At 33.6% G+C, this 67,587-nt stretch overlaps 2 protein-coding genes across 2 annotated transcripts; one reads left to right on the plus strand and one right to left on the minus strand.

Moving 5' to 3' along the window:
- Positions 1-25,656: 25,656 nt before the first annotated feature.
- On the minus strand, positions 25,657-33,481 carry LOC132547663 (small ribosomal subunit protein eS24-like). The gene is made up of 6 exons (XM_060211449.1): positions 33,453-33,481; positions 32,567-32,635; positions 31,595-31,804; positions 30,889-30,999; positions 30,493-30,516; positions 25,657-25,742 (listed from the first exon to the last, which is right to left on the minus strand). The coding sequence occupies exons 1-5, from the start codon at positions 33,453-33,455 to the stop codon at positions 30,511-30,513; spliced, it is 399 nt and encodes a 132-aa protein (XP_060067432.1). The 5' UTR covers positions 33,456-33,481; the 3' UTR covers positions 25,657-25,742; positions 30,493-30,510.
- A 224-nt stretch (positions 33,482-33,705) lies between these two features.
- LOC132547666 (poly(ADP-ribose) glycohydrolase-like) lies at positions 33,706-60,696 on the plus strand. The gene is made up of 21 exons (XM_060211453.1): positions 33,706-33,773; positions 36,316-36,426; positions 36,961-37,046; positions 39,572-39,671; positions 41,036-41,103; positions 42,025-42,115; positions 42,613-42,721; positions 43,130-43,228; positions 46,215-46,331; positions 46,974-47,057; positions 48,204-48,278; positions 48,703-48,795; positions 50,272-50,432; positions 51,742-51,824; positions 52,247-52,383; positions 52,734-52,881; positions 52,994-53,072; positions 54,713-54,821; positions 57,570-57,678; positions 58,319-58,450; positions 60,286-60,696. Exons 3-21 carry the CDS (start codon positions 36,977-36,979, stop codon positions 60,507-60,509), a joined length of 2,088 nt encoding a protein of 695 aa, XP_060067436.1. The 5' UTR covers positions 33,706-33,773; positions 36,316-36,426; positions 36,961-36,976; the 3' UTR covers positions 60,510-60,696.
- Positions 60,697-67,587: the final 6,891 nt, after the last annotated feature.

A 67,587-nucleotide genomic window follows, 5' to 3' on the forward strand; every position in this document is an offset into this window, starting at 1 on the left:
AGTAACATTAATGATAATGTTGGTTAAGATTTCATTTTTGTTATATTTTAAAGTGCGTGGATATCAATTTGTTATCTTTATAGAACGAGGCAATATTCGGGTAGTATCACCTTAACTGTACTTTTCAGTGGATTGATATACTATAGTTGAAGTTATGTGGGGTTCGGCATAGGTAAGTTTGTCTAAACTTATTTTGAATTTAACAAACCCGGTAACAGTAAGGATAATGTAAGTTACATATCTACCAAAACTAGTAACAGTAAGGATAACGTTGGTTACAAATCTACCAAACCTAGTAACATTAAGTAGAACGTTCGTTACCTCTCTACTCTACCTAGTAACAATAAGGATAACGTTGGTTACATATTTACAAAACCTAGTAAAAGTAAGGATAACTTTGGTTGCCTCTCTATCAAACTTAGTAACATTAAGTATAAGGTTGCTTCTATATTTAACAAACCTGGTAACAGTAAGGATAATGTAAGTTACATATCTACCAAAACTAGTAACAGTAAGGATAACGTTGGTTACCTCTCCTCTTTACCAAACCTTGTAACTGTCAGGAAAACGTTGGTTGCCTCTCTATCAAACCAAGTAAAATTAAGTATAACGTTGGTTACATCTCTATCAAACTTAGTAACATTAAGTATAAGGTTGCTTCTATATTTAACAAACCTGGTAACAGTAAGGATAATGTAAGTTACATATCTACCAAAACTAGTAACAGTAAGGATTACATTAGTTACCTCTCTACCAAATCTAGTTACATTAAGGACAACGTTGGTTACCTTTCTACTAAACCCAGTAACATTTAGTATATCGTTGGTTACATCTCTACCAAACCTAATAACAGTAAGGTTAACGTTGGTTACATATCTACCAAACCTAGTTACATTAAGAATAACGTTAGTTACCTTTCTAGCAAACCTAGTAACATTTAGTATAACGTTGGTTACCTTTCTATCAAACCTTGTAACATTAAGGACAACGTTGATTACCTCTCTATCAAAACTAGTAACAGTAAGAATAATGTTGATTACCCCTCTATCAAAACCAAGTGACATTAAGTAAAACGTTGGTTACCTCTCTATCAAACCTAGTAACATTAAGGATAACACTGGTTACATATCTACCAAACCTAGTGTAATAGTAAGGATAACGTTGGTTACATATCTACCAAACCTATTAACAGTAAGAATAACGTTGGGTACCTCTCCTCTTAACCAAACCTAGTAACAGTAAGAATAACGTTGGGTACCTCTCCTCTTAACCAAACCTAGTAACAGTAAGGATAACGTTGGTTACCTCTCCACTTTACCAAACCTTGTAACTCTAAGGATAACGTTTGTTGCCTCTCGATCAAAAATAGTAAAATGAAGTATAACGTTGGTTACATTTCTATCAAACTTAGTAACATTAAGTATAAGGTTGCTTCTGTATTTGCCAAACCTGGTAACATTAAGGATAAAGTTGGTTACATATCAACCAAACCTAGCAGCAGTAAGTATAACTTTGGTTACATCTCTATCAAACCTAGTGACATTAAGTATAACGTTGGTTATCTCTCTACAAAACCCAGTAACATTTAGTATATCGTTGGTTACATCTCTACCAAACCTAATAACAGTAAGGATAATGTTGGTTACATATCTACCAAATCTAGTTACATTAAGTAAAAGGTTGCTTCTATATTTAACAAATCCAGTGACATTAAGGATAACGTTGGTTACATATCTACCAAACCTAGTAACATTAAGTATAACGTTTGTTACTTCTCTACTAAACCTAGTAACAGTAAAAATAACGTTAGTTACCTTTCTATCGAACCTAGTAACATTAAGGATAACGTTGTTTACATCTCTATCAAACTTAGTAACATTGAGTATAAGGTTGCTTCTATATTTGCCAAATCTGGTAACATTAAGGATAAAGTTGGTTACTTATCAACCAAACCTAGCAACAGTAAGTATAATGTTGGTTACATATCTACCAAATCTAGTAACAGTAAGCATAACGTTATTTACCTCTCCTCTTTACCAAAACTTTTAACATTAAGGATAACGTTGCTTACCTCTCTATCAAACCTAGTAACATTAATGATTACGTTGGTTAAGATTTTATTTTTGATATATTTTAAAGTGCGGGGATATCAATTTGTGATCTTCATAGAACGAGGCAATATTCGGGTAGTGTCACCTTAACTGTACTTTTCAGTGGATTGATATACTGTAGTTGAAGTTATGTGGGGTTCGGCATAGGTAAATTTGTCTAAACTTATTGTGAATCAAACCTAGTAACAGTAAGGATTACATTAGTTACCTCTCTACCAAACCTAGTTACATTAAGGACAACGTTGGTTACCTCTCTACAAAACCCAGTAACATTTAGTATATCGTTGGTTACATCTCTACCAAACCTAATAACAGTAAGGATAACGTTGGTTACATATCTACCAAATCCAGTTACATTACGGATAACTTTGGTTACATATTTACTAAACCTTGTAACAGTACGGATAACGTTGGTTACACATCTATCAAACCCAGTAACAGTAAGTATAAAGTTGGTTACATATCTACCAAACCAAGTGACAGTAAGTATAACGTTGGTTACATATTTACCAAACCTAGTAACATTAAGAATAACGTTGGTTACATATCTACCAAACCTAGTAACAGTAAGGATAACGTTGGTTACATATCTACCAAATCCAGTAACATTAAGGATAACGTTGGTTAACCAAACCTAGTAACAGTAAGTATAACGTTGGTTACATATCTACCAAACCTAGTAACATTATTTATAACGTTCGTTACCTCGCTATAAAACATAGTAACAGCAAGGATAACATTAGTTACATATCTACCAAACCTAGTAACAGTAATTTTAACGTTGGTTACTTTTCTACCAAACCTAGTAACAGTAAAAATAACGTTAATTACCTTTCTACCAAACATAGTAACATTAAGAATAACGTTGGTTACATATATACCAAACCTAATAACAGTAATTTTAACGTTGGTTACTTTTTTATCAAACCTAGTAACATTTAGTATAACATTGGTTTCATATCTACCAAACCTAGCAACATTAAGGATAACGTTGGTTACCTCTCCATCAAAACTAGTAACAGTAAGAATAACGTTGTTTACCTCTCTATCAAAACCTAGTAACATTAAGTAAAACGTTGGTTACCTCTCTACAAAACCTAGTTACATTAAGTATTAGGTTGCTTCTATATTTAACAAACCCAGTGACAGTAAGGATAACGTTGGTTACCTTTCTATCAAACCTAGTGACATTAAGTATAACGTTGGTTACCTCTCCATCAAACCTAGTAACATTAAGGATAACATTGGTTACATATCTACCAAACCTAGTAACAGTAAGGATAACGTTGGTTACATATCTACCAAACCTAGTAACAGTAAGAATAACGTTGGTTACCTCTCCTCTTAACCAAACCTAGTAACAGTAAGGATAACGTTGGTTACCTTTCCACTTTACCAAACCTTGTAACTGTAAGGATAACGTTGGTTGCCTCTCTTTCAAACCTAGAAAAATCAAGTATAACGTTGGTTACATTTCTATTAAACTTAGTAACATTAAGTATAAGGTTTCTTCTATATTTAACAAACCTGGTAACAGTAAGAATAATGTAAGTTACATATCTACCAAAACTAGTAACAGTAAGGATAACGTTGGTTACCACTTTACAAAGTCCAGTAACAGTAATGATTACATTGGTTACCTCTACTCTTTACCCAACCTATTAACATTAAGGATAACGTTGCTTACCTCTCTACTCTACCTAGTAACACTAAGGATAACGTTGGTCACATATCTACAAAACCTAGTAACAGTAAGGATAACGTTGGTTACCTCTCCTCTTTACCAAGCCTAGTATAATTAAGTATAACGTTGGTTACATCTTTATCAAACTTAGTAACATTAAGTATAAGGTTGCTTCTATATTTGCCAAACCTGGTAACATTAAGGATAACGTTGGTTATATATCTACCAAACCTAGTAACATTATGAATAACGTTGGTTACCTCTTTACGAAACCTAGTAACATTAAGAATAACGTTGGTTATCCAAACCTAGCAACAGTAAGTGTAACATTGGTTACATATCTACCAAACCTAGTCACATTAACTATAACGTTCGTTACCTCTCCATCAAACTTAGTAACATTAAGGATGACATTAGTAACATATCTACCAAACCTAGTAACAGTAATTTTAACATTGGTTACATTTCTACAAAACTTCGTAACAGTAAAAATAACGTTAGTTACCTTTCTATCAAACCTAGTAACATTAAGTATAACGCTCGTTACCTCTCTACTCTACCTAGTAACACTAAGGATAACGTTGGTTACATATCAACCAAACCTAGCAACAGTAAGTATAACGTTGATTACATATCTACCAAATCTAGTAACAGTAAGGATAACGTTAGTTACCTCTCCTCATTACCAAAACTTTTAACATTAAGGATAACGTTGCTTACCATTCTATCAAACCTAGTAACATTAATGATTACGTTGGTTAAGATTTTATTTTTGATATATTTTAAAGTGCGTGGATATCAATTTGTGATCTTCATAGAACGAGGCAATATTCGGGTAGTGTCACCTTAACTGTACTTTTCAGTGGATTGATATACTGTAGTTGAAGTTATGTGGGGTTCGGCATAGGTAAATTTGTCTAAACTTATTGTGAATCAAACCTAGTAACAGTAAGGATTACATTAGTTACCTCTCTACCAAACCTAGTTACATTAAGGACAATGTTGGTTACCTCTCTACAAAACCCAGTAACATTTAGTATATCGTTGGTTACATCTCTACCAAACCTAATAACAGTAAGGATAATGTTGGTTACATATCTACCAAATCTAGTAACATTAAGAATAACGTTGGTTACATATCTACCAAACCTAGTTACAATAAGGATAACGTTGGTTACATATCTACCAAATCCAGTAACATTAAGGATAACGTTGGTGAACCAAACCTAGTAACAGTAAGTATAACGTTGGTTACATATCTACCAAACCTAGTAACATTAACTATAACGTTCGTTACCTCGCTATAAAACTTAGTAACAGCAAGGATAACATTAGTTACATATCTATCAATCCTAGTAACAGTAATTTTAACGTTGGTTACTTTTCTACCAAACCTAATAACAGTAAAAATAACGTTAATTACCTTTCTACCAAACCTAGTAACATTAAGAATAACGTTGGTTACATATATACCAAACCTAGTAACAGTTATTTTAACGTTGGTTACTTTTCTATCAAACCTAGTAACATTTAGCATAACATTGGTTTCATATCTACCAAACCTAGCAACATTAAGGACAACGTTGGTTACCTCTCTATCAAAACTAGTAACAGTAAGAATAACGTTGTTCACCTCTCTATCAAAACCTAGTGACATAAGTAAAACGTTGGTTACCTCTCTACAAAACCTAGTAACATTAAGTATCAGGTTGCTTCTATATTTAACAAACCCAGTGACAGTAAGGATAACGTTGGTTACCTCCTCTATCAAACCTAGTAACATTAAGTATAACGCCCGTTACCTCTCTACTCTACCTAGTAACACTAAGGATAACGTTGGTTACATATCAACCAACCTACAACAGTAAGTATAACGTTGATTACATATCTACCAAATCTAGTAACAGTAAGCATAACGTTATTTACCTCTCCTCTTTACCAAAACTTTTAACATTAAGGATAACGTTGCTTACCTCTCTATCAAACCTAGTAACATTAATGATTACGTTGGTTAAGATTTTATTTTTGATATATTTTAAAGTGCGTGGATATCAATTTGTGATCTTCATAGAACGAGGCAATATTCGGGTAGTGTCACCTTAACTGTACTTTTCAGTGGATTGATATACTGTAGTTGAAGTTATGTGGGGTTCGGCATAGGTAAATTTGTCTAAACTTATTGTGAATCAAACCTAGTAACAGTAAGGATTACATTAGTTACCTCTCTACCAAACCTAGTTACATTAAGGACAACGTTGGTTACCTCTCTACAAAACCCAGTAACATTTAGTATATCGTTGGTTACATCTCTACCAAACCTAATAACAGTAAGGATAATGTTGGTTACATATCTACCAAATCTAGTTACATTAAGTAAAAGGTTGCTTCTATATTTAACAAATCCAGTGACATTAAGGATAACGTTGGTTACATATCTACCAAACCTAGTAACATTAAGTATAACGTTCGTTACATCTCTATCAAACTTAGTAACATTAAGTATAAAGTTGCCTCTGTATTTAACAAACCCAGTGACTGTAAGGATAACGTTGGTTACATATCTACCAAACCTAGTAACATTAAGAATAACGTTGGTTACATATCTACCAAACCTAGTAACAGTAAGGATAACATTGGTTACATATCTACCAAATCCAGTAACATTAAGGATAACGTTGGTTAACCAAACCTAGTAACAGTAAGTATAACGTTGGTTACATATCTACCAAACCTAGTAACATTAACTATCACGTTTGTTACCTCGCTATAAAACTTAGTAACAGCAAGGATAACATTAGTTACATGTCTACCAAACCTAGTAACAGTAATTTTAACGTTGGTTACTTTTCTACCAAACCTAGTAACAGTAAAAAAAACGTTAATTACCTTTCTACCAAACCTAGTAACATTAAGAATAACGTTGGTTACATATAAACCAAACCTAGTAACAGTTATTTTAACGTTGGTTACTTTTCTATCAAACCTAGTAACATTTAGCATAACATTGGTTTCATATCTACCAAACCTAGCAACATTAAGGACAACGTTGGTTACCTCTCTATCAAACCTAGTAACAGTAAGGATAACGTTGGTTACCTCTCCACTTTACCAAACCTTGTAACTGTAAGGATAACGTTGGTTGCCTCTCTTTCAAACCTAGTAAAATCAAGTATAACGTTGGTTACATTTCTATTCAACTTAGTAACATTAAGTATAAGGTTGCTTCTATATTTAACAAACCTGGTAACAGTAAGGATAATGTAAGTTACATATCTACCAAAAACTAGTAACAGTAAGGATAATGTTGGTTACCACTTTACAAAGTCCAGTAACAGTAATGATTACGTTGGTTACCTCTCCTCTTTACCAAACCTATTAACACTAAGGATAACGTTGGTCACATATCTACCAAATCTAGTAACAGTAAGGATAACGTTGGTTACCTCTCCTCTTTACCAAGCCTAGTATAATTAAGTATAACGTTGGTTACATCTTTATCAAACTTAGTAACATTAAGTATAAGGTTGCTTCTATATTTGCCAAACCTGGTAACATTAAGGATAACGTTGGTTACATATCTACCAAACCTAGTAACATTAACTATAACATTCGTTACCTCTCCATCAAACTTAGTAACATTAAGGATGACATTAGTTACATATCTACCAAACCTAGTAACAGTAATTTTAACATTGGTTACATTTCTACAAAACTTCGTAACAGTAAAAATAACGTTAGTTACCTTTCTATCAAACCTAGTAACATTAAGTATAACGCTCGTTACCTCTCTACTCTACCTAGTAACACTAAGGATAACGTTGGTTACATATCAACCAAACCTAGCAACAGTAAGTATAACGTTGATTACATATCTACCAAATCTAGTAACAGTAAGCATAACGTTATTTACCTCTCCTCTTTACCAAAACTTTTAACATTAAGGATAACGTTGCTTACCTCTCTATCAAACCTAGTAACATTAATGACTACGTTGGTTAAGATTTTATTTTTGATATATTTTAAAGTGCGTGGATATCAATTTGTGATTTTCATAGAACGAGGCAATATTCGGGTAGTGTCACCTTAACTGTACTTTTCAGTGGATTGATATACTGTAGTTGAAGTTATGTGGGGTTCGGCATAGGTAAATTTGTCTAAACTTATTGTGAATCAAACCTAGTAACAGTAAGGATTACATTAGTTACCTCTCTACCAAACCTAGTTACATTAAGGACAATGTTGGTTACCTCTCTACAAAACCCAGTAACATTTAGTATATCGTTGGTTACATCTCTACCAAACCTAATAACAGTAAGGATAATGTTGGTTACATATCTATCAAATCTAGTTACATTAAGTATAAAGTTGCCTCTGTATTTAACAAACCCAGTGACTGTAAGGATAACATTGGTTACATATCTACCAAACCTAGTAACATTAAGAATAACGTTGGTTACATATCTACCAAACCTAGTAACAGTAAGGATAACGTTGGTTACATATCTACCAAATCCAGTAACATTAAGGATAACGTTGGTTAACCAAACCTAGTAACAGTAAGGATAACGTTGGTTACATATCTACCAAATCCAGTAACATTAAGGATAACGTTGGTTAACCAAACCTAGTAACAGTAAGGATAACGTTGGTTACATATCTACCAAATCCAGTAACATTAAGGATAACGTTGGTTAACCAAACCTAGTAACAGTAAGGATAACGTTGGTTACATATCTACCAAATCCAGTAACATTAAGGATAACGTTGGTTAACCAAACCTAGTAACATTAAGTATAACGTTCGTTACATCTCTATCAAACTCAGTAACATTAAGTATAAAGTTGCCTCTGTATTTAACAAACCCAGTGACTGTAAGGATAACGTTGGGTACATATCTACCAAACCTAGTAACAGTAAGGATAACGTTGGTTACATATCTACCAAATCCAGTAACATTAAGGATAACGTTGGTTTACCAAACCTAGTAACAGTAAGTATAACGTTGGTTACATATCTACCAAACCTAGTAACATTAACTATAACGTTCGTTACCTCGCTATAAAACTTAGTAACAGCAAGGATAACATTAGTTACATATCTATCAATCCTAGTAACAGTAATTTTAACGTTGGTTACTTTTCTACCAAACCTAGTAACAGTAAAAATAACGTTAATTACCTTTCTACCAAACCTAGTAACATTAAGAATAACGTTGGTTACATATATACCAAACCTAGTAACAGTTATTTTAACGTTGGTTACTTTTCTATCAAACCTAGTAACATTTAGCATAACATTGGTTTCATATCTACCAAACCTAGCAACATTAAGGACAACGTTGGTTACCTCTCTATCAAAACTAGTAACAGTAAGAATAACGTTGTTCACCTCTCTATCAAAACCTAGTGACATTAAGTAAAACGTTGGTTACCTCTCTACAAAACCTAGTAACATTAAGTATCAGGTTGCTTCTATATTTAACAAACCCAGTGACAGTAAGGATAACGTTGGTTACCTCCTCTATCAAACCTAGTGACATTAAGTATAACGTTCGTTACCTCTCTACTCTACCTAGTAACACTAAGGATAACGTTGGTTACATATCAACCAAACCTAGTAACAGTAATTTTAACGTTGGTTACTTTTCTACCAAACCTAGTAACAGTAAAAATAACGTTAATTACCTTTCTACCAAACCTAGTAACATTAAGAATAACGTTGGTTACATATCTACCAAACCTAGTAACAGTAATTTTAACGTTGGTTACTTTTCTACCAAACCTAGTAACAGTAAAAATAACGTTAATTACCTTTCTACCAAACCTAGTAACATTAAAAATAACGTTGGTTACATATATACCAAACCTAGTAACAGTTATTTTAAGGTTGGTTACTTTTCTATCAAACTTAGTAACATTTAGCATAACATTGGTTTCATATCTACCAAACCTAGCAACATTAAGGACAACGTTGGTTACCTCTCTATCAAAACTAGTAACAGTAAGAATAACGTTGTTCACCTCTCTATCAAAACCTAGTGACATAAGTAAAACGTTGGTTACCTCTCTACAAAACCTAGTAACATTAAGTATCAGGTTGCTTCTATATTTAACAAACCCAGTGACAGTAAGGATAACGTTGGTTACCTCTCTACAAAACCTAGTAACACTAAGGATAACGTTGGTTACATATCTACCAAATCTAGTAACAGTAAGCATAACGTTATTTACCTCTCCTCTTTACCAAAACTTTTAACATTAAGGATAACGTTGCTTACCTCTCTATCAAACCTAGTAACATAAATGATTACGTTGGTTAAGATTTTATTTTTGATATATTTTAAAGTGCGTGGATATCAATTTGTGATCTTCATAGAACGAGGCAATATTCGGGTAGTGTCACCTTAACTGTACTTTTCAGTGGATTGATATACTGTAGTTGAAGTTATGTGGGGTTCGGCATAGGTAAATTTGTCTAAACTTATTGTGAATCAAACTTAGTAACAGTAAGGATTACATTAGTTACCTCTCTACCAAACCTAGTTACATTAAGGACAACGTTGGTTACCTCTCTACAAAACCCAGTAACATTTAGTATATCGTTGGTTACATCTCTACCAAACCTAATAACAGTAAGGATAATGTTGGTTACATATCTACCAAATCTAGTTACATTAAGTAAAAGGTTGCTTCTATATTTAACAAATCCAGTGACATTAAGGATAACGTTGGTTACATATCTACCAAACCTAGTAACATTAAGTATAACGTTCGTTACATCTCTATCAAACTTAGTAACATTAAGTATAAAGTTGCCTCTGTATTTAACAAACCCAGTGACTGTAAGGATAACGTTGGTTACATATCTACCAAACCTAGTAACATTAAGAATAACGTTGGTTACATATCTACCAAACCGAGTAACAGTAAGGATAACATTGGTTACATATCTACCAAATCCAGTAACATTAAGGATAACGTTGGTTAACCAAACCTAGTAACAGTAAGTATAACGTTGGTTACATATCTACCAAACCTAGTAACATTAAATATAACGTTCGTTACCTCGCTATAAAACTTAGTAACAGCAAGGATAACATTAGTTACATATCTACCAAACCTAGTAACAGTAATTTTAACGTTGGTTACTTTTCTACCAAACCTAGTAACAGTAAAAATAACGTTAATTACCTTTCTACCAAACCTAGTAACATTAAGAATAACGTTGGTTACATATATACCAAACCTAGTAACAGTAATTTTAACGTTGGTTACTTTTTTATCAAACCTAGTAACATTTAGTATAACATTGGTTTCATATCTACCAAACCTAGCAACATTAAGGACAACGTTGGTTACCTCTTTATCAAAACTAGTAACAGTAAGAATAACGTTGTTTACCTCTCTTTCAAAACCTTGTGCCATTAAGTAAAACGTTGGTTACCTCTCTACAAAACCTAGTAACATTAAGTATCAGGTTGCTTCTATATTTAACAAACCCAGTGACAGTAAGGATAACGTTGGTTACCTCTCTATCAAACCTAGTGACATTAAGTTTAACGTTGGTTATCTCTCTATCTAACCTAGTAACATTAAGGATAACATTGGTTACATATCTACCCAACCTAGTAACAGTAAGGATAACGTTGGTTACCTCTCCACTTTACCAAACCTTGTAACTGTAAAGATAACGTTGGTTACCTCTTTACCAAACCTAGTAACATTAAGAATAACGTTGGTTAACCAAACCTAGCAACAGTAAGTATAACGTTGGTTACATATCAACCAAACCTAGTAACAGTAATTTTAACATTAGTTACATATCTACCAAACCTAGTAACAGTAATTTTAACGTTGGTTACTTTTCTACCAAACCTAGTAACAGTAAAGATAACGTTAGTTACCTTTCTATCAAACCTAGTAACATTAAGTATAACGTTCGTTACCTCTCTACTCTACTTATTAACACTAAGGATAACGTTGGTTACATATCAACCAAACCTAGCAACAGTAAGTATAACGTTGGTTACATATCAACCAAATCTAGTAACAGTATGGATAACGTTAGTTAACTCTCCTCTTTACCAAAACTATTAACATTAAGGATAACGTTGGTAACCTCTCTACCAAACCTAGCAACAGTAAGGATAACGTTGCTTACCTCTCTATCAAGCCTAGTAACATTAATGATAATGTTGGTTAAGATGTTATTTTTGTTATATTTTAAAGTGCGTGGATATCAATGTGTTATCTTTATAGAACGAGGCAATATTCGGGTAGTATCACCTTAACTGTACTTTTCAGTGGATTGATATACTGTAGTTGAAGTTATGTGGGGTTCGGCATAGGTAAATTTGACTAACTTATTTTGAATCGAACCTAGTAACAGTAAGGATTAAATTAGTTACCTCTCTACCAAATCTAGTTACATTAAGGACAACGTTGGTTACCTTTCTACAAAACTCAGTAACATCTAGTATATCGTTAGTTACATCTCTACCAAACCTAGTAACAGTAATTTTAACGTTGGTTACTTTTCTATCAAACCTAGTAACATTAAGTATCAGGTTGCTTTGATATTTAACAAACCCAGTGACAGTAAGGATAACGTTGGTTACCTCTCTATCAAACCTAGTGACATTAAGTATAACCTTGGTTACCTCTCTATCAAACCTAGTAACATTAAGGATAACATTGGTTACATATCTACCAAACCTAGTAACAGTAAGGATAACGTTGGTTACATATCTACCAAACCTAGTAACAGTAAGGATAACGTTGGTTACCACTTTACAAAGTCCAGTAACAGTAATGATTACGTTGGTTACCTCTCCTCTTTACCAAACCTATTAACATTAAGGATAACGTTGCTTACCTCTCTACTCTACCTAGTAACACTAAGGATAACGTTGGTTACATATCTACCAAACCTAGTAACAGTAAGGATAACGTTGGTTACCTCTCCTCTTTACCAAGCCTAGTATAATTAAGTATAACGTTGGTTACATCTTTATCAAACCTAGTAACATTATGAATAACGTTGGTTACCTCTTTACCAAACCTAGTAACATTAAGATTAACGTTTGTTAACCAAACCTAGCAACAGTAAGTATAACATTGGTTACATATCTACCAAACCTAGTAACATTAACTATAACGTTCGTTACCTCTCAATAAAACTTAGTAACAGTAATTTTAACATTGGTTACATTTCTACCAAACTTCGTAACAGTAAAAATAACGTTAGTTACTTTTCTATCAAACCTAGTAACATTTAGTATAACGTTGGTTTCATATCTACCAAACCTAGCAACAGTAAGTATAACGTTCGTTACCTCTCTACTCTACCTAGTAACACTAAGGATAACGTTGGTTACATATCAACCAAACCTAGCAACAGTAAGTATAACGTTGATTACATATCTACCAAATCAAGTAACAGTAAGGATAACGTTAGTTACCTCTCTATCAAACCTAGTAACATTAATGATTACGTTGGTTAAGATTTTATTTTTGACATATTTTAAAGGGCGTGGATATCAATTTGTGATCTTCATAGAACGAGGCATTATTCGGGTAGTATCACCTTAACTGTACTTTTCAGAGGATTGATATACTGTAGTTGAAGTTATGTGGGGTTCGGCATAGGTAAATTTGTCTAAACTTATCGTGAATCAAACCTAGTAACAGTAAGGATTACATTAGTTACCTCTCTACCAAACCTAGTTACATTAAGGACAACGTTGGTTACCTCTCTACAAAACCCAGTAACATTTAGTATATCGTTGGTTACATCTCTACCAAACCTAATAACAGTAAGGATAATGTTGGTTACATATCTACCAAATCTAGTTACATTAAGTAAAAGGTTGCTTCTATATTTAACAAATCCAGTGACATTAAGGATAACGTTGGTTACATATCTACCAAACCTAGTAACATTAAGTATAACGTTCGTTACCTCTCTACTCTACCTAGTAACAGTAAGGATAACGTTGGTTACATATCTACCAAACCTAGTAACATTAAGTATAACGTTGGTTAACCAAACCTAGTAACATTAACTATAACGTTCGTTACCTCTCAATAAAACTTAGTAACAGTAAGTTTAACATTGGTTACATTTCTACCAAACTTCGTAACAGTAAAAATAACGTTAGTTACTTTTCTATCAAACCTAGTAACATTTAGTATAACGTTGGTTTCATATCTACCAAACCTAGTGACATTAAGTATAACGTTCGTTACCTCTCTACTCTACCTAGTAACACTAAGTATAACGTTGGTTACATATCAACCAAACCTAGCAACAGTAAGTATAACGTTGATTACATATCTACCAAATCTAGTAACAGTAAGGATAACGTTAGTTACCTCTCCTCATTACCAAAACTTTTAACATTAAGGATAACGTTGCTTACCTCTCTATCAAACCTAGTAACATTAATGATTACGTTGGTTAAGATTTTATTTTTGACATATTTTAAAGTGCGTGGATATCAATTTGTGATCTTCATAGAACGAGGCATTATTCGGGTAGTATCACCTTAACTGTACTTTTCAGAGGATTGATATACTGTAGTTGAAGTTATGTGGGGTTCGGCATAGGTAAATTTGTCTAAACTTATTGTGACTCAAACCTAGTAACAGTAAGGATTACATTAGTTACCTCTCTACCAAACCTAGTTACATTAAGGACAACGTTGGTTACCTCTCTACAAAACCCAGTAACATTTAGTATATCGTTGGTTACATCTCTACCAAACCTAATAACAGTAAGGATAATGTTGGTTACATATCTACCAAATCTAGTTACATTAAGTAAAAGGTTGCTTCTATATTTAACAAATCCAGTGACATTAAGGATAACGTTGGTTACATATCTACCAAACCTAGTAACATTAAGTAGAACGTTCGTTACCTCTCTACTCTACCTAGTAACACTAAGGATAACGTTGGTTACATATTTACAAAACCTAGTAACAGTAAGGATAACTTTGGTTACCTCTCCACTTTACCAAACCTTGTAACTGTCAAAAAAAACGTTGGTTACATCTCTATCAAACTTAGTAACATTAAGTATAAGGTTGCCTCTGTATTTAACAAACCCAGTGACAGTAAGGATAACGTTGGTTACATATCTACCAAACCTAGTAACATTAAGAATAACGTTGGGTACATATCTACCAAACCTAGTAACAGTAAGGATAACGTTGGTTACATATCTACCAAATCCAGTAACATTAAGGATAACATTGGTTAACCAAACCTAGCAACAGTAAGTATAACGTTGGTTACATATTTACCAAACCTAGTAACATTAACTATAACGTTCGTTACCTCTCTATAAAACTTAGTAACAGTAAGGATAACATTAGTTACATATCTACCAAACCTAGTAACAGTAATTTTAACGTTGGTTACTTTTCTACCAAACCTAGTAACAGTAAAAATAACGTTAGTTACCTTTCTACCAAACCTAGTAACATTAAGAATAACGTTAGTTACCTCTCTACAAAACCTAGTAACATTAAGTATAAGGTTGCTTCTATATTTCACAAACCCAGTGACAGTAAGGATAACGTTGGTTACCTCTCTATCAAACCTAGTGACATTAAGTATAATGTTGGTTTCCTCTCCTCTTTACCAAACCTAGTAACATTAAGGATAACATTGGTTACATATCTACCAAATCTAGTAACAGTAAGGATAACGTTGGTTACATATCTACCAAACCTAGTAACAGTAAGTATAACGCTGGTTACCTCTCTACTTTACATAGTAACACTAAGGATGACGTTGGTTACCTCTACTCTTTACCAAACCTTGTAACTGTAAGGAAAACGTTGGTTGCCTCTCTATCAAACCAAGTAAAATTAAGTATAACGTTGGTAACATCTCTATCAAACTTAGTAACATTAAGTATAAGGTTGCTTCTATATTTAACAAACCTGGTAACAGTAAGGATAATGTAAGTTACATAACTACCAAATCTAGTAACAGTAAGGATAACGTTGGTTACCTCTCCTCTTTAACAAACCTATTAACATTAAGGATAACGTTGCTTACCTCTCTACTCTACCTAGTAACACTAAGGATAACATTGGTTACATATCTACCAAACCTAGTAACAGTAATGATAGCGTTGGTTACCTCTCCTCTTTACCAAACCTATTAACATTAAGGATAACGTTGCTTACCTCTCTACTCTACCTAGTAACACTAAGGATAACGTTTGTTACATATCTACAAAACCTAGTAACAGTAAGGATAACGTTGGTTACCTCTCCTCTTTACCAAGCCTAGTATAATTAAGTATAACGTTTGTTACATCTTTATCAAACTTAGTAACATTAAGTGTAAGGTTGCTTCTATATTTGCCAAACCTGGTAACATTAAGGATAACGTTGGTTACATATCAACCAACCCTAGCAACATTAAGTATAACGTTGGTTACCTCTCTATCAAACCTAGTAACATTAATGATAACGTTGGTTAAGATTTTATTTTTGTTATATTTTAAATGCGTGGATATCAATTTGTGATCTTCATAGAACGAGGCAATATTCGGGTAGTGTCACCTTAACTGTACTTTTCAGTGGATTGATATACTGTAGTTGAAGGTATGTGGGGTTCGGCATAGGTAAATTTGTCTAAACTTATCGTGAATCAAACCTAGTAACAGTAAGGATTACATTAGTTACCTCTCTACCAAACCTAGTTACATTAAGGACAACGTTGGTTACCTCTCTACAAAACCCAGTAACATTTAGTATATCGTTGGTTACATCTCTACCAAACCTAATAACAGTAAGGATAATGTTGGTTACATATCTACCAAATCTAGTTACATTAAGTAAAAGGTTGCTTCTATATTTAACAAATCCAGTGACATTAAGGATAACGTTGGTTACATATCTACCAAACCTAGTAACATTAAGTATAACGTTCGTTACCTCTCTACTCTACCTAGTAACACTAAGGATAACGTTGGTTACATATCTACCAAATCCAGTAACATTAAGGATAACGTTGGTTAACCAAACCTAGCAACATTAACTATAACGTTCGTTACCTCTCTATGAAACTTAGTAACAGTAAGGATAACATTAGTTACATATCTACCAAACCTAGTAACAATAATTTTAACGTTGGTTACTTTTCTACCAAAACTAGTAACAGTAAAAATAACGTTAGTTACCTTTTTACCAAACCTAGCAACATTAAGGACAACGTTGGTTACCTCTCTATCAAAACTAGTAACAGTAAGAATAACATTGGTTACCTCTCTATCAAAACCTAGTGACATTAAGTATAACGTTGGTTACCTCTCTACAAAACCTAGTAACATTAAGTATCAGGTTGCTTCTATATTTAACAAACCCAGTGACAGTAAGGATAACGTTGGTTACCTCTCTATCAAACCTAGTGACATTAAGTATAACGTTGGTTACCTCTCCATCAAACCTAGTAACATTAAGGATAACATTGGTTACATATCTACCAAACCTAGTAACAGTAAGGATAACGTTGGTTACATATCTACCCAACCTAGTAACAGTAAGAATAACGTTGGTTACCTCTCCTCTTAACCAAACCTAATAACAGTAAGAATAACGTTGGTTACCTCTCCTCTTAACCAAACCTAGAAACAGTAAGGATAACGTTGGTTACCTTTTCACTTTACCAAACCTTGTAACTGTAAGGATAACGTTGGTTGCCTCTCTTTCAAACCTAGTATAACGTTGGTTACATTTCTATTAAACTTAGCAACATTAAGTATAAGGTTGCTTCTATATTTAACAAACCTGGTAACAGTAAGGATAATGTAAGTTACATATCTACCAAAACTAGTAACAGTAAGGATAACGTTGGTTACCACTTTACAAAATCCAGTAACAGTATCGAGAACGTTGGTTACCTCTCCACTTTACCAAACCTATTAACATTAAGGATAACGTTGCTTACCCCTCTACTCTACCTAGTAATACTAAGGATAACGTTTGTTACATATCAACCAACCCTAGCAACATTAAATATAACGTTGGTTACATATCTACCAAATCTAGTAACAATAAGGATAACGTTGGTTACTCTCCTCTTTACCAGAACTATTAACATTAAGAATAACGTTGGTAACCTCTCTACCAAACCTAACAACAGTAAGGATAACGTTGGTTACCTCTCTATCAAATCTAGTGACATTAAGTATAACGTTTGTTACATATCTACCAAACCTAGTAACAGTAAGAATAACATTAGTTATCTCTCGATCAAACCTAGGCACAGTCAGGATAACGTTGGTTGCCTCTCTATCAAACCTAGTAACAGTAAGGATAACGTTGGTTACATATCTAGCAAACCTAGCAACATTAAGTATAAGGTTCGTTTTATATCTGCCAAACCTAGTAACATTAAGTATAACGTTTGTTAACTCTCTATAAAAACTAGTACTATTAAGGAAAACATTAGTTACATATGTACCAAACCTAGTAACAGTAATTTTAACGTTGGTTACTTCTCTACTAAACCCAGTAACAGTAAAAATATTCTATCGAACCTAGTAACATTAAGGATAACGTTGTTTACATACTCGGGTGGATGGGAATAACGGAACCTGGTATCATACACCGGGGCGGGTGGGGATAGTGGAACCTGGTATCACATACATGGACGGGTAGGGATAAAGAAAACTGGTACCGAAATATCCGGGCAGGTGGGGACAGAGAAACCGGGTACCATATACCGTGTCAGGTCAGGACATAGGAACCTGGTATCACATACTGAGGCGGGTGAGGACATAGGACGCTGGTATCATATACTGGGGCGGTTGGGGAGAGGGAACCTGGTACCGACATACCGGGGCGGGTGGGTACATAGCAACCTGGTACCGACATACCAGGGCGGGTGGTGACATAAGATCCTGGTACCGACATACCGCGGCGGGTTATTTTTGGGTGGGGATACTGGAACTTCGTACCACATACACGGGTGGGTGGGAATACCGGAACCTGGTATCATATACCGCGGTGGGTGGGGATAACGTAACCTGGTACCGACTTACTGGATTGGGTGGGGATAACGGAACCTGGTACCGAAAAAAGGGCCGGGTGGGGATAGAGGAATCTGGTACCGACATACCTGGGCGAGTGGGGACAGAGAACCGGGTACCACATACCGGGGCGGGTGAGGACATAGGAACCTGGTACCGACATACCAGGGCGGGTGGTGATAACGGAACCTAGTATCACATACCGGGGCGGGTGAGGATAGTGGAACGTCATACCGACATAACGGGGTGAGTGGGGACATAAGAACCTGGTATCACATACCGGGGCCGGTAGGGATTGAGAAACCAATCTGGTACCGACATATCGGGGCGGGTGGGGACAGAAGAACCTGATACCGAAATACCGGGGCGGAACCTGGTATCACATACCAGGGCGGGAAAGGACATAGGAAGTTTGTATCACATACCGGGGCGGGTGGCGATAGAGGAACCTGGTACCGACATACCGGGGCGGGTTTGGATAACAGAACCTGGTATCACATACCGGAGCTGGTAGGGACATAGCAACCTGCTACCGACATACCGGGGCGAGTGGGGATAGAGGAACCTGGTACCGACATACCGGGGCGGTTGGGGATAGAGGAACCTGGTACCAACATACCGGGGCGGGTTGGGATAACGAAACCTGGTATCACATATCGGAGCGGTAAGGGACATAGGAACCTGGTACCCACATACCGGGGCGGGTCGGGAAAGCTGAACCTAGTACCACATACCAGGGCGGGTTTGGATACCGAAACCTGGTATCGAAATATCGGGGCGGGTGGGGACATAGGAACCTGGTATCACATACTGGGGCCGGTAGTGATAAAGAAACCAGGTGCCGAAATATCGGGGCGGGTGAAGACATAGGAACCTGGTATCGACATACTGGGTCGGGTGGGCCAATGGAACCTGGTATCAGATACCGGGGCGGGTGAGGAGAGGGAACCTGGTATCACATACCGGAAAGGGTGGGGACATCGGACCCTGGTACCGACATACCGGCGCGGGTGGGGACAGAGGAACCTGGTACCGACATACCGGGACGGATGGGGATAGAGGAACCTGGTACCGACTTACCGGCGCGGGTGGGGACAGAGGAACCTGGTACCGACATACAGGGGCGAATGGAGATAGGGGAACCTATGTGAAGGTTTGGATTGTTGGTGATCTCTGTGCGAGGACGGCTTGGATTGTTGGTGATCTGTGTTGTAGGACGGTTTGGATTGTTGGTGATCTATGTGATGGGACGGCTTGGATTGTTGGTGATCTGTGTTGTAGGACGGCTTGGATTGTTGGTGATCTATGTGATGGGACGGTTTGGATTGTTGGTGATATCTGTTGTAGGACGGCTTGGATTGTTGGTGATCTCTGTTGTAGGACGACTTGGATTGTTGATGATATCTGTTGTAGGACGACTTGGATTGTTGGTGATCTCTGTTGTAGGACGGCTTCGATTGTTGGTGATCTCTGTTGTAGGACGGCTTCGATTGTTGGTGATCTATGTGATGGGACGGTTTGGATTGTTGGTGATCTATGTGATGGGATGGTTTGTGAGTTTTCTGTTGAAACAGTAGAGATTTTTGATGACATTTCTGATGTAACAGCTGAGATGGTTGATGATCTTTGTGCAGTTGTTCCCAGACCAGATTCAGGGAACAGGCAGGAGTCTGAGGATGGGACACCGACAGAGTTAAAGACACTAAATTCAGGATAGTTTGTTGCAGAGTTTTCTGGAGTCTTCTTCACCTAAATAAATTGAATACATAGAAAAGAATGAGAACTTTATATCCTCTTTAATATACTCTTACAATGTCTTTCGAATTCGGAAGCTTATCCTAGGTGTTTGGACAAAATTGAAACGTTTATTGTTTTCACAAATTATTGTTATTTTAATATTGTTAAGAGCTGTCTTTATATACATGTATATATACTGTAGACAGCAGCCATTAAAGAATTTCTATCACAGCTCAATTTCACTGTGATGTTTGTAAGAAGTTCCTTGATGTTTGTTCGGTTTCCGTTAAGATACACTCTCCCATTGGATTAATCTCTCTTACCGCTTGACTTCCTGGAAACCAACCGTAATAACTTGGTAATAATACATGTAGGATTTCAGATGAACACAACTAAAATATTTAAGCAACAAAACAGGAGATTTCTATGTTTGAAGAAGAAAAACATCCTTTAATATTATGTATATAATGTGAAGAAAAAACTTTCCTTGTATCATTAGATAGAAAATTCAAATAAAAAGGGATTTAGAAATACGACCAGCAGTTTTGTCTGTGATAAAACTTCATTTTCAAGATATCATTTGGAATTTAAAACATCAACATAATAAAAATCGTGTACCAGTCCAGGTGAATGGCTGAGATTGAAGAGATCAACTTCGATCAACATCGTTGATCTCAAATGCCTCGCTTCGTGAATTCTATCAGAGGACGGAACATTTTTCTACACTTCATGAGAAGCTGGTGGCTTTGTAGGAATGTTTCCTAATGTACCAGAACACAACAGGTCACAGATATCATCACGCTGGATGATAAAACTGAAGAACGAACGGACTGTGGGCGTTAGGTGATTTGAGTAGTCTACCATCTGATGCCGGTGGACTGATAATAAATAAAAGACATAATAACAAAATCTTAATTTTAATCTCAAAGACGGTGAAAATAGGAACAGAAGAATGATTTACAGGGTGACACATGAGGTAGCACAAGGAGATTAAGACCGTGTGTTCTGGAAGGGTAAACACCTGTTTTATTATAAATATCCGCCATGTACATTTTAGCGAATCCCATGCGGACAAGGTAAACATCAACATTAATAATCTTTCTTCTGTTAATATTAGAAAACCAGTGCCTATAGTTGAAACGTACCTCGTCCATTGTCTTCATAATGATATTTGGATGTTTTTCTCTTAATAAGTTGCTTCTTTATCTTTCAAGATGAGAGTTTTCTGCGATCGCTTACTGTCTCGAAAATGCATGCTATTGTAAGTTACGCTGGCTGCAGATGTAACTAAGTATGACGTCAGTATAGCCTTGTCATGACATTTATTATGACGTCATGTCATTGTTTTCTTATCCACTGTGCAAGCTATCCGATGAGAAAACACTTATTTTAATTTTTTTTAAACCATGAAATTCTTATTTTAGGCACATCACAGTAAAAACATTAATGGCGGTCAGAAACGACAGCGACAGTAGTGACACTGTAAGTACAATCCCGTTTTTCGTTACCGGATTTTGTTAGGAGTGTGGCAAATGTTATTTGAAAAGTACGTCTGAAAGGCGAATAAATGAATAAAGATGAACATGATGGAGGATTAATTTGACTTTGGTGATAATTTCAGATCACCCGACAGACTATTTATACAACCATAGCTTACGAACTTTATCCGTCTCGTGACTGGCTTGTCTTTGTTTTCGACAGAAGAAATCCATTGGTTATTAATATCTGGTAATTACTAGAAATTTCTCGTTTTCATTATATTAACATTGGTTATTAATATCATTGTTGGTTACGGTGTAATTACTAGCACTACAGGTTAGAAAAGTCTTGTTCATTGAATCAGATCACACGTTTTCATATAGTGTAATTTTATATTAACATTGTCTTATATTTGCACGAATACTAGACAGGTTGTGCCGAGCGTCCTTGATACAAGAGACCAAATGGGCTTGCATTGTTCAAATGTTCTGCTTCTTACAAACCGAATTGCTTTCTTTCCAGCATACCTAGTTATATCAGAATATAACTTTATGCAGCGTAAAAATAATTGATTCTATTTTCTGTATATAACAAGTATCATCATGACTGATGACAATGTTAATTTTATGACAAAATTGGGGCATACTTAAATTTTAAAATGCGACCATGACCTTTAACCTATGATGCATTTGCTTGTCTAAGGTATGTAGAACTAAATGAACAAACATATGGAATTAAAATGTTGGCTGATATCACAAAAAAGAACAGTGACTAGGGTATGTTTAATTGGAACAAATTCAGAGACGTGTGATGTATTATGTCAATGCCAAGTGGATCCTAAAGAGATATTTGCAACATATTTTTTCAATTTTTCTTTTCTTTGAAATCGGTTCCAAAATCATATACACACATCTTGGTATCACTGCGAGTACATCTATGGACAAAGGAAAACATACATATACAAAGAATTATATATCCAGTAATTATCTATGTAAGAAAATTTCAGAAATAATATACTGTATAACCGTGAGTCCGCGAAGACTGCCTGCTAGCCAGAATTTACAATAAAGAAGCATGCCCTATCAAGATGTTTTAATAAGTCTCAAAATACATAATGCACAACCAATGACAAACATCTTGAATGTAAGAATTTCAATTACTTCTCAAGAAGTTGCAACAAGTTAAAACTGTTGAAATCTACGTTTAGATATTTACAAGTTTATGTCATTCTACTATCCATCATGATGTATTCACAAATCAGTAAAGATACAAGTAATCAAGTCACCGCGGGCAGTTACTGGAGGTTCTTCGCCAAGGCAGCTTACAGAAATCTCGATCATGGATTTCAAGATATGGCGATATTACAACAGAACAGAAATAGCTGAAAATAGTACGGTTGCATTGCCTCCATCATGGACTTCTCCCATCTCTTTTCAACATTTCATACTTCCATCTAAATTCAAATAACATATATCATATCAGAAGGCAACTTACAACAAGACCTAACATATGATCTTAGGGAAGACATGTCATTAACATTTCCAGATATATGAAATCAAACAGTTACGTTTTCAGCAGTTGATAAAACGCCACGAGTGTGCTGCCGGACATCTAAAAGTCCATGCAGGAACCATTCCATTGAAATATCAAATATTTACAATGTTGCTTTTATGACGATTATGTAATATTTGAAACTCTTCTACACAAACTCCACGAAATTTCTGGGACAGTATTATGGCTAAATTACACGAGATATGTTAATTTGGTTGGTTTTTTTTCATTGATCACGGATCTGCATGCATTTCTACGGAGGAAAATATTAACCAATATTTTGGTTTGTACTATGAAATATGTCAAATCCACTTTGATGCGATGTTTTTTTTTTTTTTTTTTTTTCGCTTGTTTTGGTTCAGAATATGAAAAAACATGCATGCAAACCTTTCATAGTGTACAATAGGGTCGGCTGCTTGAATTCATATAACCACCGCTTTGTTGGGAGAGATTTTCTTATTGGAGGTAGCAAAGTAGCCACATCCTATCGTTATCAGGCATCACGAGTAGACCGAGGTAGCAGTAAACAGTTAATTTGCATTTTTCCTGTAATTATTTGTCATGTTGGAGATATACAGGCATAGCAGATTGGTTATGAAAAATACATCATTACATGTATATATATTCATAATTACAATTACATTAACAGTAGAGAGATGAAATTTGTGTAAAAAAAAATTTCCTGATTTCTGACATTTGATTGTCATGGTTACCTACTGAAAAAATGCTAAAAATTCAAAAATACTGCTAATTCCAACCCGACACTACAACTTTCTAGGAGAAATTTAATTCTAAACACCTATCTTACAATCAACAACACTGTCATGGTAACAAAGTACTTACATTTCAGCAAATTCCAACTCGGAAATTCTTCATAACATGACCACATGTAAACACTATGAAAATTTGACTTCCTGTAAAGCTAGTTTTTGGTGTGTAGACACAGATTCGAGACTGCCCAAATAGTAATCTCCAACACAAAGCTAAAATATTATCCTGAAAAATATAAAACCCCACATTGTCCAATTTAACATGACAGGACCAATTTTAGCAAGGATTTTTTTTTTCATTTTTAATTAAAACCTTTATAATGGGGTAATCTAATGAGCAAAAAAATCACCCATGGCCACACCGAGAAACTGTACTGCTACCCGACTACTCGCTTTGTGGAATGAGAATCGAAAATGAAATAAGTAGCCTGACACTAGTCAGGTTTATGCGACAGTACAAAATCAGGGAGAAGAAAAGTTTAAACAGAGAGGTTGAATTAAAGTGTGGATGCCAAGTTTGCTGCCTACAAATAGGAGCGTTAGCATGAAAATGTTCTTCCATAAATTGTCAACAAGCAGTTTCTTACACCACGAGCAGTATAGGGCAAGGCGTACTGGAAAAAATCTAAAATACTTTCCCTTCTAATCACTTCTCCCATTGTAATGTAACCAAATACATGACAGCATGGAACAGTGGGTATAATGTTGAAACATACTTATTTATATATGCTGAAGATGTGTTGGGATTCTTTTTTTGGTGGGGAAAAGTCAGATCAACTTGTCAAGTCTTCACTATAGATACTGGTTCCAAGCAAGTAAGTGGGTGTAGATCATTGATGTCAACAAAGTGGTTTGGCCTTTTAAATATGACTGTGCCTGCATGGTCAACACTACTGAAAGAAACCCTTCTACCTCTATTCTGAAAGGTGTTGTCACCTGCGCATCTGCATGCTGTGCAATCCTTGCATGACATCCAGTTTTAGTTATTTGGAAGTTTGGCACCTTGCAGATTTGCAGATTACAAATATCCATGAGATAACTCCTCCTAAATCAATGCTTCAACAGAGATGAAAACAGGAATTGCTTTAAAAGATCAATTTGTATAGCCTATGGTCTGTTGATAAATTGGCTGTCCTGAAGAAACTATTAAAGATGACAAGTTCTTTTGACAGTTCTTACAAACTTAGTTTCAAGTATCCCAACATTTCATACTTTTAACATTTTAAAAACTCTTTCAACTTTTCATTTGAAATAAAATATAAAACAAAACCCATTTTAGCCACAGGTATTTTATTACACAGTGTATGTACTGACAACCCCAGCCATGATCTTCTTTCCTTGTTGCTGTTGATCTTCTTACTGAAAAGAAACAAGAGTTAGTCTATATCACTGTCTGGTATGTGAAAAAAACAAAGCAACGAGATGCCTACATTTAATCATTCATTTGACAATCAAAACTACAAATCATGACTTTGACCAAGTCATCTCTAGAGATATTCAAATCGAAATTAAATGTATCTAAAATACAAGATATGTATAGGACAATTATGTTGAATGACATGATGGAAATAATGTGTCTATCATCTGCATAACTTGCATTGTCATGAACTTAATGCAAAACCCCTACTTAACTGGAAAATACAAAGGGTGAATTTATTGCAAGACAGTGTATACCTATGATTCAGTAGTCTGTTGGTGGACTTACTACAGGGCAATGTATACATCTGATTCAATAGTCGGTGGATGGGCTTACTACAGGGCAATGTATACATCTGATTCAATAGTCAGTGGATGGGCTTATTACAGGGCAATGTATACATCTGATTCAATAGTCAGTGGATGGGCTTATTACAGGGCAATGTATACATCTGATTCAATAGTCAGTGGATGGGCTTATTACAGGGCAATGTATACATCTGATTCAATAGTCAGTGGATGGGCTTATTACTGGGCAATGTATACATCTGATTCAATAGTCAGTGGATGGGCTTATTACAGGGCAATGTATACATCTGATTCAATAGTCAGTGGATGGGCTTATTACAGGGCAATGTATACATCTGATTCAATAGTCAGTGGATGGGCTTATTACAGGGCAATGTATACATCTGATTCAATAGTCAGTGGATGGGCTTATTACAGGGCAATGTATACATCTGATTCAATAGTCAGTGAGTGGGCTTATTACAGGGCAATGTATACATCTGATTCAATAGTCAGTGGATGGGCTTATTACAGGGCAATGTATACATCTGATTCAATAGTCAGTGGATGGGCTTATTACAGGGCAATGTATACATCTGATTCAATAGTCAGTGGATGGGCTTATTACAGGGCAATGTATACATCTGATTCAATAGTCAGTGGATGGGCTTATTACAGGGCAATGTATACATCTGATTCAATAGTCAGTGGATGGGCTTATTACAGGGCAACGTATACATCTGATTCAATAGTCAGTGAGTGGACTTATTACAGGGCAACGTATACATCTGATTCAATAGTCAGTGGGTGGGCTTATTACAGGGCAATGTATACATCTGATTCAATAGTCAGTGGATGGGCTTATTACAGGGCAATGTATACATCTGATTCAATAGTCAGTGAGTGGACTTATTACAGGGCAATGTATACATCTGATTCAATAGTCAGTGGATGGGCTTATTACAGGGCAATGTATACATCTGATTCAATAGTCAGTGAGTGGACTTATTACAGGGCAACGTATACATCTGATTCAATAGTCAGTGGATGGGTTTATTACAGGGCAACGTATACATCTGATTCAATAGTCAGTGGATGGGCTTATTACAGGGCAATGTATACATCTGATTCAATAGTCAGTGGATGGGCTTATTACAGGGCAATGTATACATCTGATTCAATAGTCAGTGGATGGGCTTATTACAGGGCAATGTATACATCTGATTCAATAGTCAGTGGATGGGCTTATTACAGGGCAATGTATACATCTGATTCAATAGTCAGTGGATGGGCTTATTACAGGGTAATGTATACATCTGATTCAATAGTCAGTGGATGGGCTTATTACAGGGCAATGTATACATCTGATTCAATAGTCAGTGGATGGGCTTATTACAGGGCAATGTATACATCTGATTCAATAGTCAGTGGATGGGCTTATTACAGGGCAATGTATACATCTGATTCAATAGTCAGTGGATGGGCTTATTACAGGGCAATGTATACATCTGATTCAATAGTCAGTGGGTGGACTTATTACAGGGCAATGTATACATCTGATTCAATAGTCAGTGGGTGGGTTTATTACAGGGCAACGTATACATCTGATTCAATAGTCAGTGAGTGGACTTATTACAGGGCAATGTATACATCTGATTCAATAGTCAGTGGGTGGACTTATTACAGGGCAGTGTATACATCTGATTCAATAGTCAGTGGATGGGCTTATTACAGGGCAATGTATACATCTGATTCAATAGTCAGTGAGTGGACTTATTACAGGGCAATGTATACATCTGATTCAATAGTCAGTGAGTGGACTTATTACAGGGCAATGTATACATCTGATTCAATAGTCAGTGGGTGGACTTATTACAGGGCAATGTATACATCTGATTCAATAGTCAGTGGATGGGCTTATTACAGGGCAATGTATACATCTGATTCAATAGTCAGTGAGTGGACTTATTACAGGGCAATGTATACATCTGATTCAATAGTCAGTGGATGGGCTTATTACAGGGCAATGTATACATCTGATTCAATAGTCAGTGAGTGGACTTATTACAGGGCAATGTATACATCTGATTCAATAGTCAGTGAGTGGACTTATTACAGGGCAATGTATACATCTGATTCAATAGTCAGTAGGTGGACTTATTACAGGGCAATGTATACATCTGATTCAATAGTCAGTGGGTGGACTTATTACAGGGCAATGTATACATCTGATTCAATAGTCAGTGAGTGGACTTATTACAGGGCAATGTATACATCTGATTCAATAGTCAGTGGGTGGACTTATTACAGGGCAATGTATACATCTGATTCAATAGTCAGTGAGTGGACTTATTACAGGGCAATGTATACATCTGATTCAATAGTCAGTGGGTGGACTTATTACAGGGCAGTGTATACATCTGATTCAATAGTCAGTGGGTGGACTTATTACAGGGCAGTGTATACATCTGATTCAATAGTCAGTGGGTGGACTTATTACAGGGCAATGTATACATCTGATTCAATAGTCAGTAGGTGGACTTATTACAGGGCAATGTATACATCTGATTCAATAGTCAGTAGGTGGACTTATTACAGGGCAATGTATACATCTGATTCAATAGTCAGTGGGTGGACTTATTACAGGGCAATGTATACATCTGATTCAATAGTCAGTGAGTGGACTTATTACAGGGCAATGTATACATCTGATTCAATAGTCAGTGAGTGGACTTATTACAGGGCAATGTATACATCTGATTCAATAGTCAGTGAGTGGACTTATTACAGGGCAGTGTATACATCTGATTCAATAGTCAGTGGGTGGACTTATTACAGGGCAATGTATACATCTGATTCAATAGTCAGTGGGTGGACTTATTACAGGGCAGTGTATACATCTGATTCAATAGTCAGTGAGTGGACTTATTACAGGGCAGTGGAATTTATTGGCAATTCCATTGAACAGCAATGAATATGATATATGGTATAACACAGCACAATCAACATTCCTGGGTTTCAATTTCCTTTTTTTCATCATGTCTTTCTTCAAAAGTATATTCAGTCTTTCAATAGTATTTCTACTTGAATGTTTGAAATAAACCATACATTCCTTTTTCTTATTTCATAATAAACAAACTATCCAGCTTAATTCAATAACCCTTAAAAAGACATATCTAGAAAATTCATCAAATATGGAAAATTACTGCTAAATGCTACCATTATATCAACCAAAAATATCAATGTTGTAAAAATGGGGTTAAATGATAGAACATGAATGATCAGAGCGTTACAGATTTATATGTTTTAAGCAGATTTTTTTCAGAATTTACAGATTAAATAGAGTTATCGCTGAAATATTATATAGTTAAAGAAATGAAGATAAGCATGCACTTTTTTCTTATTAAAGATTTTATAAACAAGGTATACACAAACCACTTCATCATGCACACACAATCTTAATTTGGTGATAGATGTGTATACTTTTTAATTACAAGGATATAATTTCAGGACAAGTAACCATATGAACAGAATGTCGAACAGACAAAATGTTTTTTGATAGAACAAGTACAAACAATGTGAACCAACTTAGCATTTCTCAAAATGGATTGAAAACAAAGAATACTTAAAGAAGGAATTTTCAAGTTCATAAGCAAAGTCTACTAGAACAAGAATTTGAAGTGTATGCTGCTGAGATTGCTCTGACATTCAAACATTAAGATAATTCCAAATCACATTTTTTCCGTGTGAAATAAGGACAAGGCAGGATTGTTATGGTCTGATCACACTATGATATGTCAATGGTAATTCTCAATCAAGTATGTGCATTTCAATTCATTAAAATTTCTGATGTGTGAAAATGTAATTTGGAATTATTTAAGTCAAAAGTGGAATGTTCCCATATTCGCAATTTTTACCACATGTAATTTACTTCCCAAAGATTATTTACTTGAACCAATCAATATTAGGGAAAATTCCACTTTCATTGTTAATATGAAAAGCATAGATTACAACAACGTAATGTTGATCCATACAGATCATGATAAATATAACTGTGTCTATGTATACACTAAAGACAAAGAAACATACAGATCATGATAAATATAACTGTGTCTATGCATACACTAAAGACAAAAAAAGGACAAAAGTATTCATTTAAAGTACAAAAAAAGTTTTTTTCCATTGAAGTTTCCTTTTTTTCTGCCATTTTCTTGCAGTCATTTTATAAAAACAATTCAACAGGTTTTACAGCATAAAGCTTCAAGAAGCATACTTATGGGAAAGTTAGAGCTAGATGTGGAAACATGTAGCAAGAAAAAACAGAAGAAAATGTTAAAAATAAATAGCCATGCCAATTAATCAGATTAGTACAGGCACTGAAACTGGTGCACACGACGAGCCTTACCACTTTCTCTGTAATTCTTTACTTCTGTAAAGCAGTATCCCAAAGTTAGCAAACATGTCAAATATCATACCAGTCTAAACCTATTACTTTTTCAAAAAACATATACTACATTGCAGAGATGTATAAAACATTGATTCCTCTACAACAAATCATATCTGGAATTACTTTGGCAAGGCTGCAATGATAATGGTTTCCCAACTTTTCATTTAGAAAGGGAAAAGCTACCACAGAATGCTTCAAACACAACAAATTGGTAAAAATTTGAATTAAACTTGTTTGGTGACCTAATGCCACTTTGGTTCTATATTGTTACTAATGACAGGAATAGGTCCCCATTTGCTAAGATACCAAAGTCTACTTATCGAAAAACAAATATGAAACATAAACAGTAATTACCTTCTTTCCTGTTCCAACCTTGGCTTTTTTCGTTCCACGCACTTTCTTCTGTCTGTTTTTTCTTTCCTTTCTATTTTTTCTTCCACCCTTTGGTTTTTCTAATAAGCCATGCTACAATGCAAAAACAGAGTGAAGACAAAAAATGATGAGAAACTGATATTAATTCAAGGAATAAATATATGATGAATCACATTTAATATTGCAACAGTCAACAGTGATTTTAGCGACTCCTGGATTCATGCTTTTCAAATGGGGCTCACTAAATTTCTGTGAATCTACGCATCTCTTTGCAACTCGACTCATCAAAATTTAGGAAATGGTGCTCTGGACTTGCCAGGAAAAATCCTACAAAAATGACAGTGTCAAGATCGCAAAGGACTGATGTATGACATACTAGGATGTCACAATACATTGCTATTACAGCTATCTTCTTGTTTAACACAACCACAAATAGATTAGATAAACACCTTAATCTTTCCAAAAATATATATGGCACTTAATACATGTTCTTTATACTGGACAAAAATCAACCATTGTTTTTTAAAGAATAGCCAAATTGCTCGGTCAATGATCAATATACATTTAATTTTCATAAGTTTTTTCAACCTAATTTTCAAAAAAGAAATTCTACAAGTCACTTCAAAATTTGTAGAGTAAAGAAATCTGAAATGGATTTATCATCAAGATCAGAAATTACTTCTCTTACCCTCACAAGTCTGTATTTGGGTTCAAACTTCTTAGCATGGTCTAAGTTGTCGTAAATAAGAGCAAATCCTGATGTCTTGCCACCTCCAAACTTGGTGCGGAATCCAAAGCAGAAGATTGTGTCTGGGGTTGTTTTGTACATCTTTGCTAGCCTTTCTCTGATATCAGTCTTGGCAACTGTGGCTTTTCCCGGATGCAAGACATCGATGATCTACAAATAAAAGTTTAAAGAAATATCAAACCCTAACAAAGTTTAAACTTTATAAGTGATACAAATTAACACCGTTTTCAATGACAACTCAACTTTTTTTTTGAAGTTATTGAATAACTAACCCTAAGTCACAGTAACACCAGTTTGTCACAATATGTAGAGCTTTTTTTGGAAGTTATTGAATACATAACACTGAATCACAGTAACTTAAGCTTGTTGCAAAATGTAGATTACCTGGTAGTTCTAAAATAGAGATCAAAGACTTGAAGATCTAGAACAATATATAACTAACTGATGCCAAAGAGATGTACATTGTACTGGAATGATAATATATGTGGAAATGAAACAATAATTCTCTCTAAAGAAAATGGTCATAAACTGAGAGATGTAATCTCCAGACAAGACTATCCAAATGTTGAATCAAAAGGCTGTTCAGGAAAAAAATCAATTTGGAGCAGTCCAGGAAGCAAGTAATTATTTCATGATAGAAAAAGGACAACATAATGATGAACCAATCATAAAAGGTATTCCATTCTAATCTTACAAAATATTATCTTAAGATGTGCATGTGCAACCACCATCTTTTTTGCAGGAATTTCGAAAACTAATGATACTTAAGTCAGTTACTTTCCACCAGGTATGTCTCTTCCAACACAATGCCCAGACGCATTTTCAATCACAATCTACAACTGGACAATACTTCTTTACATGAAGGTGAACTGACAAGAAAAACTACTTGAGATGCTTGACAAATTTTTTTACCATCTGCTTCCGGGACAGCAGACGATTGGACATAAACTTCCTTGTACGGATGGTAGCCGCCCCTTCATTCTGAAATAAGCAAACATGTTATGTTATGTAACAATTAATGCACGTTTTGGGTCTCAAATTCATTCAAAGACTTGATATTTTTATACATCATTCTTTAATGATCATGAAAGAGAGCTCATGTTCTCAAAGAGGTGCACATTGAAATTACACATTAAATATACTACTAAATCTATTTTACCCACTTATGATCTCCACTAACCTTGTATTTAAAATTGTCAAGTGATTTCTGATATTTAAAACAGAAATCTGCTAACAGCCCCTTCTTACATGTGGTGTTGAACCTCTGGACTTTTCAATAGATTTATTCCATTTACGTCATTTCATCCAGATTTATAACCAGGGTAACAATATAACTCATTATAGTGTCAGCTACTTGGAAATAACGACATCACCTGAGAGGAGGGGATTTTCATCAATATAGCTATTTTCGTGCAAGAATTCGTTAAGATTATCAGAACTTCTTCTGTTTACTCTCATTTGAATCCAATCGCCAAATATATGTTCACCAACACCATCGTCATGTTTTGGTGTCCAGGTGTTCATCAAAACGTCTGGACATATATCCTAAAACGAATATCGTGTTCCAGCATGGTAAATTTATTTTGAATTGACAATCAAAACACCGTAGTAGCAAGTCTTCGATTACTCCAACCACATCTTGTTAACTAAACATCTTCTTCTGGGTACAGTATATCAAGAAAATAAGGTATTCAAATTAATCTTTATTGAATTTTCAATGCATACATGATTCGTTTTAAGCAAGGAGATCATAAGTAAGTTCTGATTTCGCTCGATGCTCTATCTTCCTTGAACGTACCATGTTTGCAGGTTTGCAATGGACGACAGAAAAGACCGGAAGCGGAAATAGTTGATGTGAACTGAATATAAATTCTTCTAAGTGGCATTCTTCTATGATAAAGAATTATTACCTAATTTTTATATTCAGAAGCTTATATATTTATAATTGAAAGGATGAATATGTTAAAGATGCAATATTGAAGAATATGTAAATAAACAACGTATATAGTGTGCCTAGTTTGAGGCTATCATAACCAAGATGGCGGTAACAGTAAACAAGAGGCAGACGGCATAAGACAACGCTTTGTCAGCAACCGATTTACAGGACAAGGAAGTAGTGGTATCTATGACTTTTATGTATCTTTATTTAGTTTATATTGTAATATCACACAAGGTTTGCAGTAATGGGAATTCTGTTGCGGTAATCGAAACCCAATAGATCGGCACATAAGAATCTACTTTCATTTTCGCTGGTTGACAATTTTAGTGAAGCCGCTTTACAGCACGATATAAGTAATTTAATTCTTTATTTGTTTAAAGAGGATTGCAAACAGCCCTGGGACTACTAGTTGCTTTCCTCGACATGAAACACATTACATAGTACAATACAAGAAAACATATTCGAAACTGACAAAACTTACTTACATTTACTCACTCCTTTCATTCATTAAATTGATACTCGCACACTCATCCACGCACACAGCACACACCTGCTCGCACACCAGACAGAGAGAGAGGGAGAGAGAGAGAGAGGGATAGAGAGAGAGAGGGAGAGAGAGAGATGATTAGAATCGGTTTGAATTGATTATGAAATCGAAAACTTGATCAAATATAACTTTGTTTGATTGACAGTCTAAAGTTTCACATCCATGTAGTAATATATTTACTAGAACATCAGGTATTAGCTCAACAACAAGAATCGGATTGACATTTGGAGCAATTTCATTACATACCAGACGCAACATCTTAATACGGGATCCATTATATATAGGGCAATATAAAAAGAAATGTTTCTCGTCTTCAGGAGAATGTATACACAAGTCACAAAATTTATTTACAGTTAAATTATAAGAAAATCTATGTTTGTTAAGGGCACTAAGTGCCATTCGTATTCTACAATGATTCACTTTGCCCTTTCCATGTCCATATGTATACAGAGATTTAGACAGAGGAGTCATACTATTACACAAAGATTTTGAGAAAGATGCTAATGTAGAACTACAGCGAAAATGTACAGGCAGATTATTCCAGTCTCTTATTGACTTGGGAAAGAAAGATTGGTGGAAGAAGGATTTCCTAGATGTTATGGGAAGAATAGTATCAGAATTTCGAAAGCCATAATTTTGAGTGCGATGGTTAAGTAGGGGACATACAGATTTAAGATATGAAGGACAAAGATCATGCTTAATTTTATACAACATTTTTAGTCTACAATTTCTTCTTCGGTCACTAAGAGATTCCCATCCTAATTCATTTAACAGTTTAGTATATTTAGTTACCTTTTAACCACCAGTGCATATCAAAGCTGCTCTTCTCTGTACACTTTCAATGAGGTCGGATTCAAATTGACTACAATTATCAAATAATACATTACCATATTCTAAGATAGATCTAACCATTGATTTATAGAGAGTTTCAAGACAGGCTCGTGGGATTATATACGATAGTGACTGAAGTATGTTTAAAATTTTATTAGCTTTACCGACAATTTCTGACACATGAGAATGCCAGCTCAGATTCCCAGACAATAAAACACCGAGATGTTTATGTGTATTAACATGTTTTATAACAACATTATCAAGAATTAAGTTAGGTATAACCAATGCTCGTTTTTGAGTAAAAAGAACAAGTTCGGTCTTCAAAGCATTAAAAGAAACTAGCCATCGTTTCGCCCACTGAGACAATATAGATAAATAATTGTTCAGTCTTTCTACAGAGGCCTGACCAGATATTGCCGAAGAAAGTGACGTATCGTCAGCGAATAAGTTGATATCCGACGAAATACCCTCGCTGATGTCGTTAACGTAAACTAAGAATAATAGAGGCCCTAATATAGATCCTTGAGGAGCCCCAGAGTTAATTGAACGTTTTTCAGAAGCTTGGCCATTCAAGGCAACAAATTGATTTCGTTCAGATAAGTAACTTTTAAGCCAACAAAGTAGATTACCTTTGATTCCAACATTTTCTAGTTTATAAAGGAGACCGGCGTGCCACACTTTATCAAAAGCCTATATACGATATATCTTAAGTATATACGTAGCGCCTGCTGGCCAGCCATCATGACAGTTAAAACAATCTATTTGAAAATCCTCCATCTTTTTTCTGGGAAACAGGTTTTGAAGTATGAAAAAAGTTACAGAAGCAACATTTACAAACACGTTTTTTTCCATTATTAGTTTGCTGGTCCATAGTATACTGATAGTATTCTAGAATTTAGAAGTATATGATATATTTCATGTTAAGTCAGTAGGTATAACATTAAATAACATTAAGCGCTAAAGAACATTTGACCAACATGGAGTGACTACAGTGATCACTGCATCAGGGTTGTTCTTATCATGTGTCATGTTGTTAGAGGCTTTTCTGTGCTTTGTTATTAAATGACGCATAAAAACAAAAATTCAATGGAATGTGATTGCTCTGTTATCTTCTCTATTTATGTGACAATCTCAAATTATCTATCACAACAATATAACACTGTTGGTGTAAGGACACTTTAACACAAAAACAAACAACCTTGAGTGTTATATGCAGTTTCAAATATATATTTGTAGGTCACTGTGATAAGTAATTTCTGTTTCACTGACGTTTGTCACACTTGTTTTGTTTTCCTAATTTCTTTTTCCTTGCTGAAACTTCATGAAAAAAATATGTATTTTCAGAGCTTTCCAGTTCTTAGCTATTGAATGATGAATTTTTGTGGTGCAGAGATTGTGTACCAGAAAGCTTAGAAGCCAGTCTCTAGAACTGTGATCAGACAATCTGGCTTGGAGGTAATACATTAAGAATAGCATTGTATTAATTTGAATGTTTCACTTTATTGACATGATTTCCACTGCGTAGGTCTTATCTAATCAACATAGATTGTTCAAACAATATTTCTCCAAATATATGGGTATGCCCCAGTATTCAATATCATCATTATTCACAATGGAATGGAGGAGCAATGCTGTGCTGCTTTTTGAAATGATATGTTTGAGTAAACCAGTATATATGTATTTTAGATATAAGTTGTCATGATTTGTATGGGATGCATGGGATCCCTTCTTTGGCATCTATTCTGGTGTCAAATATCACCAATTCTTGTGTACCTTTCAGATATATCAATTCTTGTGTACCTTGCAGGTGTATCATGAGTTCTTGTGTACCTTGCAGATATATCATCAAATCTTGTTTACCTTTATGATGTCATCATTCCTGATTAACTATTGAATATGTTATCAGTTCCTATCAACCTTTTAAATGTCATTTTTATATTGATTATATGATGCTTTACATGTTACATAACATATTGTTTCATTATGCAGATTCTACATTCGTAGAATGAGTGAGCCACCTGCAAAAAGGAAAAAGACTATTCTAGATTTCTTTAAAAAGAATAAAAGTGAACAAGGTAAATATTGTTTGGTCTCATGTTCACTTTGATAGAACTTTTTTTATACACCTGTAAAAATTTTAATAGTACATGTTATGCTATAACATTGTCCATCTGTCAAAAATTTCTATTTATCTGAAGATTTCCTCTCAGCAGATTTCAAACAATCTCTTTCAAATTTAGGATTAATCATCATTTTGTGATGATGTGTTTTCCTGAAAAGCATTTTAATTTGGAAGAGTTACTATATTTTACCATCTTTTTAACCTGGATATCACCTTCATCAGTTTTTAACTGATTCTTTTGAAAGTTGGTAGGTTTGTAACCATGATAGAAAGTAATTTTTTTGTGAACAGCATTTTGATTCAACAAGTTTTGAAAGAACTTTTGTCCTTTGTGGTTTTTTTCTTCTGGTCTGGATTTTTCTTCATTCAGTTTTTGATTGATTTTTCTAAAACTTAGTATTTTATTAACTGCTACATATACCAGTATTTGCCTTTGTTCTATTTTCACTCTATGAGGTTTTGAGGAGTTATTGCCCTTTGTTTTTTGCAGCTTTTTGAACTTATCTGGAGATCTGCTCCCTCAGTTTTCAATCAACTTCTTTCAAATTTGGTAGGCTTTCTATACTAGCACAAATGGGAAGGGTATATATTGTTCCAAACTGTGATATTTTGTTAACATACAAATAATCTCGATATTTAATTCATTAGTGAAAATATACATATATGCTTTTACATTATAGAGAAAAAATACTGTTTACTTATTAATGGATTTGTTAATGTAAAATGTAAAATGAATGACCATTTGGTATGTTTCACAGTCCAAATCATGCTGTATCCCCTTAATAAAAAGTCATTTTTCTAAATTGACATAAAAAAACAAGAATATCTTCCCAATTTTAAAGAAAATATTATGTATTCTTGATTCTAATGAATAAAGACACAGGCTTCTGAAACATTCTGGTAAAAAAACCATAAACACTACATTCATTATACAGAAGAGTTGGGGAAGTAGAGTTTGAGTATTTAATGAAGTCACATACTTCTTCTACTGGTTTTGTTATGAGAACTTCTATTCTATAGATATAATAATACATCTTCTACTGGTTTTGTTATGAGAACTTCTATTCTATAGATATAATAATACATCTTCTACTGGTTTTGTTATGAGAACTATTCTATAGATATAATAATACATCTTCTACTGGTTTTGTTATGAGAACTTCTATTCTATAGATATAATAATACTTCTTCTACTGGTTTTGTTATGAGAACTTCTATTCTATAGATATAATAATACTTCTTCTACTGGTTTTGTTATAAGAACTTTTATTCTATAGATATAATAATACATCTTCTACTGGTTTTGTTATGAGAACTTCTGTCTATAAACATAATAATACTTCTTCTACTGGTTTTGTTATGAGAACTTCTGTCTATAAACATAATAATACTTCTTCTACTGGTTTTGTTATGAGAACTTCTATTCTATAGATATAATAATACTTCTTCTACTGGTTTTGTGAGAACTTCTATTCTATGATATAATAATACATCTTCTCTGGTTTTGTTAAGATATAATAATACTTCTTCTACTGGTTTTATAGAACTTCTATTCTATAATAATAATAATACTATAGATATAATAATCTTCTACTGGTTTTGTTATGAGAACTTCTATTCTATAGATATAATAATACTTCTTCTACTGGTTTTGTTATGAGAACTTCTATAGATATAATAATACTTCTTCTATAGACTGGTTTTGTTATGAGAACTTCTATTCTATAGATATAATAATACTTCTTCTACTGGTTTTGTTATGAGAACTTCTATTCTATAGATATAATAATATACTGGTTTTGTTATACTTCTATAGATATAATAATTCTTCTACTGGTTTTGTTATGAGAACTTCTGTCTATAAACATAATAATACTTCTTCTACTGGCTTTGTTATGAGAACTTCTATTCTATAGATATAATAATACATCTTCTACTGGTTTTGTTATGAGAACTTCTATTCTATAGATATAATAATACATCTTCTACTGGTTTTGTTATGAGAACTTCTATTCTATAGATATAATAATACATCTTCTACTGGTTTTGTTATGAGAACTCCTATTCTATAGATATAATAATACATCTTCTACTGGTTTTGTTATGAGAACTTCTATTCTATAGATATAATAATACATCTTCTACTGGTTTTGTTATGAGAACTTCTATTCTATAGATATAATAATACATCTTCTACTGGTTTTGTTATGAGAACTTCTATTCTATAGATATAATAATACATCTTCTACTGGTTTTGTTATGAGAATTCTATAGATATAATAATACATCTTCTACTGGTTTTGTTATGAGAACTTCTATTCTATAGATATAATAATACATCTTCTTCTACTGGTTTTGTTATGAGAACTTCTGTCTATAAACATAATAATACTTCTTCTACTGGTTTTGTTATGAGAACTTCTATTCTATAAACATAATAATAACATGTTTTAGCAATGCATTTGGTCTGATTTACAGATCAACAGAAGACCAAGAAGAACACCAATAAAATGGCTGATTCTAAAGCAAACCTCCCAGTGAAGCCTTTAGTCAGTGTTAAACTCCCTCAGACAACCAGGTACATATGTAGATTGTCATATTTAAATACATGTCATATATTATCTAAGATGAGATGAAAACAGTGCAAATGTACAATATCCAACTGTAAGTAGAAGATAGTTTATAAGGATATTTTTTGTCTGGTTGGAGATTGCAATAGGCTGCTTAACTAGCAGCATAGACTATGAAAAATATCTAAGTTAAAGAAACTTGCTCTTAACATCATAATGGGTTCCTGACAGAAAAATCAAGGACATTAAGTTAAGTTCATATTTGTCCTTTCTCTTAAAAAATATTACCTAAAAATTACAAAAATGATAAGACCAGGTACTTATGATGGGTAAGTGTCCTCCACTTCATTGATGGCACCTGTCATGTTAATCTAGGTCAGGTCATGTAATACATTTGTATCATGTTCTTAAAATTGGAACCAGATAAATGATAATGAAACAAACAAATTTGATGTTTTATGAGGAAACATTCTGAATGAGATCATAAGATTTTATCATGAAAATTCTCTTCATCAGCCTGTAAGTTTTTTGCGCTGCAGTTGTTGATATTTGTCATTGAAATCTGATTTTGGAAACAAGTCTTCATAAATATGGAATGAAAACTATGCAAAATATAAAAATGATAAATAGAAGAATGATAAAAATTATCAGATTACCTGTTTATACAATACATGTACCTTTGCAATTTTCATTGAATGATTAAGTCTTTACAGTGGATATTGTGTTTCACTAACAACCATCTTCAGGTGATTCCTAAATTTTGATCAGGATGTCTTGACTTCCACATCGGGAATTCATAACATCATCATTTTGTTTGTGTTGACCTCATGTAATCCATACTTTTATATAGAGCTTTCATTACTATGTATTACACCTTAATAGAGAGGAGACCTTTATGTGAAAGTGACCTTTTTAAGCAGGTTTGATTGCACATATAAAGTTTTTCTATGGGTACAAATATACTGTCAAAAAGCTGTATACAATGTGCACTGATTTCATAAATATAGATTGCTGCAGTAACAGAGTTTACAAATAGCTACAAATAGCTACAAATAAAACATTTGTAGAGTCTAAAAATAGCTACAAATAAAACATTTGTAGAGTCTAAAAATAACTACAAATAAAACATTTGTAGAGTATGGGTACAAAATATAACTACAAATAAAACAAATAGCTACAAATAGCTACAAATAAAACATTTGTAGAGTCTAAAAATAGCTACAAATAAAACATTTGTAGAGTCTAAAAATAACTACAAATAAAACATTTGTAGAGTCTAAAAATAACTACAAATAAAACATTATGCAGCTACATCTAATACTCTTTAATTCATCAGTTGCCTGTAAGTTAATAAAAACAATTTCTGTTTCAGTCAAGCGGGAACTAGTCTTGCGGGAACCTCAGTTGGTAGCGATTTTAAAGGAGTTACATCAGCTCCAGGTACAAAACTACTTTTACTATGTCACAACTTGACAAATGACTATAATATAAAACAACAGTGAATTATAAGACAAGAATCATACGTAATTGTGAAATGTTATCTATGTTCATGAAATTTCAAGACAAAGTGTATGTATTTGTCTTTTGAACAAGAGATAGAGAAAAGGAGGGAGGGATGCTTTGCTTTGAAAAATTTAATTGAAAAAGATTCGCAAAAAATAAAGATTTGAAATACCAATTAACATCCAGAAGAGTGATTTATAAACGTATATTCCACACAAGTTAGAATTTCATAAGATGCTTCGAAGAAAATTGAACAAAGTTATCTGCTGATTATGGAAATCGTACACATAAATATACCATTTGAATAAACAGATAATATTTAATTTGTGGAAGTTATATATAGATCTAGCAAGATTGATTTACAAATGTTCACTTTGCCCTGATTGGATCAGAACAGGTTTGTGTTCTCATTACTTTGCAACTAAATTGCAACCACAGCAGAAATTTTAGTGAACAGCATACACACTTTTGTGTATTTACCCAATACTCTGCATAAAATTTATGATTCAGTGATCCTTCAGTTCCGCATTTCCACGTACACTATATTTAGATGGTTAAATTTACATTGGCTAAGATTATTTCCACCAATTTCACCTGTCCAAACTAACTCACAAGAGAGATATTTTGATGCTAACATTAATTTCAGAAGTCACTAGAATGAGTTCAGGACCGCCAGAAATTTCGCAGTTTCAGTGGAATATCCCTTTAAAGACATGAAATGTCTTTTATTGCAGTGTACTCTTCAATGCATATGCACTTTCTAACTGTAGTTGACAGTAATCATAAGTACTGATGTTTTCATGAGAATTAACAAAGAGGTCAGCAATAAATTAGCATATGTGCTTTATTTATCAACAGGTCCATCTTCTCTGGCAGATGCTATTCACGGAACAAACAACCAGTCCCCAACACTACCAATGGAATGTGATTCTCCAACATTGTTTTCAGAGTAAGCTGATGATTATTTACATGTTGTCTTTGTAATACATGAAAAATATTTGTTTCTGTTTCCTCAATACTTATCTGCTATTCTAAAACATAAATCCTACACAAAAACTACGAAGCATAAAGAAAGGCCAATTAGACTATTACTGTCAGTGAAAAAAGTGCGAACATATGTACATTTACAGTATATGTGAACAAAAGTACTTTTGATGACTACCAATAGCATTAAGGTATTATATCAAAGAGCATTAACCCCTTGTCAGATGTCTACCCAGTACTCATATTTTAGAATTAACAATGCTTTGATATTTGTGATAACCCAATTTTTTAACTTTGAGTCAGAGGTAAGGTGCTAGTTCCCCGGGCTTATCACAGAAAAAGTATATACTTACCAATGTATTCTGCAGCAAAATTTGGAATGATTTTCATAGCGTAACATATAAGAGCGTGCAAGTGAAGATATTGAAAAAAAAACATACAAATTAAGTTTGACTTTTACAGTTCGGATCAGTCTGACATGCGGAACTCTGTAGGACCAGACAGTGAAGACCATATCCTTGACATTCCTACCAGAAAACCAAGCGAACGAAAAAACGACTGTGTTTTCAGGGTAGGTATTTAATGATCCTGGAAGGTAATTCACAGGGTGCCTAGAGAGCCATGATCATTGACAATATGAATTTTAAGATAAGTGTATCCTGGCTTGAACATTTTGCCCAAATAATGTTGGGGTTGACATCAGCTTGGTCAGGTGATTTCCACTGATGGAATGTTGATTTCATTTTCCTTATACATCCAAAACAACAATTGTTTCCTTATCAACGTCTTAATAAAAGCTCTACAGACATTTTGTTGTTTGTCTGTTGAACATATTTTTAGAGGTTACCTCACTTTATTGTAATGTGATGACAAAACAATGTATAGCCTTTGTAAATGGCAACCCTACATTATTGTCATCATTGATGTTTTTGATTTTATGTAACAGTGTATCATTACTTAATCATATCTCTTTTGGCAGGGAATGCCTATTACCAAAATGAACAGAAGCCCTAGCTGTTTGGAAAAGCTTCAGTGTCTCGCATCTGTTGCTGCTCATAAAGTCTTGTTCAAGGTTCCGGTAAGTCAGTATTTTGCAGAAACTGTCCATTCTTGCATCAGTCTATCCATCCTCCTTTTCTGTCCACATGTCTCTCTAGTTTGTTTCACCATTCTGGCTCTCTAACCGTCCATCTTTCTTATTCCAGCTAATTAGTACCAGTTAACATTAAGAATAGTTCTGCGACATCCATACCATGACTCAAAATTATATATTTAACTTCAAAGATATTACAATCCTAGTATGAATTTAACTATGAAAGATTGAAATCAGTCTTCTTAGTGCAAAACTAACAAAAAACTTAGTGTAGACATATTAATGAAATAATTTTGATTTAATCTCCGAATCTCTGAAATTTACAAAAGATATGAACAAAAGAAATATGAGAACAAGATTAACAATGGCAACAAAAGCTATTAGGGATACTTAAGATTATCAAACAAATAGAGAAATGAAGTCTTAAGATCTTAAAATTGAGAATAGTGTTGTCATGCAGAAATATCATGGAAGACTTATTATTGATATTTGTTCTACTTATTGTGTTTCAAGCTAGATGACCCTGAAAAACTGTTGTATGTAAATCAGAATAGCGGACATGCAGATGGTCATACATCATATGTTAGGGTCACACATCACCATATGTTCTGTTCACATGTACATATTGAAATATGCTTAGTACCAAATAAAAACTAAAGCATTATAGTACAACATGTAGATAAGGTTCTGTAAGTTAACCTATTATAAGAGGATGCAAATGTAGATGAGGAAGAATTTGAGTCGAGGCCCTTCAAACCTGGCACAGTCAGGGAAATATTAGTACAGTTTATTATGCAGGGGAGTTCAGCAGTTTGGCCATAGGTTCAGATTTGGGAATATTTAATTGACATAGGGCTGTTTTGCAAAATTTTGTAAACACTACTATAGTAATAAGAACTAAATTTATGATTTTCTTGTCTAAATTTATTATTTTAAGCACAGTCAACACTGGTTGTATCATTAAGGCTCCAGAGCCAGCATAGCATTTTTTTTTTTATTAATGTTTGAAAATTTCAACTTTAAATGGAGGAGATAGGGAAAATTCACACCTTTTTTTGTAGGATACTGGTCTGTTTACCTGACCTAAAAAGATGAGTGATATTTACAAATTTTATCTGACTTTTTAGAAACATTCATGTCTGTCCCTCTTACATAGATGTTTTCATCAATGTTTTCACAAAGGGTCGCCGATATTTGTATGTGCATACACCTTTAGAAATTTTTGTGCTTTATACCACAAGAAGATCATTGCAACCTATATTTTTTGCCTTTTGACATTCATAAGTTAGAAAATGTTACCATAGTACTGGTATACTGTACGGCATCACCTTGGAAAGTCGGGAATGACCCTTACCAAAAATAGACCACTTTGACCTATATTTTGGCCTTTGTCTTTCATGATGAAAATAAAAATTAATTCTGTAACATCATAAAATGGATCACTTAAAGGAACTTAATGGTTAGATTTCAATATTTTTCCCATTGGTTTGAGGCAGGTGTTGTTATACTTCAAATAAAACTGTTTATGAAATCATGGCAGTTTTTGAGAAAAAGTGATAAAGATTATCAGCTTCAAACTAACACTGGTTGACACTCGCTGTTATGGTTTGATCAGAGATAGCCAAGTTCATCAGATGACCTTCAGGAATATTATTTAAACCCACCACTTCATTATGATTTTTGAATTTTTCTGCGCAAAAAACATTGTTTACAATCTCAGAACGATAATTATATAAATTATTATTGGGTCATTCCTATTTAATTTCAATTTTTTGACGTTTTTGATAAAATGGTTATGCAAACTTTAAAATATTATAATTAACAGAAAGTGCACAACTTTTAACAGAGATATAAATGTTATAATGTTTTTCACCAGATACAAAATGAAAATTGAACCGTTTAGTGATTTTCTGTAGAAGCTGCTGTTACACAACTCCTTTTTTGATTAGGTAATAGGGCAGTTGGTTTTTTAAATCTGAGAAAAAATTCAAAGAAGAAAATAAATATAATTTGAATAACTTTTGAATAATTTCCTCCTATAACAACTGCACTTTGTGTTTAAGTTTTCAGGATAGTTTTCTATTGTTTTGATAATTAAGTACATGAATCCGCAAGCTTGTTTCCATTTCATCAGTAAATATTATGGAAACTGCCATCTTGAGGACCTGATTGCTCATCTCATGAAAATTTGCAAATCTATTTTTATTTCCCAATTTCGTGTGTTTAAAGAATTATTTTGAATTAGTGTATATTGAATTACTGTATATTGAATTTCAGTGTTTTTTAACAAAATGAAAGTTTTGTTTAATATGTGTAAAACTGACTAGGCTCCTTATCACTGAAGCCTTTACATTGCTCCAGAGGGTCATTAATAGCAGACGTAAGTGTGTGTTAAGTACATGTAGATGCACTTTCGTGTAACAAATGAGTGTTTCCAGTGCTGATTCTTTGTAAACTAGAGTCATAGGTTTGATTGGTTTCCTGTTCAGAAATATTTCCTGTTTAGGAATTTTCCGCCTTTACAATTAAATTGAAACAGAAATCGCTGAAATAAATGTCCCATATATGTTAACTTATATTTGTATTGTAATTCAAAACAAGGATTGAATTTTACTAACTTGATAAATGTTGTTGTTGTTGTTCACATTCTGTACAACATGTACAATGCATCAAGATTTAAACATGACAACACCATATCTATGATGTCTACATAAAAGATTACTAGAAATTTTGTGTGTGGTTTTTTTAAAAAAATTTTAAGGGGGATAGGGGCATGTGTGTGGAGGAGATGGGGAGGTAGACATAAAGTGTATTGTATTTTGCGTTTTGATTGGAAGTGACCATACTTATAAAGCAGGATGAGTGAGATATAAGATTGCAATTGATTTTTTTATGGGATATTGGATTCCCTATCTAGAAGAGATATAAATATTATATATATACCTTGTTAATTCTGATATTCCTGATCCAGTTTCAGTACTCTGGAAAGCCTCCTGATCCCTTCCCATACAACTTCAAGGACCGTTGGGACAATGACCATGTTAGGATGCCTTGTTCTAATTACAATGAATACCCAGTCAAGGGCAAGGTAGGTCATTATTTCTTTTCTAAGCTCTTATAAATTCAAAGTGAAGCATCATTATGGTAAACAATTTGTTTGTTTGCTGAATTCATCATTCTATGAATATACAAGTGATTTTGAGGTCTCGTGGAAGCTACTAGCTACTGAAATGAACACCATAAGAAATGTCCTCCTCATGCTCTCCAGAGCTATTGGGGTAAAGTGCCTTGCCCAACCACACAACTTAGATCTTCACTAGAAGTTGCTTAGTCTCCACACACTGGACTATCACTACTCTTGCTGGTAAACAAGATGGCAAATAAAACATGATACATGTTTAGAGGTTCAAATCACAGGAAGCAGTTATACAGAGATAATGATCCTCATGCACAAAGGCACTTTCTTGACAGTTTTTCTTTACTTACATTGAATTTGAAATATTTTTTGGAGACAGGTTGATTTATATTGTTTTTTTCATTTTAAAACCATCATCAGAAAACAAACCAAGAATATTTAAGCCTTCCCTGTATATAGATACCCACTTACCCACATGGGTGGATTAGAGCAAGAGTTTGCCTTCTTCAAGAGAACAACAAATATATGAATTTTATTTTATTTTTGTTTTTTTTTAAGACTGATAAATTGTGAATATTATTTGATATTTTACAGGATGGAAAACAGACAGTAAGGAGGCGATGGGATATGATCACGGAAGTCTTACTTTGTGACATTCATGGCCCATATGAACTAGAAGTATGTCGGTTTCATATGTGACACATAGCTGAGAAATATTAACCACATACAGTCATTTCATTCAGCTATTGAAATCAGCATTATGTAATAACGATTTGTGCATAGATTAGATATATGAAGCAAGACTTAAGGTTTTGATAATACTAATCAAACCAATGCTGATTTTTGGCCGGGTTGCACATAGTATAATGAATGTCAGACGGGCAGATGGGTGGGTGGGCGGCTAGGCTGGCAGATAAACTCCTCCAAGAGTTTTTGACGTAGATGCTTGAAACTTTGTAGGATGTTTATATATATATGTTGTTTATGTGCACCTCCTATTATTAAGGATTCATTCCAGACATTTTTCTGGATATCCCTGGCTTTGGAACTTAGTCATTTTCCGCAGTTTGGCAGGGAAAAGGGGTACCAGTTTTGTAGAATCAACTCCTCCTAGAGTTTTTGACGTAGAAGCTTGAAACTTTACAGGATGTTTTATATATATGTTGAAGATGTGCACCTATTTATTTAGGATTCATTCCGGACGTTTTTTCTGGATTTTCCGGGCTTTGGAACAGCCTGCCGTGGATAATCCAAGATGGCAGTCTTTGCCTCTCATTGGTTGAGATGGTGTTTTGAGCACGATAGCCTCTCACTGGCTGAAATGTTTTTTTGAGCACAATATATAACATTGCACTCATCCCGCAACCTGGCCAATTGTGGCTTTGCCCCATTTTTTTTCTACTTTTTTCAATGACATGAACAATAATAAAATCAAAGTTGACACCTTGAAATTACTGTATATATTCGTAATTATCAAGGGTCGAAATTTTCTGGATTTTTCTTTTAAAACAATCAAACTATATTTCAAAGAATCAAAATTTTGTGATCTGGATGCAGAAACACATCTACTACACCATTCTCATTATTTAATGCAGCAAAAATATCCTCACCACAAAATAACACGCTCTACAGTAACACCTGACAGATTTGTGGGATACATGAGTTTCAACCCTGATAATGGAAAAAATTAAGATCAATATACACATTTACACATGTGTACACATTTGATCAGATACATATGTTTACCATATTAATTCTCTCTTAAATACCGTATCTCCAGCATTTCCTTCCTGAAATACAGATTTTATTTTATTTGAATTCCAGGAAGTTATCTTGACATATAATTCGAGATATTCTGAAAGGTGGGACTTCAAAACCCTTCACTATTTCTTCTCCAAAGTAAGTGTATTATTGATTTATATTGAAATCTAATTTGATTTTAAGGAGAGGGCTAGTGTAGGCTTTGCCTGTTGCTCTATCCATATTGTATTTCTGTTTGTGCAATAAAATATTCTAAAATGAAAATGTTCAAATCAACATACTATTTGCAAAAATTTGTAATAAACATATTCCTATATTTTGATAATATTTGCCACAGATTTTCAATATATGAATTTTGTAAACAAATTATGCTTATTTTTTCTTGTTTTAAATTAGGAATTTATTGGATCTCTATTTCTTGAAGTTTTGAATTTCAAAATTGTATTCAGTTTAATTTGTATTCCATAAATTTTAAGAATGACATTTGAAATGTCTATTTAATGAAAAAAAATGTGGTTTATATTCTTAGTTTAAGTCCCATATCACTGTCTTAATTTAATAGGAAATCGAGGTGGCGGAAAGAAATCACTTTTTCAAAACAACATTAAAGGAAATGGTCAGGCTAGCCCTGAACCTTCCAAATCTTTGTACCCAGGTAAGAGAAAATGAAATTTTGATGAACTGTGAAGTGAGCATACCATCAAATTCAAATGGCATGATATAGATGTTCCTAATACATATTAATAATAGCTGTTCCTAATACATATTAATAATAGTTGACCACATCTTTAATCCATCCTGAAAAAAACTCATAAATCTCATAAATCCTTTATCAATTTCAGTTCATATTCACACTATACTACAGTAACATTGAGTTTTACACCTGATTAGACTTTGGTACAATGTCTACCAGTAGTTGTATGACATGCTAGTTTGTAGGTACAATGTCTACCATTAGTTGTATGACATGCTAGTTTGTAGGTACAATGTCTACCATTAGTTGTATGACATGCTAGTTTGTAGGTACAATGTCTACCATTAGTTGTATGACATGCTAGTTTGTAGGTACAATGTCTACCATTAGTTGTATGACATGCTAGTTTGTAGGTACAATGTCTACCATTAGTTGTATGACATGCTAGTTTGTAGGTACAATGTCTACCATTAGTTGTATGACATGCTAGTTTGTAGGTACAATGTCTACCATTAGTTGTATGACATGCTAGTTTGTAGGTACAATGTCTACCATTAGTTGTATGACATGCCAGTTTGTAGGTACAATGTCTACCATTAGTTGTATGACATGCCAGTTTGTAGGTACAATGTCTACCATTAGTTGTATGACATGCCAGTTTGTAGGTACAATGTCTACCATTAGTTGTATGACATGCCAGTTTGTAGGTACAATGTCTACCATTAGTTGTATGACATGCCAGTTTGTAGGTACAATGTCTACCATTAGTTGTATGACATGCTAGTTTGTAGGTACAATGTCTACCATTAGTTGTATGATATGCTAGTTTGTAGGTACAATGTCTACCATTAGTTGTATGACATGCTAGTTTGTAGGTACAATGTCTACCATTAGTTGTATGACATGCTAGTTTGTAGGTACAATGTCTACCATTAGTTGTATGACATGCTAGTTTGTAGGTACAATGTCTACCATTAGTTGTATAACATGCTAGTTTGTAGGTACAATGTCTACCATTAGTTGTATGACATGCCAGTTTGTATGCATTTTGAACTATCATTAATCATTGTATATTGTGTATGTATTTTGTGTCCATTGTTTATTGTAAGAGTGAGTTACTTTCCTTATACTGTTGTGTATTCTCCACTTCAAAAGATATGTTTGCTGCATTTTGAGAGAATTTACAAATAAAGGCTTATTATTCATAAGACATAGTTGACATGTAATTATTAGTAAAATTTGTTGAATAAAATAAGGTTTTGTTGGTCATCAGTCTAGGCTACACCTGACCTTTTATGAAACAATGACAACTAGTAAGTTTTTCACCTCATTACCATGGTAGATCAGTGGTCATATGTTGGTCAATCCAAGCAAGTACTATCACATTCTCAACTGATTTAAGAAACAGATCTAAAACCAATATTGATCTTTTTCCAGCCAATACCTCTTTTGAAAAAAGAAAAAAGTCGAAGTGTGACCTTCAGTCAACAGCAAATTTCCTGTCTTCTAGCTAATGCATTCTTTTGTACTTTCCCAAGAAGAAATGCAAGACAGAAGACATCAGAATATAGTAACTACCCTTCTATCAACTTTAACAGGTATGTTTGTTAAGTTTGGATCACACTTGTATTTATATACTTGTAAAGTTTGTACTTATAAAGTTGACAGAAAATATTTATGACCTTTTTAGAAGTGAAGTTTCATTCTGATAAACGATTACAAAGGTTATGACCTTTTTAGAAGTGAACTTTCATTCTGATAAACGATTACAAAGGTTATGACCTTTTTAGAAGTGAACTTTCTTTCTGATAAACGATTACCAAGGTTATGTCCTTTTTAGAAGTGAACTTTCATTCTGATAAATGATTACAAAGGTTATGTCCTTTTTAGAAGTGAACTTTCTTTCTGATAAACGATTACCAAGGTTATGACCATTTTTGAGAAGTGAACTTTCATTCTGATAAATGATTACAAAGGTTATGACCTTTTTAGAAGTGAACTTTCTTTCTGATAAACGATTACCAAGGTTATGTCCTTTTTAGAAGTGAACTTTCTTTCTGATAAACGATTACCAAGGTTATGTCCTTTTCAGAAGTGAACTTTCATTCTGATAAACGATTACCAAGGTTATGACCATTTTTGAGAAGTGAACTTTCATTCTGATAAACGATTACCAAGGTTATGACCATTTTTGAGAAGTGAACTTTCATTCTGATAAACGATTACAAAGGTTATGACCTTTTTAGAAGTGAACTTTCTTTCTGATAAACGATTACCAAGGTTATGTCCTTTTCAGAAGTGAACTTTCATTCTGATAAACGATTACAAAGGTTATGACCTTTTTAGAAGTGAACTTTCTTTCTGATAAACGATTACCAAGGTTATGACCATTTTTGAGAAGTGAACTTTCATTCTGATAAATGATTACAAAGGTTATGACCTTTTTAGAAGTGAACTTTCTTTCTGATAAACGATTACCAAGGTTATGTCCTTTTCAGAAGTGAACTTTCATTCTGATAAACGATTACCAAGGTTATGTCCTTTTTAGAAGTGAACTTTCTTTCTGATAAACGATTACCAAGGTTATGTCCTTTTCAGAAGTGAACTTTCATTCTGATAAACGATTACCAAGGTTATGACCATTTTTGAGAAGTGAACTTTCATTCTGATAAACGATTACCAAGGTTATGACCATTTTTGAGAAGTGAACTTTCATTCTGATAAACGATTACAAAGGTTATGACCTTTTTAGAAGTGAACTTTCTTTCTGATAAACGATTACCAAGGTTATGTCCTTTTTAGAAGTGAACTTTCATTCTGATAAACGATTACAAAGGTTATGTCCTTTTTAGAAGTGAACTTTCATTCTGATAGACTCTTTATAAATGTTAACACTGTTGACTGCAGCTTGTTTGATGGTGAGCCAAACCAGGTGAAGTTAGAGAAGATGAGATGTATAATGAACTATTTCCGACGTGTCACTTCCTCAGGTAAGCACAATTACCAGTATGCAATATAGTTTAAAGCATGAAATCATCTTGTGCATATGTTTTGTTTTCAAAACTCATATCAACTTTGTCCTAATGATCAAGTTGTGGGGATTACTCCTGACACATTAGAACTCAGAAAGTCTTTTTTACCAGAAAACTCAAAAGTGACCTTGACTCATAGTCAAGGTCACAGGGGTCAAATGTGTTAAACGTGGAACATATGCACAGATATTGTACGGTTGGTCATAAAGATCCAGGTGAGCGATACAGGTCTTCTGGGCCTCTTGTTTTAGCTCTTAAGTTGAAAAGGGCTCATGAAAACAAACCTTAGACTGATGACTGAACTTTGAATAGGAAATTCTCATTTAATAATAGAATCTAAGGTGTGCTTGGAGACAACTGACACGTTTGTTCTTATTCAGTTCCCACAGGTACTGTGACATTTATTCGACAGACTGTTGACAAGTTTCCTGATTGGCAAAAATTAGACACATCTCTACGGGGTTTACATGTGTCTGCAGAGGGCACAATAGAGGATGATGGGATAGGCATGCTACAGGTATGAGGATAATGATATAGATTTTGTTAATTTCTAAAAAAATTCCTGCTCTGGCAAAAAACAAAAACATTGTCAAATATAAAATGTTGAATAATAGCTTTCGTTTAATGACACATTTACAATTTCATGCAAATTGTTTTCCCTTAATCTGTTACTTATTCTTTAAGTCCATTGTTTACATGGACCTATGCTGTAAAAGTATTCAACCAATAACAGACTTGAAATGAGGTGAATATTTGTTTATATGAACCTAAGGAAGAGATGTTGACCTTCCTATGGATTTCTATGTATTTTCCTGTTTCTTATTAGTATTTTGTACAGAAACCAGCACATGACACCTTATTTTGTAGGTTGACTTTGCCAATAAGTACCTGGGAGGCGGAGTCTTTGGGCAGGGTTGTGTTCAGGAAGAAATCCGTTTTCTAATCTGCCCTGAAATGATTGTGTCCCGCCTCATTACAGAGTGTCTTGAAAACAATGAGTGCCTCATTATGAAAGGTAGGTCCAAGGGTCCAGCTGCCTGCAGAAAGTTCACATTTATTGTATGCAGAAAGACTTGACATGTTTGATGATATATGGATGAAACAGATTTATTGATTTTTCTTCACAGGTTGTGAGCGTTTCAGTGACTATGATGGTTATGCTAAAACATTCAGGTGGAAGGACAACTATGAAGACAAAACGCCAAGGTAAGACGTTTTACTAACAGACATTATATAGTGGCCGTACTGACAGACATTATATAGAGGTTTTACATACAGACATTATATAGAGGTTTTACTGACTGACATTATATAGAGGTTTTACATACAGACATTATATAGAGGTTTTACATACAGACATTATATAGAGGTTTTACTGACTGACATTATATAGAGGTTTTACATACAGACATTATATAGAGGTTTTACATACAGACATTATATAGAGGTTTTACTGACTGACATTATATAGAGGTTTTACTGACAGACATTATATAGAGGTTTTACATACAGACATTATATAGAGGTTTTACATACAGACATTATATAGAGGTTTTACTAACTGACATTATATAGAGGTTTTACTAACTGACATTATATAGAGGTTTTACTACTGACATTATATAGAGGTTTTACTGACAGACATTATATAGAGGTTTTACTGACTGACATTATATAGAGGTTTTACATACAGACATTATATAGAGGTTTTACTGACTGACATTATATAGAGGTTTTACTGACTGACATTATATAGAGGTTTTACATACAGACATTATATAGAGGTTTTACTGACTGACATTATACAGAGGTTTTACTGACAGACATTATATATATAGAGGTTTTACTGACAGACATTATATAGAGGTTTTACTGACAGACATTATATAGAGGTTTTATTATACAGACATTATATAGAGGTTTTACATACAGACATTATATAGAGGTTTTTTTGACATTATATATATAGAGGTTTTACTGACAGACATTATATAGAGGTTTTACTGACTGACATTATATAGAGGTTTTACTGACAGACATTATATAGAGGTTTTACTGACTGACATTATATAGAGGTTTTACTGACAGACATTATATATATAGAGGTTTTACTGACAGACATTATATATATAGACATTATATAGAGGTTTTTTTACATTATATGACAGACATTATATATATATAGACAGACATTATATAGAAGTTTTACTGACAGACATTATATAGAGGTTTTACTGACTGACATTATATAGAGGTTTTACTGACAGACATTATATAGAGGTTTTACTGACAGACATTATATAGAGGTTTTACTGACTGACATTATATAGAGGTTTTACTGACAGACATTATATATATAGAGGTTTTACTGACAGACATTATATAGAGGTTTTACTGACTGACATTATATAGAGGTTTTACATACAGACATTATATAGAGGTTTTACTGACAGACATTATATATATAGAGGTTTTACTGACTGACATTATATAGAGGTTTTACTGACTGACATTATATAGAGGTTTTACTGACTGACATTATATAGAGGTTTTACTGACTGACATTATATAGAGGTTTTACTGACTGACATTATATAGAGGTTTTACTGACTGACCTTATATAGAGGTTTTACTGACTGACATTATATAGAGGTTTTACAGTTTTACAGAGTATTACAGACATTTTAAAAAAGATTTACTGAGAGGAATTATGAAGAAGTCTGACAAATAGACATTGTGGAGAGCCTTTAATTTACATGTCAATTGATAACTGAATGCTTTTTTTAATGATATTGTGTGACATTATCTAAAAGCTGACACAATGACCTGAAGTTTTATGTTGACAGAGATGACTGGGGACGACGGTGTACAGATGTGGTAGCTATAGATGCCCTCATCTTCCATGGATATGCTCGCCAATTCAAGTCTAGCTCAGTTACTAGGGAACTCAACAAGGTATTGTACACTTAAAACAGTAAATATAGATATCAAATTTCATCAGTCTGTAATTGCAGAAAAGTAACAAAATTACAGAGGAACTTTTGAATATACAGAGAAAAAAACTCCAGAGGAACTGTGAAATATTCAGTGACATTCATCAGAAATACTTGTAGTAATCCAGTGACATTCATCAGAAATACTTGTAGTAATCCTGTGACATTCATCAGAAATACTTGTAGTAATCCTGTGAAATTCATCAGAAATACTTGTAGTAATCCTGTGACATTCATCAGAAATACTTGTAGTAATCCAGTGACATTCATCAGAAATACTTGTAGTAATCCTGTGAAATTCATCAGAAATACTTGTAGTAATCCTGTGACATTCATCAGAAATACTTGTAGTAATCCAGTGACATTCATCAGAAATACTTGTAGTAATCCTGTGACATTCATCAGAAATACTTGTAGTAATCCAGTGAAAATCATCAGAAATACTTGTAGTAATCCTGTGAAAATCATCAGAAATACTTGTAGTAATCCTGTGAAATTCATCAGAAATACTTGTAGTAATCCTGTGAAAATCATCAGAAATACTTGTAGTAATCCTGTGACATTCATCAGAAATACTTGTAGTAATCCTGTGACATTCATCAGAAATACTTGTAGTAATCCTGTGAAAATCATCAGAAATACTTGTAGTAATCCTGTGAAATTCATCAGAAATACTTGTAGTAATCCTGTGAAAATCATCAGAAATACTTGTAGTAATCCTGTGACATTCATCAGAAATACTTGTAGTAATCCAGTGACATTCATCAGAAATACTTGTAGTAACATTCATCAGAAATACTTGTAGTAATCCAGTGACATTCATCAGAAATACTTGTAGTAATCCTGTGACATTCATCAGAAATACTTGTAGTAATCCTGTGAAAATCATCAGAAATACTTGTAGTAATCCTGTGAAATTCATCAGAAATACTTGTAGTAATCCTGTGAAAATCATCAGAAATACTTGTAGTAATCCAGTGAAAATCATCTGAAATACTTGTAGTAATCCTGTGAAAATCATTAGAAATACTTGTAGTAATCCTGTGAAAATCATTAGAAATACTTGTAGTAATCCTGTGAAAATCATTAGAAATACTTGTAGTAATCCTGTGAAAATCATTAGAAATACTTGTAGTAATCCAGTGACATTCATCAGAAATACTTGTAGTAATCCTGTGAAATTCATCAGAAATACTTGTAGTAATCCAGTGAAAATCATCAGAAATACTTGTAGTAATCCTGTGACATTCATCAGAAATACTTGTAGTAATCCAGTGAAAATCATCAGAAATACTTGTAGTAATCCTGTGACATTCATCAGAAATACTTGTAGTAATCCTGTGACATTCATCAGAAATACTTGTAGTAATCCTGTGAAAATCATCAGAAATACTTGTAGTAGTCCTGTGAAATTCATCAGAAATACTTGTAGTAATCCAGTGAAAATCATCAGAAATACTTGTAGTAATCCTGTGAAAATCATTAGAAATACTTGTAGTAATCCAGTGACATTCATCAGAAATACTTGTAGTAATCCAGTGAAAATCATCAGAAATACTTGTAGTAATCCTGTGACATTCATCAGAAATACTTGTAGTAATCCTGTGAAATTCATCAGAAATACTTGTAGTAATCCTGTGACATTCATCAGAAATACTTGTAGTAATCCAGTGACATTCATCAGAAATACTTGTAGTAATCCTGTGAAATTCATCAGAAATACTTGTAGTAATCCTGTGACATTCATCAGAAATACTTGTAGTAATCCAGTGACATTCATCAGAAATACTTGTAGTAATCCTGTGAAATTCATCAGAAATACTTGTAATAATCCTGTGACATTCATCAGAAATACTTGTAGTAATCCAGTGAAATTCATCAGAAATACTTGTAGTAATCCTGTGAAATTCATCAGAAATACTTGTAGTAATCCTGTGACATTCATCAGAAATACTTGTAGTAATCCTGTGACATTCATCAGAAATACTTGTAGTAATCCTGTGAAATTCATCAGAAATACTTGTAGTAATCCTGTGACATTCATCAGAAATACTTGTAGTAATCCTGTGAAAATCATCAGAAATACTTGTAGTACATGTCATGTTAATTCACATCAGAGGCCCTGTAGTACATGTCATGTTAATTCACATCAGAGGCCCTGTAGTACATGTCATGTTAATTCACATCAGAGGCCCTGTAGTACATGTCATGTTAATTCACATCAGAGGCCCTGTAGTACATGTCATGTTAATTCACATCAGAGGCCCTGTAGTACATGTCATGTTAATTCACATCAGAGGCCCTGTAGTACATGTCATGTTAATTCACATAATACATGTCATGTTAATTCACATCAGAGGCCCTGTAGTACATGTCATGTTAATTCACATCAGAGGCCCTGTAGTACATGTCATGTTAATTCACATCAGAGGCCCTGTAGTACATGTCATGTTAATTCACATCAGAGGCCCTGTAGTACATGTCATGTTAATTCACTTCTGTTATGATCTTAATCATAAGGTACACAAAATTCTTACTTTTTAAACATTCCAATTCAGAAAAAAATAGAGTCTATACCTCCATTCTTCTTTCTGTAAAGATTGAAAAATAAATGGAAATGAAAATATGTCATGGTTTTCAATTAAATTATTATATTGACCAAAACGACATAGATGAATATTTGTGATTGGCTTTACTTACCTTTTATTAGGCCTATTGTGGTTTCATGAATCCACATGTCAAAGATGCAAAGAACCTACCTGCTGTTTGTACGGGAAACTGGGGATGTGGAGCATTTGGAGGGGACAAGCAGCTTAAAGGTGAGTCTCCTTTCTGAGAAATATGGTTTTAGCTTTAATAAATTCTGGTGTGAATCACCAGGTGGGTTTAGCATATTTAACAGTCATTGAAATAAATACATATTTAGTTTTCTAAGCCTGTCAGTAGTTTTGTGGACATGTTATGGTATTTTCATCCAACAATTTTCCTAGTAGACTTCATTATCATTTAGGAACATTTTAACACTTATGACTTTTACGTTTCTGTCCTCCGTTAATTTTTTTATTTTATTTCCCGGACATTTAAATCTTCTCAGAGTCATTTTTTGACATCTACTTTTTTTCTTGGTTTGATTTTGACTTGTGTATTCTTGACAATAGCAGAAGATTAATTCTTCTCACAGTAGATTCAGTGTAATCTGTGAAATAAGTGACAAAATTTGATAGGTTAGCACAATACATATAGGATATTTAATAGTGTCTTCAGTAATAACAAATATATTTCACTCGTGTGGCTAATATTTTTGGCATCTTTCACTCGTGCGAAGAAGCACTTTTATCAGTTTGAGATATCCCTATATTTCACTGCTAAAAATGTAATAAAAAGGTCTTTTTGAGTAGTATCAAAATCAGCACTTCCTCAGCACTTCCTCAGCACTACCTTGTCTCATTTGTTTTCTAGCTCTGATCCAGCTGATAGCAGCCTCCCAGGCCAAGCGTGACCTTTGTTACTTTACATTTGATGATACAGACCTTCGTGACAACCTGTACAGAATTCATGACTACCTGACCAATGTCAACCCTATAGGAATAAGTAAGTGCCAGATACATGAGTTCCTACCTATTTGTCATAACTGGTATTTACATGTTATAAATGTCACATGCATCAGATATTAATTTCTTCCTTCAAGTCAAGCCTTTTGTACGATCAATTAAAAAGATGTAGAGTTACATGCATGTTATTTCAAAGTGCAAAGATTTTTACAGTCAATTAATGTTAAAAGGTAAATGGTGACTGTTCAAGGTTATAATGGTGTGTGAGAAGTGTTAAGATGACTTACAGATAAGCGACTATCAGAGATCAAACTTAGGTTACTGCTAAAAGTATCAATCAGTTGTCAAAGTTATAGCATAACAGAGGTCAAGGTGACGGAGACTAAGGGGACAAGGTGACTAATAGAGGTCTAAGAGAAAGTCTGTTAAAGTTAAAAAAAGTTGACTAAAGGAGTTCAAGGCAAGTGTGAAGTGTCAAAGATCGACTATCAAAGATCAAACAGGTTATTGCTAAAAGTATCAACATGTCAGATAAGGTCAAAGTGATTATAAGAAGTATCAAACAGTTGTTAAGATGACTTAAAAACTTATGAGATTTTAGGTTACTGCTAAAAGTATCAATCAGTTGTCAAAGTTATAGCATAACAGAGGTCAAGGTGACGGAGACTAAGGGGACAAGGTGACTAATAGAGGTCTAAGAGAAAGTCTATTAAAGTTAAAAAAAGTTGACTAAAGGAGTTCAAGGCAAGTGTGAAGTGTCAAAGTGATCATTCAAAGATCACAGGTCAAAGTTAACATGTCGAAGGTCAAAGTGACTATAAGAAGACCAGGTGATCCCTAAAAACTTTGTTTTCTTTGGATCCTACCATTCACAGTTTTTGAGGTCAGAATAGATTACATTAATAGAGAAAAATGTAATAGGTCCATGATATTAGTGAAACTTTTAAACTGTGAAATAATTAGGGCCCCGCATCGCGATGCGGGTGCCCTATAGTAATCACCTTGTCCGTCTGTCCGTCTGTCGCGCCATCTGTCTGTCCGTTTCGCTTTCCGCACGATATCTTGAGAAGGAATGATGAGATTTCGATGAAACTTGCTTATGATACTTGGTACATAAGGCTCAATCGATGTTCGCCAAATTCCGCACATATTTAATGAGGCTGCTGCAATCTGATTGGCTGAATGTTTTACATGTCTGTCGGTTTCGCTTTCCGCGCGATATCTTGAGAAGGAATGATGGGATTTCGATGAAACATGCTTATGATACTTGGTACATAAGTCCCTTGCTCAAGTTCAATGTTCGCCAAATTCTGCGCATATTTAATGAGGCTGCTGCAATCTGATTGGCTGAATGTTTTACATGTCTGTCGGTTTCGCTTTCCACGCGATATCTTGAGAAGGAATGATGGGATTTCGATGAAACTTGCTTATGATACTTGGTACATAAGTCCCTCGCTCAAGTTCGATGTTTGCTGAATTCCGCGCATATTTAATGAGGCTGCTGCAATATGATTGGCTGAATGTTTTACAGAGAATATCTTCTGAAGGAATGATTTGGGATTTCTTTAAAACTTGCTTTGTGATACTTGGTACATAAGCCCCTCATTCGAGTTCAATGTTCACCCTGTCCGTCTGTCTGTCCGTCCGTTTCCCTGTCCGTCGATCCATCTGCCCATTTTCATTGGATTTTGATGAAAGTTGCTTTCAATACTTGACACCTGTCCATATATTTCTTAATATTAAGAAACTCAATCATAAGGGGTAGGTATTATGCGGGGCCCTTCCTCGACATTGGTCTAGTTATTAGAGGTTACATTGGGGGGATGCAAGAAGTCAGAGGTTTATATAAGTTTCTGTTTACTCATCTTTTCACAGGTAATATCCTGACGCTGATTGACCAGTATGAAAGAAATGTGGTAAACAAATTCTCCAGGAAAAAGGATCTTACCTTGTATGAGTACATTATCAAGGTGTTTGATGGCAGCCTGGAAAATACGGACTCTGAACCAGAATCCCCGGGGGATTTTTCCCAGAGCAGTCAGGAAGGCATCAACCTGGAATCGGTCCACGGAAAAGCACAGAAGTCACTGAATGTCTAGGCGATATTATCAATAATTTATTTGAAGTATAAGTGCAAGACTTTCATTACTGTTCTCTGTGCTTTAATTGGGCAAAACTTTCTCTCGTAAGACATTGTCACATATTATCTTAAAGGCAGACCGCTGGAGAATTTTAAAAAGCTGTGCTGTATAATGATTAAGTTTGAGTAATAAACCATGTCAGTCATTGATTTTTATTTTCGATATTGTTTTGCCACAATAATTCAGGCGACTTGTTTTTAATTTTGACCGCTGCTGAAAAGAGTGACATCAGAAAAGAATTACATATCTATGTATATATACATATAATCACGGAAATATCCACTGAACAAAAACTGCTTGAAAATATCTTTAATATCACCTGATTGTTTTGTGTAAATACAAAGTACTTTTGAGCTTGAATTCAAACAATGATTTGAATTGAATTATGGCTTATAAGTTTCCTGTAGTATCAAATACTTACACTGCTGTAGAATAAATTAACAAAAATTGTGCAATTAGATCCCAATTTCTTGTACTAGTTTCCTATAAGTCAATTATCAAAAAATAATGACCATTAACTGTGAATTTTGGTAACGGAACTTTATGTTAATGGTATTTTTACAGCTGATTCTGTGTGTTTCATTAATAGAAAACACATGAATATAGCTGATGGTACATAATTCTAAATCTCTATAGATTCTATCTTGAAGAAATTCCTTGTGATATAACTTATTTTTGTGTAAAACTAAAATTTAGATATAATATGTATTTACCATTTGTTATATAATTATGAGAATTTAGTTGTCATTTCTGGACCTAAATGATAGAGCATAAAAAGCTTTTAGCTCACACGACTTAAATCACTTTCAAGGTCACAGGGGGCAAATTGGTGTTCCATGTTTTCTGCACTTCTGTCTGAGTAACCATTATTTATAGGTTCATAATAATGTCCCTACGGATTGATAAACTAATGAATGATAATTACCAAAATCTCTGAATATAGCACACCATTAAAGCAGAGAATTGAACACCATTAAAATTAATTTGAAAGTGTTCAATAGAGAATTGAACACCATTAATATTTTTCCAAAGTGTTCAATAGAGAATTGAACACCATGAAGTTTTTTCCAAAGTGTTCAATAGAGAATTGAACACCATTAATATTTTTCCAAAGTGTTCAATAGAGAATTGAACACCATTGATATTTTTCCAAAGTGTTCAATAGAGAGATCTCAGGTAATGAGTAACAGTAATAATCTAACCCGTGGAGTGAAGATAATCAGTATATTTCTGAAAATTAGTCTTTAGTGAAATGAACCATAAAGGTGAATGATACAAACATGTTGGGTCTCTTGTCAGGTTTTCATTTTTCAACGTGATTATCCTGCTTAAGAATGTGATAGGTAGTGAATTTGTGGTCAGAGTTCACAAACTGTGTAAAGTGTAAGATTTTTTTATAAGTGTGTGATATAAAATGTGCAGTAGTGACCATTTTGTAATAAAATAAGTAAAAAAAATTGAATTGTCTGAATTCCTTCATTTTGATGTTTGAGCCAGCATAATCTGGATTGCAATTTGATAAAATTTGCTATTGGTAATCTGTACTGGTGTGATTTTTCTTACTTGTCATACCCTTCAGGATAACAGGGAGATTCCCCTGTCAGGACATAAAAGTATGACATCACAATAACATTCAAATGATGCCATATTCACAATGCTAATATTTGAGGTGACAGTAACATGCAAGAATCCAGATCAGCATGGCTTTAGTACAAATTTGTCCTTTCAAAGCCACAAACCCAGATGGTATTCTGGCCTTCATACTCAAACAGGCAGCACCAGAGATGGTTCAATACCCGAGTATCTTCCAGCTGTCACTTAAACATGGGAACTTTACTGGGTGACTGGAGAGGCCCACATAATGTCTGTCTATAAGAAAGGGGAAAGACATGTCACTGCCAACAATAGACCAGCCTTGCTCACATTCCTAGCAGATAAGATCATGGAGCAAATCATTTTCAGCACAGTCAAAGACCACTTTAATAGGAACCAGATCCTGAGAGAGGAAATTCATGACTTTTTGATGGCCCCCAGATGTATTACAGCTGTGATCAATCAACAAGGATGAGAGTCTCTAAATTAATAATAGAGTTCTGAACAAGGACTTGCTAAATGATCCTGCACTAACTTGTTGATAATGACCCCAGTCCCATTATTTGGCTTTTAGGCTTAATGAAGCTTATGGCACAATGCCGAGCTCTGCCTTTATTTTATCAGTATGACGGTAAAGGATTCGATGTAATAAAGTAGGTCGCTAACACTTATGGCACAATGCCGAGCTCTGCCTTTATTTGGCAGTATGACGGTAAAGGATTCGATGTAATAAAGTAGGTCGCTAACACTTATGGCACAATGCCGAGCTCTGCCTTTATTTTATCAGTATGACGGTAAAGGATTCAATGTAATAAAGTAGGTCGCTAACACTTATGGCACAATGCCGAGCTCTGCCTTTATTTTATCAGTATGACGATAAAGGATATGATGTAATAAAGTAGGTCGCTAACACTTATGGAACAATGCAGAGCTCTGCCTTTATTTTATCAGTATGACGGTAAAGGATTCGATGTAATAAAGTAGGTCGCTAACACTTATGGCACAATGCCGAGCTCTGCCTTTATTTTATCAGTATGACGGTAAAGGATTCGATGTAATAAAGTAGGTCGCTAACACTTATGGCACAATGCCAAGCTCTGCCTTTATTTTATCAGTATGACGATAAAGGATATGATGTAATAAAGTAGGTTGCTAACACTTATGAAACAATGCCGAGCTCTGCCTTTATTTTATCAGTATGACGGTAAAGGATTCGATGTAATAAAGTAGGTCGCTAACACTTATGGCACAATGCCGAGCTCTGCCTTTATCTTATCAGTATGACGGTAAAGGATTCGATGTAATAAAGTAGGTCGCTAACACTTATGGCACAATGCCGAGCTCTGCCTTTATTTTATCAGTATGACGGTAAAGGATACGATGTAATAAAGTAGGTCGCTAACACTTATGGCACAATGCCGAGCTCTGCCTTTATTTTATCAGTATGACGGTAAAGGATTCGATGTAATAAAGTAGGTCGCTAACACTTATGGCACAATGCCGAGCTCTGCCTTTATTTGGCAGTATGACGGTAAAGGATTCAATGTAATAAAGTAGGTCACTAACACTTATGGCACAATGCCGAGCTCTGCCTTTATTTGGCAGTATGACGGTAAAGGATTCGATGTAATAAAGTAGGTCGCTAACACTTATGGCACAATGCCGAGCTCTGACTTTATTTGGCAGTATGACCATAAAGGATACAATGTAATAAAGTAGGTCGCTAACACTTATGGAACAATGCCGAGCCCTGCCTTTATTTGGTAGTATGACCGTAAAGGATATGATGTAATAAAGTAGCCCATATCATTGATAATTGATGTCTTTAATGGGTTCAGTTCGCCTAGCAAACCATGCTCAGATTAGTTGATGATATTTTCAAGACTGCTATCAAAGCAATTTCAAGATTGGACAAAATTTCAAGACATAGATTGATAAATATTTAGGGAACTTTTGGATAATGGGTGGTTTTATATGTTAAGTGTATTTAGAAAGTGCAATTTATTTAACAATATAACAACATTGTGCAATACGAGCCAGAGCGATTGCATTGTTTAAGTATAAATGAAAACAGAACAAGAGAAACATACGATACATTATCGTAATATTATTGTTGTGCCTCTTGTATGCACAGAGTCATTCTACATTCCAGTGTCAGATCAATTACAGAAGAAGATAGAAACCCAGAAGATGACAGAGAAACATAATCGTTCACCTCCTTGAGGATGAGATAAGGGAATCTCGAACCTCTGTAAGCCTTCATCTTTGCCAACTAAAAAAACTCTTTCCCCTAAGGTTGAGATTTGTCCGGGTTTTAAAATCTTTGTCTTGTTGATGATTCATTCCCTCATGGAGATTGCCTTTGGTTGCAAGGATGTAAAATCTCAAAACTTTTTTTACAACAATGGCAAGTGTTAACCTCCATTAATCACTCTTTTTATTGATTATTCACTCTTTATATTGATTAATCACTGATAATTCACTTTATATTGATTAATCACTCTTTATATTGATTTATCACTCTTTTTATTGATTATTCACATTTTATATTGATTATTCACTCCTTATATTGATTAATCACTCTTTATATTTATTAATCACTCTTTATATTGATTAATCACTGATTAGTCACTCCTTATATTGATAAATCACTCTTTATATTTATTAATCACTCTTTTTATTGATTATTCACTTTTTATATTGATTAACCACTGATTAGTCACTCCTTATATTGATAAATCACTCTTTATATTTATTATCACTCTTTATATTTATTAATCACTCTTTATATTGATAAATCACTCTTTATATTATTTATCACTCTTTATATTGATTAATCACTTTTTATATTGATTACTCTTTATATTGATTAATCACTGATTATTCACTCCTTATATTGATTAATCACTCTTTATATTTATTAATCACTCTTTATATTGATTAATCACATTTTATATTGATTATTCACTCCTTATATTGATTAATCACTCTTTATATTTATTAATCACTCTTTTTATTGATTAATCACTCTTTTTATTGATTAATCACTGATTATTCACTCTTTATATTGATTAATCACTCTTTATATTTATTAATCACTAATCAATCACTCTTTATATTGATTAATCACATTTTATATTGATTATTCAGTCTTTATATTGATTAATCACTCTTTATATTGATTTATCATCTTTATGTTGATTAATCAATGATTATTCACTCTTTATATTGATTAATCACTGATTATTCACTCTTTATATTTATTAATCACTGATTATTCACTCTTATATTGATTAATCACTCTTTATATTTATTAATCACTCTTTTTATTGATTAATCACTCTTTTTATTGATTATTCACTCTTTTTATTGATTATTCACTTTTTATATTGATTATTCACTCTTTATATTGATTATTCACACTTTATATTGATTAATCACATTTGATATTGATTATTCACTCTTTATATTGATTAATCACTCTTTATATTGATTTATCACTCTTTATATTGATTTATCAATGATTATTCACTCGTTATATTGATTAATCACTGATTATTCACTCTTTATATTGATTAATCAATGATTATTCACTCTTTATATTGATTATTCACTCTTTATATTTATTAATCACATTTTATATTGATTTATCACTCTTTATATTGATTTATCAATGATTATTCACTCGTGATATTGATTAATCAATGATTATTCACTCTTTATATTGATTATTCACTCTTTATATTGATTAATCACTCTTTATATTTATTAATCACTAATCAATCACTCTTTATATTGATTAATCACATTTTATATTGATTATTCACTCTTTATATTGATTAATCACTCTTTATATTGATTTATCACTCTTTATATTGATTAATCAATGATTATTCACTCTTTATATTGATTAATCACTCTTTATATTGATTTATATTGATTATTCACTCTTTATATTGATTAATCACTGATTATTCACTCCTTATATTGATTAATCACTCTTTATATTTATTAATCACTCTTTATATTGATTAATCACTCTTTTTATTGATTATTCACTCTTTATATTGATTATTCACTCTTTATATTGATTATTCACTCTTTATATTGATTGATCACTCTTTATATTGATTTATCACTCTTTATATTGATTAATCAATGATTATTCACTCTTTATATTGATTAATCAATGATTATTCACTCTTTATATTGTTTATTCACTTTTTATATTGATTAATCACTCTTTATATTGATTAATCACTCTTTATATTGATTTATCACTGATTAATCACTCTTTATATTGATTAATCACTCTTTATATTGATTAATCAATCAATCACTCTTTATATTGATTAATCACTCTTTATATTGATAAATCACTCTTTATATTGATTTATCACTCTTTTTATTGATTAATCTCTCTTTATATTGATTATTCACTCTTTAAATTGATTAATCACTGATTAATCACTCTTTATATTGATTAATCACCCTTTCTATTGAATAATCACTGTATATGTCAATCATTCTTGTCCGAGTGGAAAAGAATAAGGGATTTTATTATGGAATCAAAGCACCTTAGGAAAACTAACATGACCCTATACCCGGCAATGTCGGATCACGGAATTGAACTTGCGTTGACGAAGTAAAATGCAAATGTAATACCTCTGCAACCCAGATCAATACAAGTGACAACAAAAAAAACCTCTCTTTTACACAATTTTGTTTATTTTCACAAACTGTAAAGAAAATAATATATATGACATTCTTTGGTAGAAATATGATAAAAATGATTCATGATATTATTTTCTGATCACTGAACCCCTTTTGCCCAATGATGACAAACAAAAAATGCAAAATAAACAAAGAAAAAAAACAATAATAATAAAAAGAAAATACAACCAATTAGCATGCAAATTGTTAATATTGAAATAAAAGGAGGAAAATGAACCTCCTTAGTCTGGATACATCAGTTTCCAAGACTGGATTAAAAAAAATATTAAAATACAATTTCAAAAATAGCCGTGATTGTATTATATATATATATATAAAGAGAGAGAGAGAGAGAGAAAGAGAGAGAGAGAGAATGTTTGCAAAACAAACTTTTTTTTTCTATTTTTTAATTTCCTCTCCTGACTTTTGATTTTTGAATAAAATATGGTTTAATGACTTTTCCAGTCTTTTTTTTGGAAAGTGGGAGATCCAGATTAATGAGGTTAGTTTGCACTAGATTATATATATCAAATTCATGCATGTTTATACTAACAATGAAAAGGTGGACTGACACACACAGGTAAACTGTATCTTCTTTAAAGTAATGAGAGCAACATGATATTGATATTTTTCTCAAAAAAATTTATCTTTAATATGTGAAACACAAGGTCATTGCTGACTTGTATAAAAGGATATATGGTTGTATGAAAATTACAAAGTAAACATGAAC

This window comes from Ylistrum balloti, unplaced genomic scaffold (genome assembly GCF_031769215.1).
Source record: "Ylistrum balloti isolate Yb309-2 unplaced genomic scaffold, AGI_CSIRO_Ybal_v1 Utg369972, whole genome shotgun sequence".
In the NCBI taxonomy this organism is placed as follows: domain Eukaryota; kingdom Metazoa; phylum Mollusca; class Bivalvia; order Pectinida; family Pectinidae; genus Ylistrum; species Ylistrum balloti.

Bases quoted from the DNA above. Each gene is read 5' to 3' on its own strand.
- LOC132547663 (XM_060211449.1), bottom strand. The intron at 31,805-32,566 runs GTAAAAAAATTT...TTTTATTTGTAG, and splicing joins TGCTGTCCCGGAAGCAGATG to ATCATCGATGTCTTGCATCC. The intron at 31,000-31,594 runs GTAAGAGAAGTA...TTTGCATTGTAG, and splicing joins CCAAATACAGACTTGTGAGG to CATGGCTTATTAGAAAAACC.
- LOC132547666 (XM_060211453.1), top strand. From the start codon at position 36,977: ATGAGTGAGCCACCTGCAAAAAGGAAAAAGACTATTCTAGATTTCTTT. The intron at 47,058-48,203 runs GTATGTCGGTTT...TTTGAATTCCAG, and splicing joins ATGGCCCATATGAACTAGAA to GAAGTTATCTTGACATATAA. The intron at 52,882-52,993 runs GTAGGTCCAAGG...TTTTCTTCACAG, and splicing joins TGAGTGCCTCATTATGAAAG to GTTGTGAGCGTTTCAGTGAC.